The following is a 72,089-nucleotide window of genomic DNA, read 5'->3' on the forward strand; positions in this document are numbered from 1 at the left end:
GCATTGCAGTGGCAGATGATTTTCAATGCCGATACTTTGTGAGATGAGTTTAGGATGGAGTTCTTCTTCTTGTTTGGGAGTTTTCATTTGTTATAAAAGAAAGCTATCATGTTTGCATTTTTCTCATTTTGACTCTTGTGAGAAAAGCATGCCTACATGTTCTCCAAGTTTAGGTATCCAAGACTAGCATGCATGCTTGTAGGGTTCAAGAGAGTAAAAAATTTCAATTTGCATAATTTCAATTGCTGAATGTTGACATACATACTGGCTGAATAGGAAGTTCATTCGCTAGTGTATTTGTTCTTTTTGTAATGTTTTGGTATGACATTCAAAATTGTTGTAGAACTTTGTCCGTCAACAACAGTTCTTTGCCTTGTGGTTGGGAACATGTTCAATATCTAGGAAAACCTCATTTCCATAATTTTCGTTCTCATTTTAGCCTTCTGCTAAGGTCTATCGGAAACAACCTACTCCACAAAGGTAGGTGTAAGGTCTGCAGACCCCACCCTCCCCAACCCCACTTGTGAGACCACACTGGGTATGTTGTTGTTGCTGTAATAGTTTAGCCTTCCACTAAAGATAAGCTATTTTGGTTGCATGTGTACATTTTGATGCACCTTTGTCTTGCTGGCATGCCCATACTAATCACCCCATGATTTATTTCTGGAAATCATGATATTCAGCAAAGAGCTTGGAAAGATGTTTTTTTTTTATGAATACTTTGATTATTAATATTTCAACCAAATAATTGTCATTCTATAGACCTATCTTTTAGTTTCTCCCTTGAGCTCTTTCTCCTATGTACCTCTTCCTTGTTGAGAAATGTTATTTTGGGTGAGTCACAACCAACAAAAAAAGTCGCGTCTTCAACTTTTGACAAGTGGTTTGGTGGGCCCATTTACTTATAAAACAACAACAATGAAATCTTCAGCGGAACGGGCACGGAGAAAAAGAAGTGTGGAGGAGAAGCAGCCGAGCTCATTCCCTTCGCTTCCTGGGCCCAAAGCAGTGCAGTCTTTCCTGGTAGAGTATGCACATATGTTGTCTCTATGTCATGGAGGTAGAGAGGCTGTTTTCGAAAGACCCCGACTCGAGAATTTACTGATACTAGAGTTAATTTTAAAAAAAACAAAGAAGAAAAATGAACTTGTAGTGGAATGTGGACGAGTAAATAAACAAAAACTAAATAAAAATGAGAATAATAGTGGACTGTGGGTCTCATGCATTAAAGCCTACAATCTGAAATGAAAATGACTTGAAGAAAACGAAAAAAACTTCAATGCATTAAAACTATTCTCATCTTGTCCACCTAAAGCACCCAAACACTTCTTCCTTAAATGGATTAATGTAAAACACCTTGTTTCTTCCTCTTGTTCCACCTAAAACAACTTGTCAGTACAACCTTCTCGCTTCTTCGACCTATTCCACCTGAAATAACTTTTCAATGCTTCCTGTATCTCTGCAACGTGAAGAGTCATTCTTGGTTCTTTTTTTTTTCCAGACTTCCATAATTATTTCATTTAAAATATGCTCATTATTCCAAACGTAAGCATGCAATTGCTTTGGATGCAACCTTCAAATTGGATTTTAAGCATGGATCTTTCTCTCTGTCTCATGGATTCTTTGTATGTTGCTCACACAAAAAGGAATAAAAACATATATGTCAGATGTCTCCAAACTGAAATTTCTTAAGACTCTTCTTTACTTGACAATTTTACTACCATAAGATAAAAATTCACATATCGTACTTTTCTTTTTGAGACGGGCCAAGTTGTATTCCTGAGCATTAAGGCTATGCTGACAACCTCCAAAAGTGATACAACTATAGAAAAGAAAATAGCTTTACAGAGAACCTAATAAATCTACAAGTTGATCTATATCCTCTATACATTGTTGTTTCACCAACAAAACAAAGATACAATACAATTCCTTACTTTCTAAATGAAATTGGACCTATCTTCAAAACCTCTTCCATTTCCTTCTCTCCACACAGTCCACCAAATGCAAGATGGTATTATCCTTCACCATCTTTTCTGAGTTTTACTCTCTCCCCTTTTAATCCAACAACTTAGGAGATCTGATGTATCTGGTTTTTGTTAGGCTGGGGAAAATTTCCCAAAGTCGAGCAGTGAACTTGCAATGAAGAAACAAGTGTTTGCTTGTCTCCTCTCTTTAACCACTAACCATGTGAAGCACTTCACCTTAGTAGGTGTCAAGCTTTTCCAGATGGAGCTCCATTGGTATTGTGATCTCCCTGACAAACCTTGCATTTCTCTTTTGTATGCATTGTTGACTGAGAAACCCCAATCTTTGCGAGATGCTTCCAAAGAATTCTATCAGGTTCTGTTGAGATGACACTGGAACCTCCTAGTTTCTCTAGTAATAATGCCACCCTCTCCACTTTCCAATCGTTTAACAATCTTCTCAAAAAGAGGTCTCACCCCTGGGGTGTCCAATATATAGGGAGTAGCTTTTGTGAGCGATATATTGAGAAGTCATGAGAGATAAGGAAGGATATGCGCCTAAAATCCATGGAAGTAGCAGAAAAAAAATCTAACAGTCGATTTATTATTTTGATAGAACAGGATCAACAATTGATTTCCCATGTGGAGGTTGTTGCATCCAAAGTAATTACACATTTAACTTTTGATAAGTGAGCATATTTTAAATGGAATAACTATGATAATTTTGAGGTATAGAGTTTCGCATCAATCATTCAAAGGTATTTATGATATGAATATTCTTCATAAGTACACTCTAAGGGGCCGTTTGGTAGGGTGTATAAGAATAGTGCCGAATATGGTGTATTAGTAATGTTGGTATTAGTTACGATGAAATTATTTATTATGCAGTTTTTGGTTTGGTATGCTAAAAATAACATGCATTGCATAATTTCTTAAAAAATTATTTATTTACAAAAATTTCCTCCACAAATATGATGGAAAGGGGCTTGAGGGGCAATTGTATTAATGCATTCATTAAAACCCCTTGTATTGCTAATACCATAGTTGCCCATGTATTAGTTATACATAGCATAATACCAAATAGAGAGTATATATAGGTTGAAAAATTGTACCAAATAAAGTATTAGTAGTACACAAAGTTAATGCATGCATTATTTTTTTTAATGCATCCGACTAAACGACCCCTAAAAGTATTGAGAAGCTTTAATTATTTTATCTTAGATCGGTTAGCTTTGTCTCTTGTGATACTGGCTTCTTCATTGTGGTAAATGATGACCACCAAGATTGGGAGCGACGTGCCAATTGTCAGGCTAGGAAGTTAGGAACCTGGAACAATTGTTTTTTCTAATACGGTTAACCAAAGCAATGTATTATCGGGGCTATAGAACAAAGGATTATCTCAGACTTCTAACACCTTCAAACCAAAACAAGCTTTTATGGTGTGGATTTACTTCTTGGGGTAGTAATGGAAAATTCGACTGAGACCAAAATGCTGTGTCAAGAACAACTATTTATATGTTTAATTTTGACTTTTTCAATGCGTATCTTTTGTGTTACTCATGTTTCCTCAGCACAATATGTATCATGATGAATCAACTTCACTTTTACAGATAATATCGAATGATGAATACAAGAGCGTGGAGCACCGAGTTCTTGCCAACCCTTTTCAAGAACCACGCGTATCAGTTGCCATCTTCTTTAACCCAGGCCAAAGAGAGAACTCATTCGGACCTCTGCCTGAACTGATATCAGATGAAAAGCCAGCAGTTTACCGGGAATTCATGTACAAGGACTATATGGGACGATTCTTTTCAAAGGAGTTGGATGGGAAGACTTTGACAAATTACTACAGGGTTTCAAATCAAATATAACAATATCCTTATATATATGTGTTGCATCAAATTACTGTAACTATAAATATGTTGTGGAATAAGTACTGAAAAGTAGAAAACTTCATCAAACATATATACACTTGTAAATGTTCTGTACCTTGAACAGGCGTGACAATATCTATAATATCTGTCTTTCTTCTCTTTTATTATTTTATTGTCGTTCTATGTTCTATTCGCGACCCTTTGTACCGTTCATAGTATCCCGGGTGTCGCTGAGGGCATACGGGGCTTGGTTCAATAAATATTAGGGAAAGATTTTCCCTTTTCACATGCACAAAGACTCGATTACAAAAAAATAAAATAAAATTACAGCAACGTTTATCACTATTATGAATATTCAGAAATTAAATTGCGGCTCAGATGCATCAATTGATAAACCCAGGTTTTAATCGGATGATTCACAGAGAGATCTCGATTTAATATTTGGGAAAAGTGTCAAATTTACCCTTCTACTCTTCGAAAATGATCAATATTACTCTCCAGTAGACTTTACGGTTGTGTTAAGGTGTGGTGAAAATGGTAGACTTTGAGGAGAAGTAGAGGAGGAGTAAAGGTTTGGGGATCAAAATATCAGTGTCACGTGAAATTAGGTGTCCATCTTGGGCAATTCCAATGAATGAGGATTATTTTAAACTATTTAGTAACGACCGAAGTTATTTTACACACGATAGTATGACAGATGGTAAAATCGATCTTTTTCACATAGTAAAGGAGAATATTGACCTTGTTCCCATATATATACATATATATTTGAATAATTCTAATTTTATACAATTTTCACATTTTCAAAAATTTAAATTCATGAAAATATCTAAGTATGATTTTTACATTGATATATTATGTTAATATTTTCTCATTATCACTAATATAGAATGTGCGTCAAATTAATATCTCAAGAGGTGCAATTGGCTAGAAGTGATAAATTTGAGGATAGGCAAAGATAGATTGAGGAAGAATAGAAAAGGTGATTAGATAGAACATGACATATCGAGGATACAATCCTAGATTGCAGAGCATAAATAACCAGAATTAGGGTAGATGATTAGTGAATTGAGTGTTTTCTTCCCTCCCTTTGATAGAGCGAGACTTAAATCCAGGGCATCTATTTGCTTCCTTACCATTATTATTATTCTTATGCTAGCATTACTTCATTCTTTGATTTATTACTATTGTCATTTCATTTACTTTGGTTATTTACACTATTTTGTTGTTAGTACTTTTCTTTAATTTCTTCATTATTTTGCTTTTTGCGTTTGTATTGAATATTAACATGTGCAATATCCATATATGCACATGGTGTAAGTGACAGTTAGTTGATGTAAATATTGTGTTAGTTAGCTGGATTCGTATCATGTGTATGTAGTGTTTGTTATATGTAGGGCCCACACTAATTAAGAGGTAGTTAGTTGAGATTAGAGAGAACACTTAGCTGCTAAGCTAAATATATGTAATCAGGAGGGTAGATATTTTGTATATTAACGACTTTTCATCTCTCTAAACTTTACCTTTCTCTCAAGCTTCTCTCTAAGCTTTTTTCAAATTCATCCTTCACGTTGGCTGCAATGGTGATTTCTACATGGTATCAGAGCAGGATTGAAGAACTATTCAACCATCCAACCTCGAATTAAAGAACTGTGGTGAGGAATCGGAGCCAAAGAGAGCTGAAGACATTAAGAGGTAAGCAAAAATGATGGAAGGTTAACAATGGTCAGATCCACCACAATCGCACCATTTGCGTGAAAGGATGGTCGTAGAACATGGTCATCCCTTGTATGTGCACCCATCGGACACATCAGGGTGCGTGTTTGCGCTGGTGAAACTCACCGGATCGGAAAATTATGGAGTTTGGAGCAGGGCCATGAGGATTGCACTTTTGGCCAAGAAGAAGTTGGGCTTTGTAACTGGGACATGCACCAAAGACTCATTTGATGAATCTCTTCACGAACAATGGGAGACGGTGAATGCAATCGTCCTCTCATGGATCATGAACACGGTGTCAGAGAATCTGCTTAGTGGTATTGTCTATGCATCAGATGTGCACCTAGTTTGGGAAGACTTGAAGGAGAGTTTTGATAAGGTGAATCGTGTGAGGATTTTTCAAATACACACAGCAACTGCGAATCACAAGCAAGGAACTGATCCAGTGTCCGTGTATTTCTCTAAGTTGAAGGAGATGTGGAATGAATCTGATGTGATAGCCCCTTCCCCAAATTGTGGTTGTCCAAAGTCAAAGGACTACATTGAGTACTTACAGCAGCAAAGACTAATGCAGTTTCTAAGCGGTTTGAATGAGTCATATGATCAGGACAGGAGACAAATTTTGATGAAATTCACCACACCAACTGTGAATCAGGCATATGCCTTAATAGTGCAGGATGAAAGTTAGCAGGAAAGCACTGAGAGGTTTAATCCAATTGTGATGCAAGCTAAGAGAAGAGACAACTACAAGGGAAATTCCATGTACTGTGAGAACTGTCACATGAGAAACCACACAAAGAGTGACTGTTATAAAATTATTGGATATCCTGCAGAAAGAGACAATAAGTTTAACAGAAGAATGAGAGGCAACTATGAAGGGCATAACAACCATCGAGAGGGTTGGAGGAAAGACACATACAAAGATAAGTACAAAAGAGATAATAATGAAGGATGGAGAAGAGACACACATACTGTAGTTGCCAACGGTGTAGGTATTTCTCAAGAAAAACACCCACGGACAACTGACAGCCGAAGTAATATCCTGATGATAACAAGAGAGATGATGGCAAGAGTGGACATTATGCTTCAGATGGCAAGGACTCTGACGAATATCAAGCTCATATGACAGGTACTGTAACTTGTCTGTTGTCTCAACTAGCAAAGTGTGAGTGGATAGTTGATTCTGGTGCCTCCCACCATGTCACTGCAAATGAGAAGTTGTTGAAAGACATGCATAGCACACATACTAGTGGAGATTTGAAAATGCATTTGCCTAATGGAGACACAGTACCAATCACACACACAGGGTACACTGAATTGTTTAGAGGGGAGAAAATATCAAATATGTTGTTTGTGCCAGATTTCAAATACAATCTGCTGTCAGTGTCAAAATTAACTAAAGAGTTATGTTGTTCAGTTAATTTCTTCCCTGATCACTGTGTTTTCCAGGATCTGTACAGTGGCAGGGTGAAGGGGATTGGTAGATTGCAAGGAGGTCTATACATCTTTCAAGGATTAGATGAAGATACAGAGTAGAAAGAAAGTGTAAAACAAGCCCACCTAGCAGCTGTCAATGAAAGATGCAACTTATGGCATATGATACTGGGTCATCCTTCCATCTCTACTATGAAGAACATACCAGAATTTAGGAATAAGATTGATGTCAATACTTATAACCATTGTAAGATTTGCCCTATAGCAAAATGAACTAGATTGCAATTTCCTTTAAGTCATTCTAGAACTGGTAAGCCTTTTGAGTTGATTCATTTGGACCTATGGGGTCCCTATAGAACTCCTACATTTGATGGAAAGAACTATTTCCTCACCATTGTTGATGATCACACAAGGTACACTTGGGTTTATCTGTTGCAGTTGAAGACTGAAGTGATTGTTGTTCTAAGATAATTTGTTGCTTATGTTAATACTCAGTTCAATTGTAAATTCAAAGCTATTAGATCTGATAATGGGACTGGATTTTTTAACTCACAATGTTCTGAGCTGCTGTATAGCTTAGTCATAGTTCATCAAAGCAGTTATCCTTACACTCCCCAGGAGAATGGGGTGGTTGAAAGGAAGCACAAACATATTTTGGAAATGGCCAAGGAAGTCAAATTCCAAGCTCATTTTCCTACTAAATATTGGGATTTTTGTGTCAAGGCTGCAGTTTATCTAATGAACAGGTTGCCATCAACTGCTCTGCAGGACAAAACTCCATATGAATTGTTGTTTCACAAGAGGGCTATTATTGATCATCTCAGAGTCATTGGCTGCCTATGTTATGTCACTACACTGCCAAGAGCTGAAAAGTTTGCCTCCAAAGCCACAATAGCTGTCTTAATGGGATTTTCAGAAATACAAAAGGGTTATATTGTCCTCGAACTATCTAACAACAAGTTCCTTGTTAGCAAGGATGTGGTATTTAGAGAAACTGAATTTCCTTTTCTTACCAACTCAAAATCAGGTTCCGATTTTTTCTTTCCACCAGGACCAGACATCACTCATTCTGAGTCATCAATCCAACCTAATCATCTCAAGTCCACACCAGTAGGAGAAAGGGGGCCACTGCCACCACCTGACAATGGCGATGCTGCTATGGATCCTACTACCACTCCTGTTGAACAAGGTGAACAAACTCCATTGCAGGTGCAGGTCAATACTCCTTCTGCTGTGAATGCAAGACCTACAAGGACTACTAGGAGGCTGGGTGGTTGAATGACTACATTTCTAATAATAGTCATGATGGAACTAACACTTATCCTATGGACAAATATGTGTCATATGCAGCAACATCAAGCAAGTATAAGAGTTATTTAGCAAAATTCTCAAGTCATTTTTAAACCCAAAACCTTTAAACAAGCCTCAAGAGATAGTAGATGGGTAGAAGACATGAAGCAAGAAGTCAAGGCATTGGAAGAAAATCATACTTGGAAGGTTGTTGACCTTCCAAATAAGAAGAATGCAGTAGGTTCAAAATGGCCATACAAGATCAAATATAAAGCTAATGGAGAAGTTGAAAGATTCAAGGCAAAATTAATGGCAAAGGAATACAACCAAAAGGAGGGCCTCGACTATCATGAAACCTTCTCTCCAGTGGCCAAAATGATTACTGTGAGGTCTGTAATTGCATTAGCAGCATCAAATGGTTGGAATCTTCATCAGATAGATGTGTACAATGCATTCTTGCAAGGAGACTTGTATGAAGAAGTGTATATGAAGTTGCCAGATGGCTTCAAGAAATAGGGGGAGACCAAGGTGTGCAGATTACTGAAATCATTATATGGCCTGAAGCAGGCATCAAGGCAATGGAACATAAAGTTGACTGATGCCTTAGTAGCTGCAGGATTCAGCCAAAGTGCACATGATTACTCTCTCTTCACAAGAAAATCAGGTACTGATATTGTAATAATTTTAGTGTATGTAGATAACCTGCTCATCACTGGAAACAACAACATTCTTATAGAAGAGGCAAAAAGGATTCTGCATCATGACTTCAAGGTCAAAGATCTAGGGGAGCTTAGATATTTCCTTGGAATTGAAATTTTGAGATCACAGTCTGATATTGTCCTCAATCAAAGAAAGTACATACAAGAACTCATATCAGAAATGGGACTAGCAGGAACAAGACCAGCTGCCACACCATTAGAAGCTGGAAGCAAGCTGACCACTGTGGAGTATGACAGAATTGTTGGAGTCAAGGGAGATGAAGTCCTTGAAGATGCTTCAAAATATCAAAGGTTGATAGGTAAGCTCCTCTATATCACCATCACAAGGCCTGATATCAGCTTTGCAGTTCAAACACTGAGCCAATTTATGTAAGTGCCAAAGGTGTCACACTGGGAGGCAACCATTAGAGTGGTCAAATACCTCAAAAATGCACCAGGAAAGGGTCTCATCTTCAGATCACAACAGACACAGGAGTTGACATGCTGGTGTGATTCAGATTGGACAGCATGTCCAAACACAAGAAGGTCCATCACAAAATATGCAGTAAAATTTAGAGAATCCTTAATATCCTAGAAATCAAAGACACAGCAAACAGTGTCGAAAAGCTCAGCTGAGGCTGAGTATAGGAGCATGGCAACAGTGGTAGCAGAGGTCACTTGGTTGTTGGGACTGTTCAAGGAGCTGGAAGTACAAATACACCAACTAGTGAGAGTTTGGAGTGATAGCAAGGCATCCATCCAGTTGGCTGCAAATCCAGTATACCACGAACGTACTAAACACATAGAAATTGATTGCAATTTCATAAGAGATAAGATAAAGGAAGGATCTATCCAAACTGAGTTCGTAGGTACAGGTGATGAGCAAGCGGACCTATTGACTAAAAGGCTGACTAGGCAACAACATTCGTATTTGACGATCAAGTTGGGAGTGCTGGACATTCTGCAGCCTCCAACTTGAGGGGGAGTATTGAATATTAACATGTGCAATATCCATATATGCACATGGTGTAAGTGACAGTTAGTTGATGTAAATATTGTGTTAGTTAGCTGGATTAGTATCATGTGTATGTAGTGTTTGTTAGATGTGGGGCCCACACTAATTAAGAGGTAGTTAGTTGAGATTAGAGAGAACACTTAGCTGCTAAGCTAAATATATGTAATCAGGAGGGTAGATATTTTGTATATTCTAACTTTTCATCTCTCTAAACTTTACCTTTCTCTCAAGCTTCTCTCTAAGCTTCTTCCAAATTCATCCTCCACGTTGGCTGCAATGGTGATTTCTACAATTTGCTTTTTTTTTTCAAATTGTTCTCGAGTCAAGATTCTATTGGAGATAGTTTAAGGTCTGCATATATTTTATTCTTTTCAAACTCTCTTGTGAAGCTATACTAAATATATTGTTGCTGTCAAATTAACATCTCAAATTTTATTTCATCCAAATATTGTCACAAAATAATATCATGAAATAATACAATTGTACATAACAAAAAGCAACAGATGGGCCAATTTTCATCCCTAGCAAAGTTAAAGCCAAATTCCATTTCATATCATCAATCACTTTAGTCCAAAAATAATAAAGAAATAAAGTAATATGAAAGAGAACAAAAAATACATAATTAACATCGTAACTTTTTTGAATTTTGAAGAAAGACAATAATTGTAGATCAACCAACCATTTTCCAATCATAGTTTCTTTACTTGTATATTTAAACCATTTTCCTCCGGGACTCTATGAGGTGCAAATTTAAAATAATTGGACTAAGGATATCAACTAATTTATATCAACTAATGATAAAGTAACATCAACGTGCCATTTTTCCTTTGTCACCTTACTTGATTAGACTAATTGAATAACGTTTTTCTGACTTGATATTCTTATTTGAAGCATTCCATAATAGTGCATCAAATTAAATATATAAATAATTTGATGAAAACATTTTACATACTTCAAATTCTGTTTCAAAATTTCAACCTTGTAAATATCTTTATTCATGTCGACAAGTCATTGGTTCTATATTGATACAACACGATAAATTGGAGAAAAGAACGTACAATGACATGCAAGAACGATCGAGTTGGTCGAGCGTCAGGTAATATTCCAAACGAGGAATATTAAATTCTGTATGCTTTTTTGATCAACCTCATTGCACGAAATATGTTTAGTGTAATTTATCTTTTTTATGTGATTTGTAAGCTATTATATTAAAATAAAATTTATCTTATGCGCACTTGAAAAATAGCGATCTCGAGTTTTCATTAAAATAAATTTATAATATGATCACGTTATGTCGTCAAAGGACCCACCCCAAACCCAAATTATTGTGATATTTCTTGCTAAATGTATGGCCTATTTTCCATAAAAGATTTGCACATGAAGTTCCTTCAAGTATGAAACATATATATGCAACCAATAAGTGTTTAACTTTTGACTAGTTATATTGCCTAGTATTCACATTACAATTAATTAATCATAGAGTTAATTACATTAAATACATTTGTAATATGATTTAATTTCGAATGTATTTCCTGTATTTTGAAATCAAGTACTTGTATCCCTATAATATGAATATTCTACACTTATTATAACCCTCTAAGAGACATATTCATGGCTAAGATTTTGTTTGTTTGTACTTAATGAAAGTTTTTTCATCATTCAGATCTCACTTATTAAGTTTGTTTGTTTTAAGGTATGCATGTTTGATTTTTATTTTTTTTATAAGTATTTAATAATTCACTGGGTTGTTGTTGTTGTTGTTACAAGTGTTTAATAAATCTAAATAGATATGATTGATAAAAATCTTTAATAAAATTTTAATATTATTAAAATATATATTTAAGAATTTCTACAGAAAGGACAATTTATCATTATTTTATCTACTTTGATCACTAATTAACTGACACCACTAGTGTTGCTCACCGTTATCAATTACCACCACCCTCAACTACTATCCTTAACCAAAACCATCACTATCAAAAATTACAACAATTAACTATCATCATCATTAGTCACCATTTATAATTATCACCGATCATCAACCATCGACATTAGCTATCACTAGCATCCATCATAATTATCAACCAAATCACTAACAACACCAACGTCAATAATCACAACCAATCATTATCACCATTATACCCACCATTTACGATCATCAGTTCAACCAGAATTACAACCATAAATCACTCTAACAATTACCATCTCTGACCATTTTTACATGTCCCAACCAACATTAACATTAACATTCACATCACTATAAGTATTATTGCAATTCTCCACAATTATCGGTCGACACCATCTTCCACCATCAACCATCACCATTAAATGTTATTATCAATCATCATCATCATCATCATTATCATTATAATCACCATTATTAGCTAATACTATTCTCAATTGCTACCCACAACCACCACCAACCTCCATATAATTTATTTAAAATATTTTTTTAATATAATATTAAATTATTTAATTTTTTATTTAAATTTTATATAAAAATGTGTTATGTATATGTAACCCAAAGTAAACGTTAATTTGTGTTGACGCACAGTTTGACCATAGAAAACGCATTAAATTTAATTATTTCATCTTTTACCTAACACATGAATTTCATGCATTTTAAGTGGCAACTCTGCGTTAGCACAAATTTAACGTTCAACGTTAACTTTGGTTACGTAACTCAGTTTTTTTTAAAAAAAATGAGTTTAACCTATTTACTCTCTCTGATTTAATTTATTTATCTAATTTTAATTTAACACGAAATTTAAAAAATTAAATACAATATGATATTTGAATCATGTAAAACATACTAAAATGTCTTTTAATCTTATGATTTTAAACATGACATATGAAAAGTTAGAATCAAAGAGTTATAATAAAAATAAGAGACAATCTTTTTAAACTAACTAAAAAAAAGGCCAGAAAATATTACTTCATTCATTTCAAAAAGAATAATCTATTTTTCTTTTAGTTTGCTTTAAAAAGAATGATTCATTTTTTAATTTTTTTTACAACACTTTAATTTCGACTTTCCACGTAACATGTTTCAGACTATAAGATTAAAAGACATTTTGATAAATTTAACATAATTTTAAATTAGAAACTTTGTGCCAAATCATTCTTTTTGAAACGAAGTAGTATATATATTTACTTTTGCAAATCCATTTTTATTATAAAAAAATAATTTTCATTTGCACCATTTATGTTTAGGAATCCACTTACTACACCTTTAGATTGTGTAAATCTTTAGATATGGTGGATGTAATACTAAAGATGTCCACCTTTGGTGCAAAGCTAAATCTGACAAAGATTTTCTTCTCAACTTGAAGATGAGAATTGTTGGCAACTTGGACATAAAATGATGATGTATAGAATCCCCAAAGTAGATATGACAATAGGTCAACTACCAAACTTTATTAACATGGCTTGCGATGAAATGGTTTAATTTTTTATTTATTTTTAATTAAATTTTTTTGAATTTGAGTTGTTGAATAGGGATGTTCATGATTGAGTTTGAATCGAATATAATATATATTTATCGATTTAATTGTGGTCAATTTGATTTAGATTGATTCAATTTTTTCGATTTAAGAAACTATTTTTTTTGTCTTTGATTTCCCCACTTTATAATTAGAAATTCTTTTTCTTATTTTTCAGCTTATAATTCGTTATTATTCTTTTATTGTGTTTGATATAATTATTTTTCTTTTGGGATGATGAAGAAAATAATTTAAAATCTAAATTTTTAAAATTAAAATCCACATAAATCTCATAGTTATTTTTTTGATATCGGATAACAGGTGAGAAGTAAAAAAAACTAGGAAAAAGAACATTTGTATCCAAAAAGGGAAACTATTTATAAGCACTTGTCCACTTATCCTCTTACTTTTCATACCCTCTGTTTTTAACTGCTAATTCGTGTTAACTGTTTGATATCATTGAAGTATATATATATTGATACTATCAAAGTATATATATAGGTACCATCAAAATATATATACTCTGATAATATTAGGGATGAAGAAAACAATAATTTAGTGAATAGAATAAGGAGGCATACAGATAAATAGTTTGAGTCATAGATCCAATTCTGATAAATAATTTACTTGAATTCAATTTGAGTAAAATTATATAATGAGTCCAATTTATATTTGTTTTTCCAAAAAACTACTACTAATAAATTAAAACCATACACATGTTGAACGCCACGAATAACAGTGCAACGTGGCAAGCACCCAGATGTTCAATCTGTAAATGACAGCCGCCGACCAATCTTAACCGCCTTAGATGCCGTCTGAGCCACGTCACTATTTCCAGCCAACTATTCTTTTCATTTTTCCTAAATAAAAATGATTTTTCCATCTTATATTTTAAATTTAATTTCTTAGAATATTCTCGATCAAATAGCCGGACTCGATCGTCTTTTAAAATTAATCTCTTTCTTTTGTGAAGTAGAAACATTTGCTTACATTTTATTATTTTCAAATTCCACCTATAAAATTATATTGAAAATATTTTATAAATACTCCATTTAATTTATTTTTATTATATAAGATAGAATTAAATTACGCGATTTTTGCTGATATATAGGATAATTTGTCATGAAAATACTATCAATAAAAAAATGCACTTATTTAAACGGGAAAGAATAACAAATTAATTAGTTGAATTAGCCAAAAAAAGTTGAAAAGAGGGATCTTAATTAAGATAATTATCAAAGCAACAAGGTACCTAATAATGATTATTATTTCAACTATAATTTTTCAACCACACATAATTTTAAAAAATCTAAAAGTAATTAGCTAAGCCGACATGCCAATTTTTTTTAACAATATTAAAAGGGTCCTACAACGAGTAAAATTCACTAAATAAACTTAGTAATAACGTAACATAATTAATCATATATTAGCCAAGTCAAAAAGTAACAAATAATAATACAATAATTCTAGTGCCTTACTTAAAGTAGTTTTACACGTGGATGATTTTAATCTCTCACGCTTTGAGAAAATTGTTTTTGAAATAGTAGTAATGATAGTGATATATATTATTGAAAACATTATAAATTTCACATTATCAAACTATCCAGAAAAAAAGATATTTTGATTGAGTATAAAAGTTAAAAAAATTCTTTTTAAGTATGTATTGACTACTTTGGTTCTTTAAGTTTGTTAAAAATCAATGTTTTTCTTTATTAAGTATTTAATACTTTATATTAGTTAGATTCGACAAAAATAATAAAGTATGCGATATAAAAAATTACACTGGATAATAAAAGATAGTAATAAATTATACTTTAAAAAATCGTATCAAAATCTAAAAATAAATTAAGAACAGTAAATATTATAAAAATTGTACCTCTATTTGTGAGTTTTCACTATTTTTTTTCTTAGTTCAGTCAAATTTAGCAGATAAAATTTGATAAATATTTAACAAATTAACCGTAAAGGTAGGCTGAAAACGATTGCCACGTGGAGAGAACCCAGATGCTTAATTTGAAACGGCCGGCCGCCCACTGCCAAGATGAGCCACGTCATCATTTTCTGCCTCGATGACAGTGACATGGCATTTTTCAGGCAAATTAGTATTAATTTCGTATTTTACTAAAATATCTCAAGTACCAAAGGAATAAAGAGGGTTGTGAAAGGGCAAAATATCCCATTTTGCCAAAAAATATCTCATGTACCAACCAAATGAGCTTGGAATCTAGCATGTTATGAAATTCGAATTTAGAATTTAAATATAAGCTAAATTTATTAGATTTGATTGGACTTATATATCATATTCTAATTTCATCCTTGATTTTGATATTTAGGTAATTTTATTTTAACTTGCAGTACAGTAACAAGTGTGTTTGATACAAAGAAAAATATTTATAAAAAAAATATTTTTTAATAAATGATTAAATAATATAAAATAAATAGTTTTAATAAGACATTTATTTAATACGATGTTTCAATAATTCAACCTTGACTAGTCTTTAATTTACTTGAACCTCTTAGAACAATTTACATACATTTTACACATGAATAAAAATTACTTTCTCCATCTCAATTCACGCACATATTTTTTAAGAAAAAGTTTCTCCATGATACAGTACTATTTTTTTTTATTTTTTATAAAATGATATAATCATATATAGAGAGAATAAGAGAGATATACAATTAATTTATTTTAGATATTAATTTAAAGGGAGCCTAATTTAGAATATATTTTTTTTTTCAAAAATTCATTCTAATTAATCAACATACATTAGATAATTTGAGTCGAAAGGAAATAAAATGTATATCTAGCAACAATAATAATATATATTTTGTGTAATTTTATAAATAGAATCTGAAAAGGATAGTATGTATACAAATTTTATCCAAGTAAAAAAACTTCTTTTGATAGGCTCTTTGCTCAAGTAAAATCATTACAAAACAGTTCGAAAAAAACACAAAAAAGAAAAAATCGAGACAAAATGCTAATAAAAGCATGACAAAACAACTAAAAAAAAGGAACAATCACTCCACAAAGTACTATGATAATCAAAATGCAAGAAATAGTAACGGAAATGGAATATGAAGAAATTCCTAGGATAATACTACAACCACTAACATGAAAGACTAGGCTAGACAACTTTGAACTACCTAAATTAACCATGTACTCTAGTTTATATCCTCCACAATCTCTGTTCAAAATTATGTTTCGATAAGTTTCGGCCTATCTTTGAATCTTTTGTAACCATCCAGAGCCAGTCTCTTACACATTCACACTACTATATTTTTATATTATTTTTTTACATGTCCGAATCATCTCAATTTTGCTTCCCACATCTTATCTTTCATCGCAATCACTCCTAATACCTTGTCCATGATATCCTTATTTTAAATTTTATTTCTCGTAATATGTTTGACATATTCCCCAAACATCTTCATTTTTAGGACTTTCAACTTCTTAACATAAAAATTCTTTAACTAACAATATCTCATTTCACACACCATAATTAAGCTAACCTTCACTTTGTAAGAACCTCTAAAATCTATATCTATTAGAAGATGAGTCAATTAAAGAATCATCTAATTAGTTGACTGTTGAAAAAAGAGAGACAATTTTCTTCTAACATATTGACTGCAGCCACACAATTTTGAATAGGAAGATGTTACGTGGTGTCTTTAAGGCATTTGACTTCCCAAATAATCCAACTTAATTTTAACACGTATATAGCTTGATTTTTCAATAGTAATAAAATAATTAGTTTTCTTTTAATTTATTAGAGTGGATAAATGATAGAAAAAAATATTCCCAATATATCTAACAAATTCAAATGACATATTGTTGGCAGCCACACAATTTTGAAACATCCTTTGAGAAGATGCCAGGTGTATTAGGGGGCATAAGACTTATTTATATTCGAATTTTTTCATCAAATCAATAACTGCGTATAAATATGAATATATATAATTATTAATTAATTAAAATTAATTAAGTATATATCCATTACATTAAATTATATAATTACGATAAGTTTAGTCTGAATTAACATTTAGGATGCATAAATATTTATCATGAATCTTAAATATTTATAATGTTATAAATGTATTTAAATTGATTGTAAAGCATCTATAATTAATTATTATTTTTTTTTAAAAAAACCTATGTTCCATTTTTGAGTAGGAAATTTAGATATTTTTTTAAAAAATACAAGGGCATTTTCGGTAATACAATCTGATACAAATCTCTTTATAGATACGATTCACCAAAAGGAGCCATCTTGCATTATTAATTTCAAAAGACAATTTCATTTTCACATTATTAAATATTATTCTGGGTTCAATTTATTTATCTTATTTTTATTTTTTAATTTTATACAATAAACTGTTTTTTTTATTTTTTATTTTTTATGAGACATATTTTATATAACAAAATATTTCAATTTATTTTATATATCTTTTATTTAAATCGATAAAATTGAATTTATTTTTAAATTCTGTATCAAATAAAAAAAAAATTGATACAAAATTCTAGAAAAACAGAGACTCGTGAACAAACCATTAACCAACCAATGTCTTTTTCACCAATCCTTGTTTCTACCTATAAATACACCTCCCCATTCCTTCTGAACTTCCCAACACACACACAAAAACAGAGAAGAAAGCATATCCAAAATTAAGTATTTTGAATTTTTCTATCTGAAGTTTTTAGCAGAAAATGGAGCAGAAAAAGGGCAAAATCATCAACAACAATTTAGAAGATGGAGTCGTTATAATTCATAGCCAAGTTAGAAAAATAAGGCAAGAAATGGAGAAACTTAAGTATCCATCTCTGCAACAACCGGAGATAACCGGAAAACAGCAACAGCAACCGCAACAGCAACGATCGAGATCGCCGCTCGGATTAGCTCATAGGCCTATTTCTGTTGGAAGTTAGACTACTTTTAGCGCTTAATTAAAGGTCGTGATGAGACGATTTAGATTCATCCACCTTTAATCAGAAAAAGTCTCGAGTTTCTAGAAATGTTTTTTTTTTAACTTTTAGTGGGCTATATAGCAGGAGCTTTGTGCACGGATTGTATTTTTAACCTTTAGTGGGCTATGGTTTTACCAAAAAAAAGGAAAAAAATCTTCATAATTTTTTCTTTTGTTCCTATATAGATTTGTACATATTGAGATGCAGGATTTGATGCGTAGTTTTGGTAAGTTTGTCCCCTGCTTCTTTATCTTCAGATTTTGCAGTAATAGATTATGTTTGGTAATTCAAGTCTTCTATAAACTTGCCTCTTTTCATTTGATTTGGACTTCCCCCGAGACTTTCGTCCCATATTCTCTACGGGCAAAGCCGTTCAGTTCAGGTGCGATTAAAGTATTATTTTCTATATTTTATTTTAAGACAAGGTCACCACCCCGCCTGCTTTAGTCTCAAGGACACAAATTGAGGTGAACAGATTGGACCAAACTTCTCTACGTCAAGAGCTCTTGGCTCTTCACAAGGGAGCACTGGGTCGTATAATATCGGAAGACTGCCTTTATTAGTTATTATTAAAATGATAGAATTTATTTCTATGGTTGGTCATCAGTGACACAACCTACGGGTTAAGTGGCACAACCTATTGGTTAAGTAGCGCCTCAATGAGAGATTAATTTGAATTCAAATTTAAAATTTTTATTTTAGAGATAATTTTCTCAAATTTAAATTTTTTGATCAAAAACGAAAAAGTAGTGAAAAAAAACATTCTTATTACAAGTTTGATTTCTCCTCTAAACTATGCTTGATTTGCCGGCTCCTTTTTGTTTTTGTGTTATCATCAATTTTAAATTCCATTAATTTAGATTTACGTGAAGAAATTTTATTTGGGAGATGTAGTGCTCTTCTTGTCAAAAGAAGATTCATTTCTACTCTTTATCATATTATTAAAAATGATATGTAAGACTCGGTAAAATATGATATATTTAATGTTGAAAATAAAACAAATTATTTTCTACAATAGGAAAATTTAATTTTTGATGATATAAAAATCTCTTACCGTGTATATAACAAACTCTTTACAATTTTATATTCCAATTGTTATTATCTGGTTCATCAAATGGTTTCGATAGATATTTTTTTTTTTGACAAATCTAATGATTAAGACATTGTTTAATAATAATAACAATAATAATATATTTGGAATAATTATATAAGTGGGAATAAAATGCAGGCATATCTTAAGACGTTATTTAACAAGATTAATGACCTTTCAAATTTGAATACTAGAAGAGTAGGAGACCAAATATTCAACAACATTCAACTTTCAAATTTGAATATAACAGACAAAATATTCATTGGTGAAAAGTATGTTGAATGGGAGAAACGTTATTTTTTAATTTTCAACTTTTGTAATTCGGAGATTAGTGGGATGGAATTCAACAAATTTTATAGTCTTGGCCATGTTTTATTGTGAAAATTGAATAAAGTTTTTTATTTTTAAAGTAATAAATAAATTTTTTAAAAATATAATTATTATTCAATTTTTATGAATAATACTAAGTAAAAAAAAAGTGAGAATAGCTTTCTGATATTTTTTTAAATTCCTTAAAATTTCCATGGTCAAATACCACTTTTCCACATCCCCGTCCTTTGTTTTTAAATTTCTCTAATTTTCTTTTTGGTGGGGGTGTGGTGTGTGGTTGAGGGCTTGAGGCATTCATTGTCATGGGGTCACAAACTTGAAGTTTTTATAAGCCATCAATAAAAATAATAATCATGATTGAACAATAGTTAATCATATATTATAAATAAAGATGTATTATTTTTTCGTTAGATATTTTATATTTATATTGAAAATCGATAAATTTGATTTACGCATTATAGGATCTATTTTTTGACACGATGTGTTGATTAAAAATGAAGAAATTTTAAGTAACAATTATCCTATTATGTCGTTAAATATAAAAAACTTTATGGCAAAATGCTAAAAAAAAGGGCAGTCTGGTCCACTAAAATTCCCGCTATGCGCAGGGTCCGGGGAAGGACCTGACCACAAGGGTCTATCGTACGCAGTCTTACCTTGCATTTCTGCCAGAGGCTGTTTCCAAGGCTTGAACCCGTGACCTCCTGGTCACATGAGCAAAATGCTAAAAGTTTTTGTTAAATAATAATGGCATTAAAACGGCAAAATAATAATAATAATAAAACGGGCAAAAAAGGTTTCATCTTAGAGTAAACTAAGTCATATCTAAAGGATAGTGTAACTAAACTCTAACTAATTCCTCAATTTAGTGAAAATAAATTTCATGGGTATAATTCAATTTTGTTAAATAATAATGGCATTAAAACTGCAAAATAAAATAAAATAAAATGGGCAAAAAAGGTTTCATCTTAGAGTAGACTAAGTCATTTCTAAAGGATAGTGTAACTAAACTCTAACTAATTCCTCAATTTAGTGAAAATAAATTTCATGGGTATAATTCTATTTTGTATTTATTACCTAAAAGTTATTATTTTTTGTTTTGTTGCACAAAAAATATTTAATTTTGTCTCATCTTTCACAAAAGTAGGTTTAACAAAATTTGGTTTAAATTGTACCTAAAATATGAGAGAAAATAATAAAAATGTACTTTATATTTGAGAGTAGGTTCAAAATGGTCCTAAATATACTTTTGAGCATATTTATTACCGTGTATCTAACAAACTCTACCTACTAAATTTAATGTAAATTGAAAAAGGAGAAATTACATGAATAAGGAAATATATACTAATTAATTAGTTAACATAATAATAATTTAGCTAATTTATAATTCTTCATTAACATTTAGTGTTAATTACAGTTTGAATTTGTACAATTCACACGTTTGTATAATTCAAAATTTATATAATATAATTTGTATAATTTTTGTATAATATAATTTTATATAATATAATTTGTATACCTGTATAAAGTTCAGATATTTGTATTTTTATAAATTCGTTATTTCAAGTTTATACAAAAATAACTTAATTATACAAACTCACCCTCGAATTATAATTTATACAAACTGCCGAAGTTATATAAAATCCGCAAATTATGCAGACGAGCCAGCTTAAACTATAGCTACAATCCGTAAATATGCAAACTGTAGCTAAGGAGCATAATTATAGTAACTATTTGTGAAATAAAACTTAAAAAAAAAACTTTAAATCTATTTATTATTAATGTAAAATAATTACATTTTCACTTAACCTTTACTAATATACTATTTTGTTTAGTTATTATAGACGTCTTACCTTTCCTTTTAAACATAATATTATTTTGTTCATACTATCATCAGTACATTATTAAGGAAACAAATATGATTTTTAAATTAATTTTGTAATAGTTTTATGAACATTATAACGAACACATTGAATATGCGATTTAAATTACAATATTTTTAGTAAATAAGAGTTAAAGTATTAAAAGTGAATGAGTAGAATAAAAACTATTCAATAAAGCACACATCCATGTCATTTTTATCATCACAAGATCAATAAAATTGTTAGTTGACAACTTGATCTACACGTTCACTATTAATTGAGAGCTAATTAGTAATTGATTAAATTGAAATATTGAACTGATTATAATAATGAAACTAATGAAATAAAAAAAAGACACTGAAGGAAAGAAAAAGGGATGAGAACAAAAATTAATCATAGAAGGGGCTGAGATATCGAGGACATGACCTTAGATAGGAGGGTGTGGAGGACCCATATTAGGATAGAAGGCTAGTTCATAGTCTCGCTATTCTTCCTTTTTAGTAGGCGTATTAGCGCACTATAATTCCTTGTGGTCTGATTTCTGTTATTATCTATTACTTTCTATACTTTGATTACTCTATTTTATTTGGGTTGCTTTCGTTATTTGCTTTGTCATATCGCTTTGAACTTCTTATCCTTATCTGACTTCTTTTTATGATTTTACTGAGCCGAGAGTCTTTCGAAAACAACCGTCCTATCTTGGGAGGAGTCAGGTCTGCGTATACTTTACCCTCCCCAAATTCCATGTTGTGGAATTTCACTGGATGGTTGTTGTTGTTGTAGAAGGGGATGAGATGTCAAAGAATTGAGATAAGAAAAGTAGAATTGTCTTAGGACATAATTCAAGATACCTTGTGAGAGTGATATCTTCTATTATTTATCGTGCCTTCAATTTAGATCCCAAATTAGTCTTTTATGAGGGTCTGACTCTATGGGGTTGGGGCTGATTCATAACAATTTTGGAGGTCGAATCGGGGTTAGAGTATTGATATTATAAGATTCGATCAGGTGGTGAAAATTGGATTAAGAAGCTAGTCTATTATTGTCGAACAAAATTAAAGGAGTTTTTTTTTCTTCAGTAAAGGAGTTTGAATTTAGAATTTGATTTTTGTGAAAGATTTGGAATGAGTGTTTTTTTAGACTTGTTCGAAATATTTTAACCAGCTTGTCTACAAAATTTGAAGTCATATGGTAATTATTTGGATTGATTTTGAATAATAATTGCGATTGAAAATTGTAGAAGTTGTTTGTCCCTGTAAATAGAAAAGTTTACATAACATTGTTATGCATTTCATATAAGATTGATACATGTTTATACACTTTTATACGAGTATGCTTCATATATGTATATATAAATAGGGAAATTTACATAAATATCACTAGTTTAGAAACTAATTACTTAGATACACTTTAGTTTGTAATATTTTGAATCTTATCATATTTTGATGCGTCCAGATACGTTAAGATACATTTATCTCGGGATGTATGAGGTCAAAATTAAGTGTAATTTATTTTAGATACACTTTATCCAAATGGATTCACATGTATTTGGGATACATAGACAAATCTCGCTCGCCACTCTCTTATATAGCTGGTATCCCAGATACATGCGAATCACACCAGATACATACAAATACATGTATCTAATGTGTATCTAGTGTGATTTACATGTATTTGAGATACATGACTATTTCGCTCGCCTCCCTCCCCATCTTGCTTGCCCCTGTCTCTATTTTAGTGTATTTGGTAGCAAAAATGCATGTATCTAGATGTATCTTGCAAAAATGCATGTATCTAGATGTATCTTTCTCAATATATGGTAGGAAACTCTTAATAGTAGTAAGATACATAATTATTTGAAAATATAGGTAGAATTAATATATATGGTATGAATGTATATCTAATAATGTGGTTTTCCCATATAAATATTGTGTAATTATATTAAAATATATACATTGTTGCAAAAAGATATTTGTTATGCGAATGTAAACTTAAAGTATGACCATATGTAGAGATGATGTGTTACGTTGGGCGGTATACTTATTTTACTTTTTTCTTTCAAGTAATTTTCTTGAATATTCACATAGTGGCAAGTCTTAACTTTGAAAATGCAAAATAGAGAAGTTTCATGTACATATATGCTCTTAAGTTGACTTTTATTTTTTAGACATGGGGTTCATGATCCAAATAAATTCTAAAATAACGAAAAAAATAGAGATGATAAATGAGCGTATTAAATTGTATTAAATTGAATTTAAATGAATTAAAATAAATTAAATAAATAAGTTATATTGAGCCGTTCAAAATTTACTTAAATTGAAATGATTCGCTCATTAAGTATGCCAATATAAATTTCCATTATATATAAGGAACTATTTAATGTGATTTTTTTAGGAAGCTTTTTGTGACCATTGTCGTATGCAACCTCTGTAAATTAGTCTAAATACATAGCCACAATTAGGAAGAAAAAACAAAAGAAATACAAAGGGGAATCTCATAAATGTTTTAACAATTGAAATAGAAAATTGCCAATATGGAAACGAAAATTTAAAACCATATACTTCTCTCCAATTATCATCAAACACAATAATATTCATAAAATGGAATTTCAATAATCTACTAACAATTCTTTAAATCCTCTAATCCCATTTACTCATCATTCCATAACTTAGAACTACATGTAACAATATAAGAAATTCTAACAATAACAAACTAAAAATATAAAAGAGACACTACTAGAAAATTGCTAATTTTCGACGAACATTACGTTAGAATTTGTGACGAAAAACCTGTCGTTGACGGATTTCGTCAAAAATTCCCATTGGGACTTAGCTATTTTCCGATAGTGAGAAAAACTACTAATCCTCCTTTTATCGTTTTTTTTTTCTAAATCAAATTTAAAATCCTACTTTTTGAATTAAACATATGACGAAATTAAAAAAAAAAAACACATAAAAGAATTAAATTTACACAATCCTAGCATCCGTTACATCAAAGCGAGAACCTTTTACCATCATAATCTTAAACTCCTCGAAATTGATCATCCCATCTCCATCACAATCGACACCACTTATCATTTTCCGACATTCCGCCAACGTGCAATCCTCTCCGAGGCTTCGGAGAACGGTTTGCAACTCCTCCACGGATATTGATCCATTCTTATCCATATCAAACACCGAGAATGCATCCTTAAGGTTTTCAATTACCTTAAAAATAAAACGTAAAAAAGTAATTATGACCTATTTTGAATAGTTTGATCGTAATAATACGATTAAATATTGAACTAACCTCATCGGAATCGATATCTTTTGTATTAAGCTCAATAAATTCTTGTAAATCAATGAACCCGTCCCCATCCGCATCCACTTCACGTATCATGTTGATCAACTCCTCCTCCGTCACGGAATTTCCTAGACTGGACATGATGGATCCCAATTCCGATGAACATATTTTTCCATCTCCATTTACGTCGAATTTCTTGAACACTTGTTCTAATTCCTCCTCAATCCTTGCGCGTGAATCTATCGAGGATATCCTCGATAAATTCACGGGCATTGGATTATCAATACTAACGAAAGGATTATCTGCCCTAGGGACACGTTTTGTCTTAATTTTGAACAAAGATTTCAACCCCATAGCTAAAAACAAAAATTCAACAAATCAAAGAATGAATGTAACAAAAAAAAAAAACCTCAATTGAATTTGTGATTATTTTTTGGGGGGCAAGAAGATTAGACAGGGAATAGATAGAGATAATTAAGGATCTTGTTTAAAGAATTTTTCAAATTTATGTTTTTTTTGTGATGTTTAAGGAATTAATAGAAGTTGAGATTTTGGTGATTGTTTTTTTTTGGAGGTAAATTAGGAAAGTTTATTACGTGCATGCACGATAAGGACTGTATTGTCCTTACAATACGGACAAGATTTTATGAATTTAGTTGTGATTTAAAAAGGGCTAAGGAAAAGTGGAACATTTATCAACTATTTTAAGGAAAATATTTATTTTTGGATTTTACTATATTTAATAGCTAATGATTTTTTTTTTTAAAAGTGATTTACTATTTATGTAGGATACATCAACTCCACATGTTTGACCAAGTCTCTAGAAGATTAATTTTTTTAATAAAAAAAGTGTGTTTGAGAATAAATATTTATAATTGTAGCATAAGTTATTTTTCGAAAGTGAAAAAAATAGGCTCTTTCCCAAAGCAGAAATTGTTTTTAATATTTCTCTCGACGAATTGATACTCTAGTATTAGAAATTTCTCAAATTAATTAGTTAAACACAAATTTTTAACTCTTTAAAAGTACGTTTTCAAAATTAATTACTTTTGAATACAAGAAAAAAAATATTAATAATAAGTATTGGAAGTTTGATCTAAACGATTTAGAAATCTATCTAAACTTTTAATGTGTTTGTTTACTAATGTAATTTAGATTGAGTAATTACTTATATAAATTCATCTTTGATAAAATCAATTTGACAAATTGTATACATAACTTTAGCTTATTCCGGACATATTCTTGCTATAAGATTGAGAATTGGGGTGAAAAGTTAATTGGTAGTTGAATGCATTTCTTTTTTATACTATACCATGCATGTTAGTATTATTTTTCTATTTTGTTAGTCTTAAATTTCTATTTCTATCTATTATTTCGTTCATTTCAGTTATTTTTCTTATCTTGTTGTTTGTTTATGCTTCATTTTTTAACCTTTCCTTATGCCGAGGTCATTCAAAAATAATTTTCCTAACTCCACAAGGTAGAAATAAGATCTGCATATACATTATCAATTTTCAAATTACACTAAACTTATTATTGTTGTTTTGTGCTTAATAAAATTATTTTTTTAAAATTACTTCTCGAAAAATGTGAACAAGAAGATAGGTGATATACCTATTGCATTCGGTGCACATTAGGTAAGGGACCCTACTTAACCTAAAGTTTGGAAGAATATCTACAAATATACATTATGGATATAGCTTAACAAACATCTTTGTATATATATTTAAAACAAAATATAACAAACAAATATTTAGATTTTTTTTTATTTATAATTATTTGATATTCGATATACACTGACTCGACTATATTAATATTAATTTAAAATATCAATCGATCTAGCTAGGTGGTAATCATGATGGACCATAAAATGTATGAACTGAATGGAAAATTACTTTTTTTTACTTTTTTTCCTTGATGTGTAGTCTCCGAATAAAATTTTATTTATTTTTTAAAACTTCATACCAAATTAAAAAAATAAATTAAAATGGAGAAAGTATGTCTATCAACTGATTGGGATCATATGTGATTTCTGAACTCAAATCTTCTTCAAACATTTTCCAACAATCTCTAGATCTTTCTATCTTTGATAAAAGTCCAGCATCAAGAACATAAAAAGGAATATATATCATTAATGAAGAGTTAAAATTTGTGAAGCACTTAGGGAGACAAAATTTGGGTATTGTAGGGATATCAAGGTTGAGGAGGTTAAGCTAAGGATGTTATTCGTAGAATGTCCATGATGAATGTATAGTCATATTAGTAATGATAAGATTAGAAATAAAATTATTTGAGATAAGACAGGAATGGCCTCGATGAAGCCTAAGAAGCAAGAAGCACGACTAAGATGGTTCAGGCATGTGAAGAGGAGATGCACGAATTCTCCAATGCGAGAGATTGGCTATAGATGATTTTAGGAGAGGTAGAGGAAGCCGAAGAAGTATTGAGGAAAGGTGATAGATAGTAAATGACACAATTTCAGCTTACCAAGGAGATGACCTTCAATAGGAAGTTGTGGAGGACGCAAATTAGGGTGAAAAGTTAGTGGATAATAAAACGTTGTCTCACTTATTTTTCCATACTAGTAGTCGTATTATTACTCAATAAGTTTCCTGTACTTCGATGTACTTTTTTTTTGCACTTTGATTATCTTATAGTTGTATTTGTTTTTTTCAAATGCTTCGACTAGCTCCCTATAGTATTTTTCCATTTCTCCTTCACTCTTGTTAATTCCTTTTCTAGACCTGCTTTGAATTTATTTTTTCTTGACCCAAAAATTCATCGAAAACAATCTTTTTACCTTCCATAATAGATGAAAAGTCTGCATATACACAACCCTCCCCAAATATACCATATTCAGTATTATTACAATAGATAGTAACTCATGGTACTAACAATATGAAGTCTTATAATACAAATACACCTTATTCATTTAATACAATAAACCAAACAAGCTATAAAAAATAATGTCAAACATAACTGACTCCAACATTACTAATACACCATATTCAGCATTATTCTTATACACTCCATCAAACGAGCCCGCAATCTTGACATGAATTCTTCTTGTTTTAAATTTCTTTCTGCAGATAAATATACCAAAACCCTTATTTCCTTGGAAGCAGGGAATTCCTAATGGGTTCAAATAAGATTCTTTAGGATCAACCTGTATATTTAATTTAATATAGCAACAACTATTTTAAAGAAAACATGGGAAATATCCCAAAACACAAGCTTTGAGAATTATTCAAATCCAATTGAACAAGAATGGGTTGAAGGATACAGTTTTCACAATACACAAATTGAATCTTTCTCTGTAACAGAAGACTAATGAATAAAAGGAACATTTTAGATCCTACCATCTACCCATTTGCCCATGGTAAAAAGGCAACCCGATGCCCGAAGCATTCTGCATTAACGCAAGGTTCGAGGAAGAGCCGCACCCCGAAAGGGTGTGATGTAGACAGTTTACCCTGACGCAAGCATCAATGGCTGTCCACGACTCGAACCCGTGACCTATAGGTCATACAGAGACAATTTTGATGTTATTCGAAGGCTCCCTTCAACAAAAAAAATAACATAACCACATGGGCTAATTTTACCTTTAAATATCTTTCAAAGACTTTTAAAGATAGCTTTGGAATATCCAAAGCTAAAAGTAATAACCTCTTCTCCACTTTCCAAGTCAATGAATTTTTGACAAAACAAACAACTAGATATACAATTTACAACTTAGCGGAGCTTGACTATGCTTTCCAAAAAAAGAAAAAGAAAGCAAATCAAGATTGCTGTAGAAGAAACCTCGATTAGGAGCAAGAGAAAACAATCAAAGTTGCAACGGTACTGGGGCTCTACACGATGCTCTTGAAGAAGGCCTGTTCAAGTCTTTTGCTGCGGCAGATTGTTTTGATTCTTCTGGTCTTCATAACTCCTGAATTAAGATAAGTTCAAGCTAAGATTCCAACGCACTCAAAAGAGCAAACTTTAGAAAAGAAAGAAAGGTTTATTCAACATAACAGAGTATATGGGTCTCAGGGCTTCGGTTGAGTGGTGAAAGAATCACAAGTATGTACATAGCTAAATATGGCATTCAAGATCACTAGAGCCCAAAGAAAAGTAGTGATCCACATGATGTTGGGGTCTGGAAACACATCAGTAGTCTTCAGGAAGATTACTTTCACTTTCAAGGCAGGGAATGGGCTTAAGATTAGATTCTGGCTAGACAGATGGCTTGGGGACACTTCACTGAAAGATTCTTTACCCACATTGTTCCGGATAGCGTCGAACAAGGAAGTCACAATTGCTTAGTATAGACACAACAACTGTTGGTCTCCAACTTTCAGACTGGAAAATTAATGACTTCCTCAAACTAATAGAAACATTGGGAGAAAGCTCTATGGTGGGGAAAGTCCCAGACAGAATCCTTTGGGGCAAATCAAAGGATGGGATTTACACTGTGAAGGAGAGTTACAACTACTGGAGCTCTCAGATTGGCATCCTTGAGGACTGGCCTTGGAAACATATTTAGAGAACTAGGCAGCCTCTCAAAGTCTCTTGCTTCACTTGGACTGCCTTTAGAGAGGCTTGCCTAACACAAGACAATCTCAGGAGGAAAGGAATAATTCTAATCAACAAATGTTTCATGTGTAAGCAAGCCAATGAAACTGTAAACCATCTCTTTTTGCACTGCCCTGCAGTAGCTGACTTATGGCACTTATTCCACTCTATATGTGGGCTCCAATGGCAATGGGTAATACCTTCTCCATGAAAGATGTCTATGCAAGTTGGTCACTAGAGAGAGTTGACAAAACCGTCAAAAGAATCTGGAGAATGATTCCAGCAGTTATTTTTTGGTGTCTCTGGAAGGTGAGAAATAGCAAATGGGTTGATGGAATCTCGACTCCTATAACACCCTCAAGGCTAGATGTTTGGAATGTTTATTCAGTTGGAACTTTCTTTCCCTTGTAAACAGTGTGGATAACTTTTTGGATTAGTTTGCTCCCTGTCTTTAGCTTAGTAGAATATTCAGGGAACTTTTTTTTTTGTTGATGAAATAAGAAGGATATCATTAACAAATAGCATCAAGAAGATGCAAGCATTACAAAGAGATTATCAGCTCCCAAAAAGGCAAAAAACAGCTATCACAACTATCAACATAAATCTATGGAGCTGATAAATCATGGACTCAAACTTAAAGTCTAGTATTTAAGTTGGGAAAAGAGTAGAGGAGCAGGCCTATACTCCCCGGAGTTCTGAACTTGTGCACCAGTTGGAGTTGGATAGAAGCCCACCGAGAATTTCTCCTATATAAAAATGACGCACATAATAGAGATATGGAACTTCACAATAATGAAACACATACAGCCCTCATTACAAAGCACTTGTTTATCGCGAATGTAACCCACACCAATATATCCATCATTTGTCATTGGCACATAAAAAGAACAACCCAGAAGTACGAGAACTCTTTTTCTCCATACTCAACCCAGACAGACAGATAAGCAGTGCATTACGGTGGAAATAATTAACTACCTTAACATATAGGATATTTCTAACTTCAGATATATAACTTTTGGACAAGTATCAGAGTGTAATATGCAAGCAAAATATTATCAGCAAATTATTATGAAGCACACGAACCTTCATTGATGAAGCAGAACTAAATCGTGAATGAGCCTGTGACTTTAAATGCAAACGATGCTGCTGCTGAATTTGCTTAAAATGCTTCAGCCTAGAAGCAAAGTTTATTCCGTTATGCATATCATGTGAATTCTCATTTGGGTTGCTATCCTCGGAAATTTGCAATCCACCTCCACCGTTGAAAAAAGGAATCCCAGACGATGTTCGTGCAACTTTCTCTTCCTTGAAAGAGTATGAAGGAACAGTTTTCAACCGAGTACGAAGAATCTTGAAGGCCGCACTTTGCTACATCAATTGATAAATAATATCTACATTAGGAAACTTTATGTGCAGCTTAATACTTGTAAGTTGTGCATAGTGCATATAAGAGTGATAATCAGGAAAAATCAATTGGATAAGCTCTTGTAAAGAGTTCACTGTATTACTATCATAAAAACCAACTCATGAGCAAATCCCAGTACAGACAAATGACAATAGGCGATTTTTCCCATTTGCCTCAGCCTTAGTGGGTGGAGATGCGGAATTACTCCGTACCTGTGCTGATGGAAGATAGCAAGTATCGGTGGGATAATCAAGGTTTTTCAATCTGGTCCTAACACCAAAATTATTATTTTAAAATAAAAAAACAACAACTCACGAGTGATTATTTCAAGTATAAGCTGGAAATAATAGCCATGACATGCTAACTCATAGGATATAGTAATAGTAAATGGATTGAACAACTAATGCGATCCAGTGAATGGTTTTTGTCAGTACTCTTAAACATATGATTCAACAGAAACTCAACTTGCACAAGCAAATTTACAAATGCAAACTTTTCCTGGCATGCATCACAAATGAGATGTGGTTGATAGCAATAACCTTCAACTCAAGTTACCAGTGGAGAAAATAATTCATAACATACCTGTGGCAACAGCATCAACAGACCATATAATGCTTTTAATAACCATATGTATCTTCCAGGTTCAAGAAGCTGCAAGAAAAGAGCCACTAAGATACTCCTAAAAGAGAACTTATTCGTTAAAATGAGAACAATCCAATAAACTTGCTTGTACATCAAAATTGAGAACAAACGAAATATTACAAAACCAATATAAGATTCATACTGCCACTGAGCAGATATTCAGATTTAGGAGTTAAAATTACATCCCTGATAATCGTATATGATGTACAAGTCTTGGACATAACACCACCAACTTATAAAACAGGTAGAATATAATAAATGTTTTTTAAAAATAAATACATAAACAAAAAGAATCCAAGTTGTTAAAGAAATCAATGGCAACAAAAATAGATAATAGATAAAGAGTTAACCTTAGCACCCCGTATATTTACAGTTAATAACCAAGGTTTCATTTGAGCACCAACAAATCACTAGAGCAAAGGGACTTCAAATAGCAATGCAGCAATAATTTGTAGGTAAAATGCACATCCTTTTACCAAAAGAAATCAGTATAGGGTATAAAGACAAGCAATTATGAGTTTGCAGCCTCCTCAAAAAGACATGGAAAAGCTGGCAATTGATAAAGGCACAACGAAAATCCCAACTGTGGAACAAATCATGAGAATCAATGGATATAACTTTCAACTATATAACATTACCACCACCACCCACCACCCAACCTTAATTTATATTTCTGCCCGTTGGTAGGTCATCAATTTGAAGTCTGTTAAAAGCAATGTCAGAACATCATACAGGATTTTTCTTATTGGTGCAGTAAAGCAGATTGTCGAGAAAGTATGATAGTAATGCAATGAACTTCTCAATTCCAATCTGGTTTCCCTTCTTAATATGTATGCAAATGGAGACTGGAGCAGCAATGTTTTTCACAAGTCTTGTTTGCCCACTCCACAGAACACGCTACATGCAAAGAAGAGCGCTTTTACAAACAACTAATAGCTACACTTCAATCAACAATCTCTCCAACGCATAAATGGTTGTGAGTTCACGTTCTCATCATCTTTCGTAAAATCAAGTCCACCGCGAAGACATTCATAAACAGCTCTACCAAAGTTGGGCCGTCTATATGGAAAGAACAGAGCTTTCACGACCAAATGATTAGAATGATCTACTCCAAAAAGAAAAGAATATGCATGTCCTTTTCCTCAATCTACCACTTAAAAGATAAGCATATATGCTTAGTAGATATAAGACACTCAGGTTTCTCTGGTACTAGATTCCCTTTTCCAGGACAACTCCAGCGCAAACGGAATTACAAACATTAATATATATATTTTCTGGATCATAAAGAACCATAAATGATATAAGGAATTCAAAGTTCTAAGTTTCACAATCAACCAACAATAACAATAACAATCCAGTGAAATCCCACAACGTGGGGTCTGGGGAGGGTAAAGTGTACTCAGACCTGACTCCTACCAAGGTAGGACGGATGTTTCCAAAATCAATAAAGGAGAAATCCAAAACACCTGAAGCCTAAGGTAAGCGAAGGTTGGAGTCTCCAGAAGGTGGATCAACTTATGTAATTGCACTAAGAACTTCACATTGATATCTTCTTCAACCAAAGACTGAATAACAGAACTTGCATGCTGATATGACTGCAACAAAGACGGAGCTCATTATATTCACTGTGAAACAAAGTACCAAATGCTTGATACAGGTATGAGGAATGCCTGAAAACTTGCAGGCTTCAAGGCTTACCTGAGCTAACAGGCAGAGGCTTATCATTGCCATTGGTGAATGACACCAAGATGCGTACAAAGAAAGAAACAAGTCTCTCCCAGCATCTTTGACCAATGATTGTTTAAGATGCTCCCGAAGGTCAGACAACTCAGGTGAAGTAAGCAAAATCAAATTTAAAGCCTGAAACAAACACCAGCACACTCAGCTTACAGCAAAGACAACATTAAGCACCATACATTAAATATGAACCCCAGAAGACAATATCTCGAAACTGAACTTGAGAGTTCTGTGATCACATGAAATTAATTAAATAAAACAAAGAGTGAGCTCTATATCGTTGCACTTTCACTCAGTATATTGGAAACAGTGATATTCTCTTTATAAATAAGCAATAAGTAAAACCTGAACCATCACAGAAGCAAAGTTCAAATCTGATTCTCCTTCAAGTATTGTGGACAGTTCACGGTAAACTCTTTCAGCATTTAGAAGTACACACAGCCGTCGAATTATCAAAGCTCCACGCCTGAAAGAGATTTGGAAAGCTAAGATACCAGCAGAAAAGAATCTTCAATAAACCAAACAACAAAAGCACACCATTAAATTTTCCCCCAAGAAACAAAAAAAGAATACAGCATTTACTTCTCCAGGAGTGAGTGATCATGCTGAAAGCTGTGAACTAGGAAAACAACTAGCTGCCGAAAGTGTTGCGGATCTTCGGCTATGCATGCGTGCACCTCAAGCACCAAGAGCACAACCTGGAAGAGAATTTAAAGAAGACTCAGAACAAAAAAAAATAGCAGGAAGCACCATCTAAACTCACCTTCCCGATTAGTGGGTGTCTAGACTCATTTGAGACAAGTATTTAAACTTGGAAGTTAGAAAGATGACTTCAGCAATCTCAAACAAATTTTTGACAGAGAGGCAATGTTTGTCGGAACATCTAACCCATTATCTTACATCATCTTTAACTTTCATTTCCATTTCAAGACAGATTAATAAGGGCCAAGTATAAATATTTTTTCACAAGGTAATAAGCGTCAAGCATAAACTTTTTTATCATACAATACTAAAAGTGGGAAAGTCTCAAGTCTAAAGTTGAAAGACGAAATTATCCCTAAAATATTGATGGACATTTATTTCCTTTTAAAATATATTAAACAATTATATAATATACAAAAACATAAATACCTTTATAAAAAATAATGTTCAGTCATGTTAATGATGCCTAAGAGCCATTTCCTTTATGGTCTCTTTGCTTGCTTGTATTTACACCTATTTAGTTGGCTTCAAACTTCTAAGCCTTTCTAAATTCCTCACCTATGTTCTTTGATCTTCGAGCTACTATTATTTATATGAGTAATAAACCATGACTTGTTAAGGGATTTGAGCTTGAACAGATTTGTCTCCCTTTCAGATATTTTTATGACTACAAATTTTCTTCTCATTTTTCTTTCATGAAATTGATTTTGTTTTTCTTTTCCTTTTTTAATTATAATCAATTCTTTGGATGGATTAGCATGAACGTACTACGAATTCGGGTATATTCTTGAAAATTACACGAAAATGCTACAAGTCAACATTGTTAATATTTAAACTATTTAAAATAAGTTTGAGAAAATTATAGTCAGAGAAAAATTGGTTGACTCCCCAATCATTAATACTTTCACATAAAATGGGATGGAGGGAATAAATAAATTGATTTTGTAAATATTTTTTACACTCAGTGTATAAGTCATCTTTCAATAGCAAATTTTCTCGCTAACTCGCATTAATATCCTTTGGGTATGTATTTTTATGATTTTCATTGAACTTTGATTTTCTGTTCATCTGAAGCATACCCAGTAAATCCCACTAGTGGGGTTTGGTTTGTTCATCTGAAGCTCGTGGATTATTTGTTGCCTACTTATATGTTCTATCCTCCAACACTATTTAGATTTTCAAGAGTAATGTGCTCTCGTTGAAACTAAAAAGGTAGTATGATAATTTGTAAAATTGAGGTGATGGAATTATAAAACTGGAACAAATTATAACTTGAATTGCTGACGAATGATTGAGGACTTCTACGGGAAGTTCCATCCTTTATTGAGTTAGTTATATCGGATCTCACATTCATCATCTTTACGGAAAAATAATATCCATCATCAACTGACACTTTTATTTATATCTCAAAAACACAATTTTAAATAAAGTTTTACTCCTTGAGATAAAGTACACTTGCATCGCGCGTATCCAAAAACTAGTAAGGTAATAAGAGTCAAGAATAAATTGTTAGCATTCATCCTCCAATACAAGAGAATATTTGTGGCAATGAATTCAGGAAATATCAAATATCATATATGCAGTTTAGACCACTTTTAGAAAATCATGCAAGCAGTAAGTATTTACCAGCCTTAAAATAGTACAATGGATAAAAAATGATTAATGTAAGGTAAGATTTTAAGTCTTAATCTTCCTTCTTTTTTCATCTGATTGATACTTAGGTTAAGGATGATCTGGAAACTAGAATGAGGAAGTCATGTTGAGCTGTAAAAATTTCCAGAAGAATCAAGAAGGGGGTGCAAAAAAGAATCATGGGTATAAAGTGCCGGAAAAGGGAAGGATGAATTACGCCCAAAATTGCAAAGAAACTACACTAGGGGAAAAAACAAAGTCCACAGCTAATGCACAAAAACCTAAGTGAACTTTCGAAAGACAGCAAATGCCTGGAAATCACAACCATAATGCTACCAGAAAAGTCGCATGGGCTATTATTACTTGCCCATCAACATTTTGCCATCAAGATAAAGTATTCTGGGATATAACTTTGTTGATCAGAAGCAAGAACAATGGCTACATCTAGCAAAGCACACCAGCATGACAAACTCAATGAAAAAGAACCAAAGCAATAGGAGATACCTCATCAGAGGGATCTGATAGCGCCCTTAGGAGAGTGTCAAAGACGTCATTCAGAAAAACCAAGACCTGTTTTGAAAAATTGGAAACATGAGCATTCACTTACCAGATCAAACTTTAGAACCCCCCAAAAAAAATTGAGAACAAAACATATATTGATTGACTGACAATAAGATATCTTCCATTATCCAAGTGTTATCAATGAACTTATCCCGATACCGAATATATAATACTACTTCTAAAAGTTGAATCGAATTTGTAACATATACACCTAATTAATAATGTAAAAAACTTGTCATGATAATAGTATTCCATTTTTTATGCATGATTTTACCTGAAAATACAACTATAGTAGCATGGATAATGAGCTTTATTTTGATAGAATAGAATATGACAACATCAAATGCAACTATGATGCAGCAGAACCTTAGGTGATGCAGCTGTAGAGGAATAACCATGTCACAGGAATATAATACGGCTCTAAGATTATTGAAGAAACTAGCACAACAATTCCCAGCTCCTCCATCTCATCCCAGAGAGAGAAGGGACAACCACAAAGAGCAAGGAACTGAGACTTCTCTCCTTTTAAAGCCCTTTGCTTGTTCTATGCAGATTCAATTAGTTACTAAATGAAAAATACATGGTTATGCCCCCATGGATTGTAAGTATCACCCCATCATTCTTTGGATGACAAGTTTACTTACCTTATCTCAAAAAAAAATGAAAAATACAAATTTGTGAAATACGCAAGTAGGTTTCAAACCTGATTCATGACCTCTCTTGTAGTAAACACTTTTCAAAACCTTACATTCTTGTTCTTCAATAAGCATTTGCAGCAGTAGAAGAATAACCATGTCACAGGAGTATAATATGGAACTAAGATTATAAAAGAAACTAGCACCACATTTCCTAAATCCTCCATCTCATTCCAGAGAGAGAGAGAGAAGGGACAAGTACAACCAAAAAGAGGAGGGAGCCGAGATTTCTTTCCTTCTAAAGCCAATTGCTTCTTCTATGCAGATTCAACTAGTTTCTAAATGAAAAATACAAATTTGTGAAATACACAATTGGAGGTTTCAAACATGATTCATGACCTCTATTGTAAACAATTTTCAAAACCTTGAGGCCTTGTTCTTTAATAGGCATCCCAACAACACATGAGCCAGTACTTTTAGCAACTCTGGCTCCATATCAGCATTAATGGATAACAGTATTGTATCCCCACTGATAAACCAGTGTAGTTTTGGATATAAACTTCTATCTCATTCAGTAAGTCCATGAGAGAGTTCTCATTGTGCAAAAGAATAAAAAAGATGAACGTCATTAAATTTTAGGTCTTCACCTCTGACCGATGTCCATTAAGCAGGGTCCACATCCAATGTAATGATTCAATACGAGTTGCCTCCCATTCACTAGACAGCTGCCTGATAAACAAATTGAGACAGAAAGTTAACTAGAAGCAATACATATAACATATAACCACTTGGATACAACTATTCTTCTCACGAACTCTGTTATGATTTGATTTTCAAAAATAATCCAATAGCAGTTTTTATTAAATTAGTTATATGGTGAAAATAAGCTTTTTCTATATGTAATTTATTAATAGCCAAGCATACGGGCAGTAGAAAATGGCGGTACCCATTTACGAAGCATGTTCACTGTTGCATAGAACAAATGAATTGTACCATTTTCATGCATTGTCAAAATTATATCAGAGAGCTAACAGATTTAGGCATCAACATTTTTGAAAATATGTACAACTGTATATTCCCTCAAGTACCCCTGGTTCCTCTCCTTCCATATCACCCAGCACATACAAGCTGGGTTTATCTCCATAAGTTCCTTGATTCATTCATACACATGTATCACATCCAGCGGCACAAGAGTTCCATCATAGTATTTGGCATTACCCATCTCACCCCAAATTTATTCAAAAGCAGTGTAACGACCCGTTCCTGTCGTTATGGATAAGTCACTGTGGAAGAAATTTGGGTCAGAAAACTTTGGCTAGTAACTTAGAAATTTCGAGGTAAGGCCAAACTTGGACGGAATCTGAGTCAGGTGAGGTCTAGGGAAATCCGGTAATGGAATGGGGTTGATTTCTGAGTTTTGATTGTTTGAGCTAGTAGCTAAGGCGTTAAGGAATCCATACAGCCTTACGGAAGTGAATTCGGGTAAGTAGAACTACCGGAATCAAATTTGTCGTGAAGGGGTTATCTTAGAGCATCAAGATTTGAGGTCGTGTTGTGAAATGGGGGATTGGGGCATGAATTCTGAGTTTCTGTCTCCGTGCAAGCCGTCATAGCGGGCTGAATCCCGCCATGGCGGGGACTGCTATAGTGGGACATATGCGAGTTTTAAGACAGAAAAGTTTCAAAATCGTTTTTATTTTTGCAACTTCGTTCTTGGGAAGCTAGTGACGACCTAGGCCTATTTCTTTCTAGTTTTCCACCAATTTCTTCGGTAAAGGTAAGTTATTCATTCCTCTAATTTGTAATTCGATTCTTAGACCTTGGAATCTATGGAAATTCTCTTAGGGGAAGGTTTTGGCCTAAAATTAATGGTGGAAAAAACCCTAATTAGGGGAGATGATCATGAAATTGGACAAGGATTAGCATTTTGATATAATCCGGGTAATGTAGGCCATTGTTCATTGATTATTTGTATTCTTTGTTTGTTTTAGACCAAGAACGAGCCAAAGTATTGGAAAAAGGAAAAGCTTCGGTTCTTTAGAGTTTTCAAGGCTTGTTTCGAGGTAGATGATGGTTGTGTTTTCCCGGTTGTGTTATATGTGTCTATTAACTACTTCACTAGTATTGCATGCATGATATATGATTAGGGAAAAAGAAAAGAACATAAAGTGAAATGACATCTTGTGATCAAATTGCATGCAATGAATGTATTACTTGGTTGTACAAGTGTGTGTGCCTATTCATTGTGGTTGTGGTTGTGATTGTGAAGTGAGACTACATGTTGGATCAGGTATCACACCGGTACATTTGGATCGAGCACCACGCCAGTACAATTGAATCGGGTACCATGCCCGTACATTTGGAACGAGTACCACATAGATATACTAACTATGGGAACAGTACCACACTGGTACACTAACCATTTGGGGATGGGTTCCATGAGAAGACCATCGTTTGACTGTTGAATTATGATTGAGTATGTTTACCTGTATAATGATATAAGAGTTGGCATAACTTTGATGTGATTGTATATTGTTGTCTTACTATAATGTAGTTTCTTGTTCATATTTCATTTACTGGAATTAGCCGTCTGATCCTACCAGTACACACTATGGTTGTGTACTGATACTGCACTTGCTCTTTCTTTGTTGAGTGCAGGGCATTTTCAAGAGGCCGTTGAGCCAGTTCTTTTGGCCTGCCATGGATTCATCTTAACTCTTAGTCCTTTCCTTTCCTTTCAGACTTTTTAGACTACTGCTTTATATTTATTGTTTTTGGGGTTGCATCCCCTTATTCTAGACCCTTAGATAGAGTTCTGGTACAATGACTTCCAGGTTTTAGGGAGGTAATTTCCGCATGTTTTTGATAACATTATCTGAGTCTATGGGAACTAAGCTTTTAAACTAATTATTTAAACTGTTTCCACATATTTAAATACATATTGGTTGATAGTATGCTTGGTTGGGTGTAGTATCGGTTCCCCTACCAGAGGGTTAATGTGGGTGCCACTCACGACGGGTCAGGATCGTGACAAGCAGGTTCTGCAATTATCCAGCTATAGTACAAAGCAAAAATAAGTGTTTGCTGCTCTCAATTTCTTTTCCACGCAAAAACATCTGCTTCACTGTAATTGCTTTTTGCAAATTTGTTTGGGACATGCATCATGAGCTAACACCAAAAGATGAGCCTCTCATCTGAGGAGCTTTAGTTCCCTAAATCATTTTCCAAGTCATTGCTGGAAGTTGGAAGCTCCAGAGTCTAGGTTCCAATAGCAGGAGTTCACTGAGTATCTGCCACTTCTATGTGCAGCTCAGATACAGTGAGTCTTTCTCATCAGCGATGTAGTACACCTGTGCAAACTCCTGTAACTAATCGGATACTCTCTACTTTCCAGTCTAAGCAATTGCTTTTGAAACATAACTCTTACACATTCTCTGGTCTTACAATTAGCAATGGTTGCCTCATGAAGATCAAACAATAGGCAATAGAAATAAAAAGGGACGAGATTAACAGGATAATGTTGGCAATCTCAGAAAGTCGAGAAAGATCTGAAGAAAATCTAAGAAGACTATACCTCTTTGCATCTCTTGGACCATTTGGTTGGAAAGGAATAAGAGATGCTTTGAGAACCAAAGGAGTTACCTAGCTTTATCAAAGAATAGATGTCCTGAAAATCTGTACTTATGGGGTAAGAGAGATATAGTAGATAACTTAAATCAGCTTATGGAATTTATAGGTGTTTTTGGGAATGTTTACTGATACAGCTATGCTGGAGCTTGTAAAATCTTTTTTAAAACTGGTAATTGTAAGAGCTTGTAACATTTTTTGGGTACCTTTTTGGTACTTCCTTTAATGAAACCTTTACCGTATCAGGAAAAAGAAGAGCGATCAACACGAGAATGAGACACGAGTCAGGAAGGTAAGCTAATAGAATTATATAAACCAGTGTTGTGAAAAAGCGCTAAAGCGCTCGCTTTAAGCGTGAAGCGAAGCGAGGCGAGGCACTAGCGCTTCAATACCGTGAAGCGAAGCGAAAACAGAAAAGCGTGCGCTTCATGGAAGAAGCGAGAAGCGCGCTTCATGTTGAAGCGAGAAAAAAGCGCGCTTCATGTTGAAGCGAGAAAAAAGCGCGCTTATTTGTTAAAAGCGGCACTAGGGTTTATTTTAAAAGAACAAATCTGTAAACTTACAATTAATTATTCGCTGCTGTGACTTCTTCGAGACTTCGTCAGTTCAAACTTCAACCAGGTTAGTTTTTCTTCTCTTCTTCTTCTCTTCTTCTCTTCTTCTCTTTCTCTTTCTATTTTTATTTCTATTCAGCTTCTGCCGCTGTGATGTTCTTCTCTTTTTCTCTTCATCACTTCTTCTCATCTTCTTTTTCTGTTTCTATCCAGCCAGCAGTGCAGTTCTGCGCAACTGCTGGTATGTTTTGGCCCTTTTTTTTTTATTTGGGTTCTCAGTGACCTCTGTTTTGTTAAGCTATGCTCTGTTTTTTTCTATCTGTATCATGATTTTCTTTTTCTCATAAATCATTTTATCATATAATATTAATTAATTTGTTGAGCTGAAAAATTTGGTTGAATTTTTTATAGTGATTTTATTACACAAAACAAGGGCTGCTTTATTACCCACTGCAGCTGCTTTATTTTTTTTTAATACTGCTGGAGCTGTTTTATTAGGCTAGTGGGCTGGTGATATGAAGTGGAGAATGGTTATTGGATGTTTAATTAACTGCATAAAGGGAATTTATCAAAAAGTGGAGCCCATAGACCACTTTCATGGCCAATTTTTGATTATTTATCTATGCATATTTTATATTTTATATTTTATATTTTTATACTAAATAGCGCTTTTTCTGAAAAAAGCATGCGCTTCGCTTCACGCTTCTCGCTTCTGTGAAGCGAGCCCCCGTCGCTTTTTTCCGCTTCTCGCTTCTCAAAACACTGATATAAACCTATTCGCTAGAAAATTAGTTGGAAGGCAGGAAAGAGAAATGGCCCACATCCCAACAGAGATTGTCAATTTCTGAACTGAGTTATGCTTTACTTATATGATATTGGGCAATCATCCCCTCATGAGCTAGCTTTAAGGATTGAGATAGTGTTAGCACTCCTTTAGTCTATCAAATATTTTTTAAAGAAATCAGAAAGTAGATTACTTCAGCTTATCTATCAATTATGTTTTCCTGTTTCTTTATAGGAGGTTATTCCTCCACTTTCTCATTTCAGTAGTAGTAGGAAGTTATTTCCTTGTTATTAGGTGGGTGTTTACACCAATATTGTATTTAAAGTTATTTGAATTCAATGGAAAGATAAGCAAAAAATTATTCCAGTCTATGAGTACTTTTAACTCAAGAGTTGCAGGTTCTCTCTTAATGAACCAGTATCATAGATCGTAGGAAAAAAATATTTAATTTCATCTTGCAGTGTCCCATAACTAGATCCATTTCAGGGACTGTAACAACTTGGTATCAGAGCCAGGAGTTATGCAAGTTCTAATCCAGCAACAATTGGCACAATTGTTGACTTTGTTCAAAGAAGAACGTGCAACCAATTTAGCAAGACAGGAAGACAGAAATGCTCGCTTGGATGCACTCACGAAGGATTTAGAAAATTCAAAGGTGAATGTTGAAGCAACGGAAAGTGGCAGTCACAATCGAGGTTGGAAAGGTAAAGCAGTGGTTGCAGGTTGAGGATAAGAAACTAGTGGGAATTCCATGATTCCTAAATATACAAAACTGGATTCTCCACAATTTCATGGCCACGAGGACCCCTTGGATGGATGAACAGGTGCGAACATTTCTTTTGACACCAGCAAACACCAGAAGAAGAAAAAATTGGACTTGCTTCTTTTCATTTGGAAGGAATTGCACAACTTCGGTTTCTTCACCCCTTTAGTCTACCAACGGTTTACGAATGAAAAAATTAAAGAAATCAGAAAGTAGATGACTTCAGCTTATCTATTAATTATGTTTTCCAAATTCTTTGTAGTAGTTATTAGCAGTAAGGAAGTTATTCCTCCACTTTCTCATTTCAGTAGTAGTTGGAAGTTATTTCCTTTGTTATTAGGTGGGTGGTTAATCCACCAATGTTGTATTTAAAGTTATTTGAATTCACTGGAAAGATAAGCAGAAAATTATTCTAGTTTTTGAGTACTTTCACTCAAGAGATTACAGGTTCTCTCTTAACGAACCAGCACCATAGGTCGTAGATAAAGAACATTTGATTTCATCTTGCAGAGTCACATAACTAGATCCATATCAAGGGACCGTACTAGATAAGCTCAAGGTCCATAACTTAACATGGTATTTGATCTAGATCCATTGATCCTTGTTGATTTGGTTTTGCAATGTTGAGCCACCATGTTATGTTAGCCATTTTCCAGTTGTACGGGCATGAGGGGGAGTGTCAAGTCACTCCACAATCCACATTGCTTAAGGCAAAAGGTTGTTGTCTCCTTATATAATATTGGACAATTAGCTTTTGGGATTGAGTTAGGCCTAAGGTCTATTTCTTAACATAGGAACATAAAAATTCAAGTATTAAGGTCATAGTTCTATAGTCAGAAGTATTTGGCTACTATAAAAATCACTTTTCAACAAAAAGCCAACTACCATTATTTAATGAAACTAATCAATTCTTTAATTGATTATCTACTGTACTATCAACTATCAAGACAGTTCAACTTCTTTAAATCTTCAAAATCCAAATATCCTTCAATAAGTAACTTCATACCTCCTAGCAACAGAGAGGATTGCTCCTACATCGAATCCCTCAGCTGGATCAGCCTCAATTGCACGAAGTTCGTCATTTGTTTCACGAGAAACCTAAAAGGGACAAGCACAGGTGAATAGAAAAGTGAGAGCGACAGAAAGAAGCAAGTACAATGAAGAAAGGTAGGGAAAAACACAAATATAATAAAAGGAAAAGGGGACCATTTCCACTTACAACTCTTATTTTTTCTTCTTTATCAGATATACAAGGCAATATTGCACCCAGAATATCAGCATAATAAGGGACCAGTTGATCTCCACCAAGTTTCACAAATTCATTTATCTGCATGGCACAAAATAATCTATTCAAACAGATTTGACAAGTTAAAACACTAGTATATTGTTTACACCAGAAGATATCACAGCCAAGAGACACAATATTGGTCAATAGAAAGCAGGATAACATGGTACACAAGCAACATACATATCAACATACTTACCCAAGTGATAGAAGTCAGCCTAGTAAATTCATCCTGTGAGCCTGCCCTTTGCACTAGTATTTCAGCCATGCGGCCATAATCTACAGACTTAAAGAGCAGCATTCTTCAACTTAGAAAACTAATAAAGGACAAACAAATCTATATATTATTATAAAAGTTGGAAGCCTCAAACCAAATGTTGATAGACAAAAATGTCCTTGTGATACAGATAAGACATTTATTCCCTTCAAGAACCATATTATTTCTCCACAAAACACTACATTAACCAATCTTCTCTTTGTTATGCTTAAAATACAGAGAATTAAAGAGTTGCAAAAAGTACTTCCATATGCATCAAATTCATCTGATTGTATCTGAATGGCCACTCTTGATTGATATATTTAATGACGCATTAAGCAGAAAAGAAGATTCGGACACATGGAAGGACAGATATTAGACAAATAAGGTATGCATTGATGACACCTCTTCAATTTCTCCCAGTTTTTAAACATAATTCGGTCCCATAAAAAACTGTTCCTGCCATTTTCAAACTAAATCTTGAGCTAAGATAATTAGAAATGCAATAGAAGGTCAACTATATTAGAGCTAGGGGGATCTTAGTAGTTTTGTTGGTTGGGTACCTGAACTTTCACCTTGTTGGTAAGGGGGTTTGATTACCCACCTTGCAACCCCCTCCCTCATTACCCGTTCCCCTCTCCCCTACATATATTAATTTTAACAACTACTATATTAGAGCTCCTAAGTCCTAATTCCAAACTGAACTGGCAAAAGGAGGAGCTATGCTCTTTCAACTACCTCAGTTGGCTAGTGGTTTCGATAAAGTACTTGATTGGTCATCAACATTTTAAACAGATGGTGATGCAGGGAGTAAGATTTTCTTGTGGCTGGGAAATTAAGTGCTATATTTTGGAAGAATATTGAGTAAATATTAGCAACATATTCTTGCTATTGAACTATTTGAAGGAGCCAATATCTATTGTTATGGATCAGTGTAGATAAGAGATTCAGTTTGTGTGGATAGTCAGCTTGATTTTTGGGGAGTTAAATGTATGTCATATGCTACCCTTGTAAAGTTACACCTTATTTTGTCAATAATTTTTTTTATCTACGAAAAGGAGGAAAGCTCTTTCCCCGGTTCAGGTTATAGAGTTGTGGGCTGACCTTGGTTTGAAAGGTTAATTGTTCAGCAGGAGGCTGTCCCTAGAAGAAAAGTTTGCCAATACAGTTGCCAGTTTTTTCCTGATCATTGTGGTGTCGTAAGGGCTTCAATTATATATTACTTATCAAAAAATTCTTGTGTCCAGTGATTGTCTTACCAGCACTACCAATGAAGAGATGGATGACCATTTTTTCCCTCCTCACATATGCATAAGCTAATGTTGGACTGTGTGAAGAATGCTGATTCAGTTGATCATAAAATGGGAGGAGGAGCTGAGGAAATTAAAGATAAATAATGACAAGGTTTTGCTCTCTATTTCTCTTAGATCGTTTTATCTTGGTATGTTCATGCAGGTCTGGTCAGGCATCTAGTTCTATAGTGAAGTCTCATTTGTTTGTAGTATGATTGAGACGTTTGAATCTAAATACATATTTGAATATTAAGATGTGGATTAAAGTTTAGATGTCTGAATCTGAATACACAACTAAGTATTAAGATGTTGTATTAAGATCTCAATATTGAATCAACAGTGTCCTTGATGCACTACCATCCTATATGATGTCAGTATTTCCAATGCCTGCTAGTGTATCTAAGAGCATTGATGCCCTTAGGAGAAACTTCCATGGCAAGGCAGTGAAGACAAAAAGAAGTTCCACCTAGTTAAATGGGAGGAATTGATAGTGAACAAGAATACAGGTGGCCTAGGCATCAGGAACTTCAGAAAGGAAAACCAAAGCCTCATGTTGAAGTGGTTGTGGAAATTTGCCAATGAAGATCATATGCTTTGGAAGGAGGTCATCACAGCAAAGTATGGCATGGAGGACAAGTGGATGACAAAAGTGGTTAACACTCCTTACAACTGCACAGTATGGAGAGCAATCCGGAACCTTTGGCCTATGTTGTATTCCAGATCCAGAATCAAAGTGGGAATGGTCAAAAGACCTCTTTCTGGGAGGACAAATGGAATCGAGCAACACCTATGAAACAGTTGCATCCGGAACTATACATGTTATGTCAACAACAACATGCAACAGTGGCCACAATGTGGACTAGTCAAGGCTGGAATTTGTTCCTAAGGAGACACCTGTATGACTGGGAAATAGAAAAGGTAATTGCATTCCAGATCTCAATAGATAATTTCAGCAATCTTACTGAGGGGAGGGACTCACTGGTTTGGCAGAGTGACATTCATGGACAATTCTCAGTAAATTCAGTATATAAGGTACTCAACAAGACTGCAGACCAAGAGACAGACTGGCCTTGGAGGATGATCTGGAAACCAAAGGTGCCTTACAAAGTAAACTGCTTCCGGTGGTTACTATCAAAAGAAGAAGTCCTGACCCATGACCCATGACCCATGACCCATGAAAATCTGAAGAAAAGAGGCTATCAATTTGCCTCTAGATGTACTCTGTGTGGAGAGCAAGCAGAGACAATTAACCATCTTTTTTTGCATTGTAAGTGGGCTGAGCAGCTATGGAGAATGTTCATTTGCCTGAAAGGAATTAGGTGGGTGAAGCCAGGTAGCATTAAAGGAGTTTTAGGTAGCTGGAATAGGGATGGCAATGCTTCAAAGAAGTAGGAGAGATGGAAGATTGTCCCAGCATGCATTTGATGGACAATTTGGAAATAGAGGAACAATAGGAGCTTTAAGAATGTGTAGAATAGCCTTCAGAAGATTAGAATGAATTGCTTAGCTCTTTTCTATTTTTGGTGTAAACAAGATATTTTAGCTAGAACAGAAGACATCTTTGATGTACCAGATTGTCTATAGGCATCAGTTTGATTAAGCTCAAAGCTTTTGTAAGATGTAATACTTTTTTGAAGGGGAACTACACTTTTGGTTGTAGTATACCTGTGGATATTAATAGACTAAGTTACCAGCCTCAAAAAAGATTGTTTTTCAACATCTGAATATATAAAACTTGTCTTTATATAAAAATTTCAATATAAATTAAATTAAATTAAATACTAAATTAGTCTAACTGTCTAATACAATATCAGCAAAATATTTTAAGAAAATTATATGGAGGTTGGTTGTAGTGATGGTTAGCGGTAGTCGTTGTGGGTGCCGATAGGAGGTGGTGTTGGCTAATGTGGTGTTGCGGGTAGTAGCTAGTGCTGATGGTTATTAGCAGTAGTAGTTGTATGGTGGTGTCATATTGTAGTGATTGGTAATGGTGTAGTTATGGTTGAGGATGGAGGTTGTGGGTAGTGGGTGATGCTAGTTGATAATGGTAGGCGGTGGCATAAGCAGTTAATGATTGTGGGCGATGTCTGTATAATGGATGGAATTGGTGAACTTATCTTTGTAGAAGTCCTTGGATAGACATCATAATGATATTAAGACTTTATTACAGCTCTTAATCGTTCCGATCTTTCAAACCCATTAAGGAGTTGTAACACAAATTTTTTTAACAAAAAAAAATAACTTAGGGGTCGTTTGGTCGGGAACAAATTATCCCGGGATAATAGGATAAGTTATCCCACCATGTATATGGGATAACTTATCCCATCACTAAGGTATAAATGGTGGAATAAATAATTCAAGGATTACCTAATACTTCCAACCAAACGCAAGATAAAATAATCCTGCATTTTATCTCGGAATTAGTATGCCTTATACCTCACACCAAACGACTCCTTAATATTAAGATCTAATGATTAAGATTCAAACCTAAAAAATTAAAGGATTTAATGACTGAGATTGGAAGGATTACAATTAAGACCTTCAACAACAACAACAACAACAACAACATAGCCAGTGAAATCCGACAAGTGAGGTCTAATGAGGATAGAATGTACGCAGACCTTATCACTACCTCATGGAGGTAGAAAGGTTGTTTTCAAAGACAATTAAGACCTTTATTAAGTGCAAACAAATGAGGGCTGAAAGGTTCTGAGACTAGAGTTGCTCCTTACCATATAAACACTTGCTTACAAATGATGGTCATATTCATACTGCTACTAGGATTGTAGTTGATTACTTCACTATAGTTGCTAATGTCTGAGATGAAGTTGGTCAAAAACTACTACTTTCAACCTCATGTATGGGAGAGGTCAAGGATTATGTAATGACACCAATTCAAATTCAATTTTATAACTTGAACAAATGTCTTCAGATTACACACATATACAAATATACATGTATATGCGAGGAAGAATTTATTTTATTTTGTTGTTTTGTTTTTTTTAGATGAAGAAACATTTTTTTCTTTTTTATTACAAATTATATTATATTGATATGGTATACATGTGCACAATAACTTGTCAAAACGCTATGAGATTTTTTTGTTTCAGATTTTTGTCGAAAAAAGAAATCTTACTAACCCAAAAGGATGCAGATACAAAAGCAGAGCAAAAGACAACTATCTTCTATACAGATGGAAAACCAAACACAATTACTAAACAAAAATTAGTAAATTTAATTTGTTCTTTAATTTCAAAAAAAGTAATTAGTAAATTCAAGTAACACGTTGAGGGACAAACATATATTCAGATATCTTTCATCCGACTCTCAACAATACCACTAGAGAGAAAAAAGTTGCACGTTCAAAATTTTATTTTCCTTTTGGGGGCAATAAAAAATATAACAAACCACACATGACATATATCTTACTGGAGAATTCTTAATCTCTTGTAAAAACTCTGAAAGTGCAGAATCAGCCTGTTGCCGTATTTCATGGCTAGAATCACTCAGCATATTAAATAATCCTGCACTTCATCAAGTCAAGAGTAACCACATGAATTAACAAATTTAGAACATTGAGTTGCATAACTAGAAGGTTTTGACTTTGAAAAACAAGAAATTACCATCAAGAAAATCAGGAAGAAAACCGAGCATATCAATATCCGGAACACTGTCTAAAACTGTGATCCACCCAACAAGAAATTGGCGGACATGAGGATTGAGGACATTCATTCGTTCTCTCAGCAAAGGAATAAATTCTTCAATACTGTGTAAGAAATAAAATGTCCAATTCAGTGCTGTCAAATAATATCTCAGCAACAAGAAAACTTTAACTTCAGTTCCAGCATGAAGATACTGGCTTCCAACAATCCGAGCTCACCTGAATTGCTCACTCTCTGTGACAATATCCTGCATCCCAACAGAAGTTTTTTTAGAACGATGTTATCTCCCAAAGTTGATCAGTCAAAATACCAAAACTGTGCATATCTTATGATTAAAGCAACTCCTATACTCTGTGCCCTCCGCTCTCCCATAAAGTATTGGCAGTAAAAAGAATTAGGGAAAGGAAATGAAAAGAAAGAAAAGGACACCCAACTTTTCTACCCTAAATTAGTAAATTTACACCATTTGAACTCGGAACTCCCCAATGAAACAAATACTCAAGCCTCATCTTTAGACTCTCCTTTCCTCTGCAACACCTTCTATCATCCTCCTTGTTGTAGTATATCGATTCATTATCATCAAAACAACACATCATTTTAAATGTTTGCATACTCTTCCCTCTCTAACCAATGCCTTCAAATGAAGTGATGCATTACCTTCACAAGTCTATCTAAAAGATGAGCAGCACTTTGGACATTGGCATCTGAATCTGCCGAAAGCTTACACAAAGCATCAAAGATCTGATTGAAGAATACAATGAAATCTCCTCTTACAACCTGCAAAGTAGAAAAGATGAAGTCCGAACAACAAGACTCGAAAATACATGTGTTGTACAGGTTCCTTTAACTTCTCACCTTTGCTATGTTATACAAAGCTTCACAGGCATAATAACGAACTCTGCTGTCTTGGTGCGAAAAAGAGTGCAAGACTGGTGGGACAATTTGCTGGACATCAAATCCAGATGAGAGGAAAGTTGCATAAAGGAGGGGAAAGCACAATCATCAATGCAACATCCCAAAATAACAATAACAGCCACAGAAACAATATCAGTAACCTTTTCAAGTCAACCATATATAAAGCTACTTGTTCTCTGAATAAGTAAAGGTAAAAGGTACATATGATGTCAAGGAAGAAGTATTAGAAACAAAAAGTAACTTGTTAAGTGTTAAACCGAAAAGTAAAATGAATACACTCTTTCAAGTTTCTCCTCTTCATATTTTCGGGAACAGGGTTGGAGTTTTATTATCTTTAAAAGACCTGAACCTAAAGTCTTTCCTATTCCAGGCACTTGCAAAAATACGAGTAGTGCAAGAACAACAGTAGGCACAAAATCTTAGTTCTCTATTCACAGAATAAATGCACTACAATTGTAACGAGATGAAGATTTCTAGAACAAAACAAATAAACAGGATTTCTTTATAGGAACATAATTTATAAAAGGTGGAGAATGAAAAGAAGACATTGGAACTTCCCCTTTTGTTCAAAATAAATAAACAGGATTACCCCTGTGAAAGAAAGAAATGAGTAGTAGGACGGTGGACAAACCTACATCTTTATGCACATTATTTTTTCTTTGAGGAGCAAGTCTATGTTAATGCAAACACTGATATCCAGTAAATTACCCGTATGGACAGAGTAATACACACACACTAACTCACATCCAAATCATTCTCCCAAATTCTTACTCCGTACTTTAGCTTACAATCAAAGAAAATTAATTGAAACTAGTGCTAAAGATACCTGACCCTATATTCACCTTAGTATAGCACCAACAACTCAACATGCATATTCTCAGTTTTATTTTGTCACTCTTCTCGTCCAAAGGCTTATCTATTAGTAATTACTAATAGCAGATGATGTTCTCTAAAAACACCAACCTAAAATTCAGACTTAGGCACAAATAACCTCACCCTCAGTTTTTTTTCTTTGATAATCGAGAAACTCTCGAGTGCCAATGGAACACAATCAAAAATTTGGTGGATAATGGACCCGCCCATCTACCCATGACGTGCACCTAACCTGCAAATCATGCGTTGTGCTCTTACCACTAGACCAAAGCCTTGGGGCATAACCTCACCCTTTCTCATTGCTAAACCAAAATTTTATAGCGCATTTCCACAAAATTGAAAACTGATAGGAAACAAAGTTGATCACGAGGTAAACACCCTACCTCAAGGTGTTGTGCTGCTTCTGAAGTCAAACCAACAGTTACTGCAGCCAGTCCTATCAATCCTCCCTGCAGCTCAGGTGTGTGTTTGTTAGAGAAGAATGCTTTCTGGAAAAAAGTTTCCTGTGTTTGGTTGGGTATAAAGTTGGTACCAAATGATAATAGTGTTTGGTGATATTCTGCATTACTAATGGTTGACAAAATATGTTGTTGATCAAGTGATATAAAGTACGAATCATGACATTCGTAAAGAAAAATTGCTTCCACACCCATACGAGAAACACGAAGAAATTATTTCTTTAGGAAAAATCATTTTTCCACAATATAATGGATATCAGTTCCCATTATACCAAACCTACCACTCTAAAAAAGTAAAATTCAAACTCACTTTCCGGTTATGAGCCTGAGGTGAGTAAGTATACTCCTGAGACAACAAACTGATAACAGCATTGATCTTATCATGGTCACCCACAGATGTCAAATGCTTAACAATCCCTTCCAACTACACAAAATCAATAAGCATCAATATATCAGCTTTGGAAAAACCCAAATCCTCAAAACAAGAGGGCAAAAACCCAGCTTTGGAAAAAACGAAACAAACCCAAATCACAAAAAATGGAGACGAAAACAAAAATTCATCAAAACCCCAGAAAAACAAACCTCTAAAGCAGCATTCTTGCGCTTCTCGTACAGCTTATCCGATAGATTACGAAGAACAGCTGCTGGAATCACAGATAACGCTTCCGCAGTAGTCATAACAAGAATTCAAAAACCCCAAAAAAGAACGAAACAAATTCCCCCTTTTCCCCCAATTTTGAAAACAAATTCCGCTTTTGATCCTCCCAAGCTTCAACACAAACCAAAATCTCTACAATTTTGTGCATAAACACACACACACAAACAAACCTATATGACTGTAGCAACTGACAAATTGAAGTAAAAACAGATCTAAAAAAGTGAGAAAAATTTATTTTGACAAAAAACAAAATTGACTCGAGAGGGAAGATTGAAGAATTTTTTTTTTATTTTTTTAATTATTATTTTTTTCGCTTTTGCACAGAGTGTTGTTTGGTGAAAAAGATTATAGGAAAAGTCTTCTTTTCGTGATATCTTATTAGAAAATTGTATCTTTCTTCTTATTTCAAACTTATTCATACTCCACAAATAAATTAATAATTTTGACAAAAATTATGGTTAGTTTTGACCAGAAAAAAATAAATGCCCACGCGTATTCTCATCATACCCCTTCCAAAAATTTATAAAATCAAATTCATTAAATTATCTAAAAATAATAATTAAATATGATATTTGTTTATCTAACTATCTTTTAAATTATTATCGTGATTTTTTTATAAGTCATATACTATTATATTAAACTCAATGAGGGACTTGTTAGTTTCTTATATATCCAACATAAAAGAAATATGTTTATTTGTTACCGCAACGCTTGGTATAACGAAGTTAGAGTCCGTTTGAATTGACTTATAAATTGCTGAAAACAGTTTATAAGTTGTTTTTAGCTTTTTTGAATGTTTGGTTGGCCAATTTAAAATTATTTTGTATTTAAAATAAGCTCAAAAAAATAATTGAATCTACTTGGCTTAGCTTATCTAAAATAACTTATAAGCTGAAAGCAACTTATAAGCCAAAAAAAATAATAAGTTGGTATTTTTTTGGCTTATAAATCTCAACTTATTTGTTTTTGGTTTATAAGTTGCTTTCAGCTTATAAGGTGTTTTAGAAAAATTAAGTCAAATAGGATATTAGTCAGAAATCAGGTCAGGCAAATGTGAGATTTGTGTCTGAATATACACAAACAAATGCCTAGACTTAATATTTTAAAAAAATGATAGACAACGAACGATAACACATAATAATTATGCTTTAGTTCCAAATAATTTGAAATCACCTATATGATTCCTCAGTTTATCATTTTAGCTAAGCTCATATCATATCATCATCATATTAAATAAAATAAAATAAAATAAAATATACATAAATAATTCTAATATTTATAATAATTATAAAAATAATATTAATAATAGTTTCATATGAGTCTAAAATTTATTCTCAATTAGTAGTTATCAGTTATTTGAAGTTACGTCGGTAGGGTCAGACTTAGTTCGCCAAGCTATAGAGAAAGTTAAGCTAATTCAGGAGCCACTAGAAATTGTTCAAAGCTGACGGAAATCTTATTCAAACATGAGGCGAAGAAATTTGGAGTTCGATATAGAAGATTGTTTTTTTTTAAGGTTTCGCTTGTGAAAGGTGTCATGTGATTTGGTAAGAAGGAAAAACTTAGTCCCTTATTGATTGGTGCCTACTGTATTATGAATAGGATTGAAAAAGTAGCTTATGAATTATAGTTATATATGAAATTGGGATTCATACATCTCGTGTTTCGCCTCTTTATGCTAAAGAAGTGTGTTGGTGATCCTTCATTCATTGTTCTTATAAAAAGTGTTGGGGTGAAAGATAGTTTATCACATAAAGCGAAGTTTTGATTGAGGTTTTGAATTGTTAGGTTTGCAAATTGAGAACCAAATAGATATTGTCAATTAAGATCATATGGAGTTCTCAGTTAGATGAGAAAGCTACGTGGGAAGCTGAAGAAGATAAAAGATTATGTATCCATGTTTATTCACTCTTCCAGATGAAAATATCTAGGGTAATAGTCCCTCTTTATTACAAATTCTAGAAGCTCTTGTTTTATGATTGTCATGTTATAGTTCATGTGCTTATACGTGTGTTCGTATACTTCCTAGTTTTGGTCACCAAACCTTAATATGATGTAGTTCAGTTCATGATAATAAGTATCGTTTCAAACAATCAAAGGGAATATTGATTTATTTTTATTCATTCGTATATTCTAGTTTGACATCATTCAAGGAATATTGTAATACCTCCCAATTTTGTTTCATGTTTGTGTAGCCTTACATATTTTTTTGAGTTTAAAAATTAAATTATTTGGCCTTTAGAATAATTGAAAATCAATTGAGATATGCTTCGACATTTAGATGGGAGTGTTCAATGTAAGAAGTGGGACCATGCATCGAGGTCCGACCACGACTGTCCCTAAACTTTAATGGACCCGAGATCCTGAAGCATCAAGTGATAGAGGTCGCGACAGGGAACATTTGAGGCGTATTTAACCCTGCATCGTGAGGCTCGAGAGGCGCATTGGACGGCCTACGTGTCAAACCTTTTCAAGATGTAAATAAATCGATTTTATTTAAATAAGGATATTTTGGTCTTTTTCTCGTATAATTTTAAGTCATTTATAGCGTAACATATCAAATTGCATCAACCACTTTCTCATTCACGCTCCCAAAAACTCCAAGACACATGAATTCTATTAAAAGTCAAGTGTAGAGTTTCAAGCAAGTTTCATTCAAATTCTCCTTCAAGTTTGTATCTTCTTTTCAATGTGAAAAACTTCGTTCATTTTTACATTCGTGATTTTCAAGGTCTTAGTTTACTTGAAGATAAAGTAGGGTTTCAATCCCAAATTCTCAATTAAATTTATTTACTTCTTGTATTGATTCAAATTGTGATTTATGTTTTGGGAATATTTTAGGAAATCTTGAAAATTTTACTTTGTGATCATCAAAAGATGTGGTGCAGTGGATGAAGATGCTCCTCCCTTAATCAGAGGTTGGTTCGAGCCCTGGATATGAAATTTTTTTTAGTAGAAAGGGTTTTTTCTCAAATAGAAACCTATGCGGCGCGAATTCGAATTAGTCAGGCTCCAATGCAGGTACTGAACACCGGATGAAATTTTTTTAAAAACATTACTTGTAATTTTAAAGTAGAATTACGTTTTTCACTAATTTGTATCGCATTTATTTTGAAAAATAATTTTGAAAGAAAAATTCGGTGTTCATGAAAATCAGAAATTTAGCATAGGCTCACAGGAGTACAGTTTTATAGAACAATTTTTTTTTTTGTAAAGAATCACGCTATTATTTCAATTACTATACATGATATAATATGAACATGTATAATTTTGGAAGAATTTTTTAGTACCGAGAGGGTATGAGTTAAATTACTCATTCTTTAAAATTATGTTACCATCGTAGATTAGGATCGTACTGCTATTTTGGAAGACTTCTCTTTAGCTCTAGAGGTTTAGTTTTGGATTCATAGTTTAATCAGATTTTATACCCCGGTAAAGTATAGAACAACTTTTCCAATCGGGTCAGAGGTTGGACATCATGAACTCATATAGTGTGTGTCGATTGTAATAAATTCCCCAATTGAATAACTTTGTATTTTCATTACTTAAATATCAATTATGATCTTTTACACAGACACCAATTATGATGTTATTTCAGATATCCAGTTTTAATACATATTTCAACTCTTCAGTTAAGATCTTATTTTATGCTATAAGCCTATAACCTTATTAAAGAATTTTAGATGATTATCTCACATGTCTCCACCTTGAATTTTTTCATTGAGTTACTGTATTTATATAGTTCATACTCAGATTCCAGTCTTTAGTTATGATATATATCTCATACTCAATTCTTATCTTACATACCAATACATTCAATGTATTGACGCTCATTTGCACAATGTCATAAAGATGTAGATTCCTGCCCTCAGACTCATGTCTGTAGTCAGACGTTCCATTAATTCTTCACACCCAGTTGGTTTGAGTCCTCCTTGCATCGAGAGAACTTAGTTATGGTTGATTAGTTTATAGTTCAATTCTTAGATATTTTGCTTACAGGCAGCTGGGGCCCTTGTTACGATAAACTCAATCAATTCATATATTAGATGCTTCATCGGCATATGTTATTTTAGCATTGTCATTGTTCTAGTAGTTTTCAGTATGTGATTATAAAGACTATATCATTTTCAGAAGTTTAGCCCGTACTTATTTGTAATATCCCCGGTATTTAAAAGTTGAAATATGATATAATAAGATTAAGAATTATAAAAATGGTCTTGGTGGATTTTTAGATCAAGTATCTTGGAAGATAAATTTTTTCAAAAATTGCTTTTCCAAAAGGGGGCACGACTTGGACCTGCTCTCCTATAGTACAAATTTTTTCCAAGTCAAAATTTGGTCAAAATCTCATTCGCTCAAAATTGGTCTGTCAGGGAACAAATCCGTGTCATGGACTTGGGTTTGATTTTCTGTCCGGATTCAGCTTTTAAGTGGGAACACTTTAGACATTTTCCTAACTATTAGATAATGAACCTGAACGTTTTTAGGATCTAATTCGGCTCAATAAACTAACCTAAACCTCTAATCTCATTCATTGTACTATAATTCACATATTCAAATAATTCTCTCTCTCCAAAAACTCTCAAAGATTCCATTAAAGATCCTTAAGGAATTCTCTCAAGCTCTTCACCAAAAAGTCCCTAATCCTTCAAGTTTCTTTGGTCTTCTCACTCAAGGTATATGGGTAGTTCATCCTAGGGTACTTTCACCCATGGAGCCCAACAAATTCTCTACTTTTTCAATCAATTAAAGTATGTATTTTTATGGGTCTATGATCTCTATTTTCATTGCATGAATTATGATTCTAATTATGATTATGAATCTATTTTAATACAAATTGATGATTATTGCATGAAATTGAAGAGTTTTTCTATGAATTTTTCTACATTGATCTTTAGGGTTCATGCTGTGAATTATGAGTATTTTCAATTATACTTCTAATTGATATTATTTTCATGAATTATGTATGGGTTGATATAAGGTATATGATCATGCATATTTTCAAGTCAATTTCATGATTTTCAAAGTCAATTGATCATGTATGCATGTTTCTACCGTAATTTCAAGTATAAGCTATGATCATGAATTTCAAGTATGCAAGAAAGTTTTATGAATGAGGGTGACTTAAGATCCTAACGATGTTTCTATGAAAATGATTCATAATGATGGAAGGCCTACACCCATATTAATGACTCATGAAAAATAATGAATGATGATGAATGAACTATTCCTATGATATGTTTATATTATGATATGATATATATTTTGTGGGATGTTGATTTAGCACCGATTTGACTTTGAGGCGGTGGATCGACCTAAGGCTTAGTAGCAACTCCTAGTCCCTTAAACTACGTTGCCATCGTAGGATTAATTGCCAATATGATTTTAATGATGATGATGATAATGTTGGATGGAGTCTACTTTGACAAGTAGCCTTTCCCCTTTTCGATGTGGGGGTCATCGAATTCCATGTTATGGTTCGCATGGTCTTAATGTCGGTTACGGTTATCTCCCACATATATATGGTCCGTAAAATATTTTAAATGACTAATCCTCTCTTTACTTTTATATGATACTCTTATGGTCTATTATGTATTGGTCTTTCTTATGACTACTTATGATTTTACTACCTCTTTTTATCAAAGCTATTTGAAATGATCATTTGCACAACATGATTTTACTATGCATTGCATTGCCTACATACTTAGTACATTCAAACGTACTAACGCATACTTCTTTGCCTACATTATATCACAATGTAAGGACGGACGCTCCATCCTATTCTTGTGGCTAGTCGGTGATACATTTGAAGAGTTTGTGGTGAGTCCTCATGCTTCGAGGGCAAACCGAGTCATTCTTTTCTCTTATTGTCATTCTTAGACTATGGTGATGTTTAAAGACTATTACATGTCTTGTCATTACTTTCTTTGAGGGTGAGCTAGGAACAAGTCCTAGTCCCCGCCTATGTAGTCATGTAGAAGCATATTGGACATATATGTAAGGAGTCTATGTGGTCTTGATTCTCTCTAGCTATGCTATGTCTTTTTGGTCCTTTATGAGTTTCCGCTTATTTGTTACTCTATATAAGCTTATTATATGCTAAGAGGCTTGGTTGGGATTTCTTCGACAATTCTAATTGCCGTGTCACATTTAGGCCCTAGTTTGGATTGTGACATTATTATTTTTTAGCTTCTTCATAATTCAGTATTTAATTTTATAGCATACCAGACCAAGGATTCGCTCGGACCAATAGAAATTTTGAGTGTCTATCACATCCAGGAAGAAGATTCAGATCCTGACATATAACGTAAGGCTTAGCTCCCTTTACTTGTAATCATCCTTGATGAAGAACTTTTTAGTAGTAATAGAAGATTGCTAGACATACTGTCTAGTGCCTAGTGGTACACATTCTCAACAAATATATATAGGTTGGCAACAACATTTTTTTTAAAGTAGTCTAATATTATCCTATAGCAATCTTTAGGATATGGTACTTTGGACAGATTGTTTTACTGCTTTATTAACTTCTAAGTGGTCACCTGTTTGAAATTGGACAACTAACAAATATTCTTTGCATTATTTAGGGCGACAAATTCTTTATTTTGAATAAAAAAGAAAGGAGGAACTGAGGTTCAAACTCAAAACAAATAACTAGAATAAAAAAAGTCTAACCAATGAGTTGCACTGCTTGTTTTGTTTAGCATTGTCACTATTTTATTTAACCTTTATTTTGATTCTGTCTTCCAATTACGTATACATATTCAATAAATAAAAAAAAGCATGAAGTTGTTGCACATGACAATCTTGGCCTAAGGTAAATCCGTCCCTAATCACAAATATAACTAGACAATTTTTTTAGTAAACTGCTAAAGAACATATAAAAGAAATTGTTCAAAGTATATATAAAATTTTACTTTGAATTTAATGGCACGGTTTATATGGAATTTATCACATTTTGTAAAGCACCATCTTATATATATATTATAGGTGGTCTTGGTAACTTATATTCTCTAAATTTTTACTTTGTTGGTGAGGGTTCGATTCCCTATGTTAATCCCCGCCCCCACTCTAATGACAAAAAAGTGTATTTTTATGGATAAATTCTCATGTTCTTTCTCTTGTTGTTAACATCGTAAGTCATCCAAAGAAATATGGGTGTATGTTCATACTAGAAGCGACAAGATCAGAAATGAGAATATTCGGATGAAGGTGGGAGTACTGGTATCTGTGCTGGATAAGTTAAGAAAAAGGAAACTGATGGTTTGGACATGTGAAGAGAAGATGCGTAGATGCACCAGTGAGGAGGTGTGAAAAGTTGGTTATAAAGGATTCGGGGAGAGGTTGAGGTACGTCAGAAAAAATATTGAGGAGAGGTGATAAGACAGGATATGATGCAGCCATAGGTTAACAAGGACATGATCTTATATAGGAAGGTGTGGAGGCTCATAGTAGGGTTGAAGGTTAGTAGATAGTGTAGTTGGCTTACTTAGGGTGGTTGGTGTTTACCGTAGTACTAGTTGTCGTATTGTAGCTCTTGTTTTTAATAATATGTCCTAGTATGTTTTGTATTGTGTTTCGAGTATCACTTTATTGTTATTTTTGCTCTCTTTGGGTAGACTTTACACTGTCTCCGTGTTACCTGCTATATTTACTTAACTGACTCCTTCTTTGTACTTGAATTTGATGCACTTGGGCCAATGGTCTTTCGGAAACAACATTTCTATTTCCACGAGATAATGATAAGATCTGTGTACATTCTACCTTTACCACACCCTATTTGTGAAATTTCACTGGGTATGTTGTTATAGTTATTGTATGCGCTAGTTTCTCATCGTTACTGGAGTAATTTAGAATCATCTCAGTATCATGTGATCATGATAATTAAATAATTTCAGTTCGTTAGTTTTTTTTATATAATGAATGAGACATTATAATAGTGATGATTTTAAAAAGTCAAAATTTTAGTATGCATTAATAATAATAAAAATTAGCGTAATATAATTTTTTAAAATAATCTGTCGAATCGTACCAACGACACTCCTGCTCACAACAACATTTCCTTTGTGTAGAAACAACATTTGCTTCATTCAATTCCATCACTTGAAGTAAATAACTCTAGCCTTAAGCTCAACAACAACAACAACAACGTACCCAGTGAAATCACACAAGTGGAATCTAGAGAGGGAGAGACTGTTTCCGATAGTTGCAACCAAAACAGGCTAAAAGCAAAATAACGGCAACAAAGTGGCAAAGATCATATTGACAAATGGAGTAAAACTTGGATATCAAACTATCACCCACTTTTCTATTTTCATAGGGAAAGGTCATCTGAAAAAAGAAATAAGGAGAACAAGAAAAACTGGAGATGAAACCACACAAGAAAATATCATATACTTACAAGAGTTGGATCCTGTATACCTACTGGAAAGCAATGGAACCAAAGATAATTTACATGAGCTGGGCCACAGACCAACCCTTCTTCGTTTTTAATTTTTCGGGCGGTGCTACATTTTTCAATAACAGAAGACAATTCACTACAGAAAAGATCTCAATACGCTAAGTGAACATGAGAGGAAGCTCAACTAGTTGGAAAGAAGATTTCTGTTCTGATATGGATTCGTCAAGCAGTGTTTCAAGCTTCCGTAAGTGGCTTAAATAACCCGAAACAATGATGCATTGTTTTTCATTCTCCTCTGCTCTATACTTGTTCATTCCCCTTCAGAATGTTGTACTTGCATAGTGGACATGTCGCGTTCATCTTAAGCCATTTCACGATGCAGGTGGAGTGGAAATGATGATTACAGGGGAGAGCATGGAGTTCTGCTCCATCCTCGTATGAGGTAAGACATATACAACATTCCTAGCAAACAAAAGTTGAGGTATTGGTAACTATTTGATCACAAATAATAATTCAGAAATATTACCAAGACTATAAGTATTCAGAATGTATCACATAATGCGGATCCTAACTGAAACAGTGAATCCAAATTAAGTTCACTTAGCACCACTGCAGTAACCGTAGAGCTAAATGTTAAAACCAAAGTAAGATAACTGTCTACTTGAAAAACTACAATATTGAAGTAAGGTTGTGGAATATGCATACAATGAAACAGCTCTATTCCAATATAGACAGAGTAGTGGGAACAAAATAGAGAAAGAAAATGATAATTGTCTTAATGCATTTTTTAGACACGCAATTAACTTACTGCATCCTCAGGTAAAAGAATACGCTCAGTGGCCAGGTATCCGCTGCTTGTCTCAATTGGTACCATCCTACCAGCTCCTACACTTGGTTTCCCCTCATCCTTGCAGAAATGGAATCTATACTTGGGGAGAACTCTGAGATCTTCCTCTGATGCACCTTCCTATATATTACAGGTAAAGGATCATACCAGAAACATATCAAGTATCTGGGCTGTAATTATTTATAGTTTCTGTCTCTTACCTGACCCACTGCATAGAGTACTGCAATTATGCAAGGCAAGCAGCAACAAAGAGCAACTCCTATCAGACATGCCAAAGCAACACAAAAGATGGCAAAGAATACATCGAATGCCAGAAATACAACTGCCAACCTGCATCACTTTACATCAGTGATCAACCGTGACTGTCTGATGATCACAAACATTTAAGAAAGGAAAAGAAAACAACAATTATTCATCAAGCAGGCATTTAAAGGAGAGAGAGCGCACAAAAATAATAATCATCCACGGCTTCTCTTGAGATGACAACTGCTATGCTGTAATGAGACGGAATCCTAGAGCCTAAAGGTTTTAGGTTAAGCAGGACTAAGACACAGTACCTGGAGTGCAAGTTTAGTGTTGTAACTCATGAGGCAAAGGTGGAAGTGAAGATCGATGCACAAGTCATACCCAGGAGAGGAAGCTTTAAGTAACTCGGGTCCATAATCGAAAAAGACGGGAGAATGATGATGATGTCACACACGTTGGGCGAAATGGAGGCTCACATCCGAGAAACTGTGCGATAAGAATCTGTCGCTAATGCTTAAGGTAAGTTATACAGAGTGATGAGTAAACCAACGTTGTTGCATGGTGCAAAGTGTTGGCCAGTAAAGAATGCCCACATTCATAAGATCAATGTAGCAAAGATGAGGATGCTTGGATGGATGTCTGGGTATACTAAGAGAGATATGATTAGGAATGAAGTTATACGGGGCAAGGTGGGAGTAACCTCCGTGAGGGGAAGCGAAGCTGAGATGGTTCGAGCATGTGAAGAAGAGGTGTGCGAATGACCAATTAGGAGGTATGAGAGGTTGGTTGTAGCAGGAGTTACTGAGGACATGACTGTAGATAGGAAGGTATGGAGGTCAAAGATTAAGTTAGAAAATTATTAGGTAAACGAGTGTTGTCACCCTCTAGGTGGGTGAGGCAAAGAACTATATCCATATCCTCTTCCCTTATTAGTAGTAGTATTTAGTAATTGTGTAGTTTCTAATTCTTTAATGTGTTTATACCATCTGTTGCTTCATTCTTCCTTGTATCTTTGATATTTTGCTGACATTTTTTCTTCTTGCAACCCTTCTCTGAATGACTTCTCTTTAGAGTTGAGGTCTACCGGAAACAACCTCTCTACCGCACAAAGGTAGGGGTAAAATCTACGTACATCTTACCCTCCCAGACCCCACTTGTGGGATTACACTGGGTATGTTGTCGTCGTTGTTGAGATGGTAGATCTAAGCATAATTCAGCTGGTCCGCGACATAAACGTGAAACAGGCAGCTGAACCAGACAGATGTAGGAATTAAATCTTTTAGGGCACAACTAAAAACTCTAGATAATTAGATACAAAAAGAATTTTACTTTTCAATATCTGGTACTTCTATATTGTTATAAACAACAATAATGAAAAAGGCCAATTCATGAACTAATCAATAACATCTTTACCACAACTACCATTTCCTAAAACGTGAAAAAAATCAGAACTTCATTTAGACAAATATATCCCAAAGATTTGAAACTGCTGTCTGTTTGAGCTGTGCAAGTATTACTAGTATGTTTAAAGGAGTTGATTTGAGCTGTACAAGTATTACTAGTATGTTTAAAGGAATTGAAATTAAGAAAAACTCAATTAGAGCCTATATGTATCAGGTTATGCCATCATTGCTATGACCTATTTTACATTTTTGAACTGTCCCAAAATGACTACTACTACAAAATATAGGGAAGAATTCCTAAAGGAGATCATAAATTTTGAAATCACAATTTGAAAATAGCAGAGATAACAAAACACAGTCTCATAAAGGACCATCAACTAAACATAGAAGTTTTATAATGTAAGACTAATTTTAACAAAAATTATAACTTTGAAAAGTTTTTCCTCATTTACGATTTCTTCCTAGAAATACAGGCTTGAAGTGATAGTAGATCTTGACATACCAGTATAAATGTGGAGCATTCTGTAAAAGAATTTCACCACCAGAGACTATCCAGTAAAAGCCAACTATCCACCAAAGAAGTGACCCCATTGTATTCACATATTCACATCGTTTAGCAACACTGCAATGTCCAAAATGGAAGGAGTCAATAAATTAAAATTTCCACTTCTATAGAAGCAAGCATTAACCAAGAAAAAAGAATACAAATTTTTTTCGATGCTCAAAAGACATTTAAAATTGCCGTCAAATGATGAGAATACATGTATCTATTTGTTTATCCAGAGGATTAAAAGGTGCTAATGGCATAGCCAAGTTGAATGGCATATAATTTACCAAGAAAGAAGAATACAAATCTTTTTCGATGCTCAAAAGACATTTAAAATTGCCGGTCAAATGATGAGAATACATGTATCTATTTGTTTATCCAGAGGATTAAAAGGTGCTAATGGCATATAATTTCCATGCTTCTTTAAGCAGTAGTTTCAACTTGCAGAGTAATAAATATCAATTGTAACTCAGTGATAATCTACTACTAGGTATAGCAGATCAATTATACTGTAAAACATGGGTCAGAAACCTATATGGTAATGTTGTCTGTAAAGTATAAGTTATGAATAGGTGGATCAGGTCTATATCATATCTCATGCACACAGATCAATAAAATGAAATTTGAATACACCATTGAATATAAGTTGGAATATCTGCGAAATTATAGTTTGAAAGCCTTAAAAAGTACAATTCATGGAAATATCTCACAATAAAGATAGCATAGAACTTCCCATACTAAACGTCATTCATTTTTGTATTCGGAACATGCAAGAATAAAGAAAACATTATACTTCTGAAAATAGTAATAATTCATGCTGTGCTTTCTATCTAAGAAGTATGGCCTAGTGGTCAATGATGTAGGTTGATAACCATGAGATCTCAAGTTTAAATCTCAATAGAGACAAAAACACTAGGTGATTTCTTATCATTTGTCCTAGCCTTGATGGATAGAGTTACCTGACAGATGGCAGGCATTTTGTGGAATTAGTCGAGGTGCGCACAAGCAAGTTAGGACACCACGGTTATTCAAAAAAAGAAGGCTTCAAAGTCAACAAAGATGTGACAATTTGAGCAATCAGATTAACTTTGTAAGCATATTTTAAGAACCAATTTCATATACCTCTACCACTACAAAAACTTACAACCAATCAAATGAGTAACAGTTTCTTCTTAGCATAGGTGTCTAAAACAATGTTATATTGATAGAATTCCAGAAAATGGTATATCTATAAAGTTTCAAGCCTGATATGTAAGTTAACTGTCACATGCCTTTCTAATGAGAAAGAAAATCCAGAATTTAATCAGAACAAAGAGGTTGCTTGAAATTTCATCTGCTTCTTTGGCAGTTCCCTTCCCCCCACCCCCACCCCCCACCCCACCCCACCCCCAACCAATAAAAACATTTCTAAGATGGGCCTGGTGGCAGGTTATATAATTTTGTCTGTCAAAATTGAGGTACATAAAAGCTTCTTAGAAATAAATACATACATATCATATTCGTATATGCTCTACAGTTTACGTGTATGTGCGTGTATCCAATTCATTGAATATCAAAAGGACACGCAGAAGAAACGAACAATTGTTTTGCAGCATGGAATGAAGACCTGCAGAAACTACTTTAACGTAGATTAACTTAATCCAAAAGGTAAGAATCACTGACATGATACTACAGTGAACTCTCACCAATAACAGAGCAAAGTTACATTATTCTCGGTTAATTTTTCATCTCCTTAACATATAAAAGAAATTTATAATTTTTTCCCATAAGTTTGGGCTCTCTGTTGCTCCTCCTTTTCTTGGAAGATATTGTCCTTCCCTGATATACGGATCTTTCAATGACTATATGAATCAAACAAAATCCATGAAACCTAGTAGATACCAGTAACTTACAAGTTTATCTCATTAAGTTCCAGTTACTAGGTTGACTATAAAAAGTGTGCATGTGTTACAATAGATAGCAGTTGGTGAGGCCTCCGAGTAAACTACGGCTGACGGCCTTGGAAATCACTTAAATGCCCTCTCACAATCTAACCATAAGTCCCTCTCATACAAAGTCTTAAGCAAGTCACTTGCCTTTGAATCAATGTGAAACCTATAAGCTTTAAAAATATTCCATCTAGCCATTCTGTTAAGAAAACGTGTTCCTAAACTTTGCAGTATATAGCGATTATCAAGATTTCAGCTTCTGAAATACAATCAATTACCATACTTCAATTGATCAATCAAAACTTTTCCTTTGGTTCAATTTTACTACTAGTCTTTATGTACATATACTACATACAAAGCAAACTTATCAAGTACATTTCAAGTACTATGATAGCAAAATTAGAGAGAGTAAATTAGCAAGTCTCGAATAGATTACAAAATATTCGTGGAGGGAAAAAGGGGAAGAAAATGCCAAGACAGTAGCCTCTGACAGAGCACTGGCATTAGGTTTCACATTGCTAGTCCCAAGCCTGGATAAAGTAGAGGAGTTACCGAGAGTCAATCAGAAACAGTCTCTCTACCCCATAAAGGTAGGGGTAAGGCTGCATACTTCATACCCTCCCTAGACTCCTCATACCCTACCTGTGGAATCACAGAGTTTGAGTTTGAATATTAGAAGTTAAACTATTATGGCTCGTTGTACAAGGAATAAGGATAACTAATCATATGATTAATTTTAGGATGAGTTTATCCCATGTTTGGTTGGGATAAAATCGCGAGATAACTTACTGAGATTAGTTATCTCGAGATTGTAGAGTTATTTTTGTTCCATATAGAGGGTGGGATAACAATCCTGGGATACCAACCAAACGAGCCATTAGTAATATCACCAACATCATGCTACACAAATGAAAAAAACTCAAATTTATTTAACAAAAAATGGAGCTTACCTTGACTGATTACCAATACCTAAAACCTCGTTCCTCTCTTCACCATCCTCAACATCATTTCCTCCTTGCAAACTTCTCCTTCGATATTCCAACCACACAAGCACTACATGCACCACACACTGCAGAGCATACCCACAAATCCAAAGCCTAATCGGAACATTAGGCGACTCATCCACCGCACATGACAAAATCACAACAGACACAATCACAAACCCCAAATTCCACATCATGTCCAACGCCACCACCGGCTTCGAATAACCCCAATCAGTTCGACGTTCATCCAGCTCACGCGCCGCCGTCTCCCTCACAAGCAACGACGCGCCTCCGCCGCGCCTTCCGGTGACCCGACCAAGAAGTATAGCTAGTGATGATTGACGACCCCCTCTGCCGCCGGTTTCAAGTCGCCGGTGGAGAAGTGGGGTTGTGGGGTCGGAAGAAATCAAATTTGGTGGGTCAGTTGCCATTTTCTTGAAGCTTCAAATGGATAAAAATTTAATCTTTCTTCTCCCTTTTGCCAACAAAACTGAATCTTGATTATCACTATAATTACCTCATCTGCAAGTGTTGTTTTTTAGAGAGAGAAATCAAGGTTTGTCATGAACAAAGATTCTTGATTTAGCTGACGTATTGAGTTTTTGCTGAAACTTTGATGAATTTGGTGTCATAGGTGGCGTGGGAGGTGGGAGTGGGGGTAGGGGGAGCTGTGTCTGGCTACTGACAACTCTGCAGCAGCTTTGTACTGTTAAAAAGACAGAGACAAATAGGATAAGGGAGATTATTTTTGCTAAATAATTATGTTTATAATATTTAATTTTAAATTTTTATTAAGTATTTTTGAGATTTATAATTATTGTAAAAATTAAAAAAAGAAATTCTTTTACATTCTTAAATTTTTTTGTGTCAAATTAAAATATAATAAATAAATTAAAACACAGTAATAATATTTTTTATTTACGTTATTTTTAGTGAATGACACTTCCTATAGGAATGGATTGTAGATTGTTTAGCTAAGTTCTAAGAAGCCATTAGTTATTATTTTAATCTTAAAAATGTTTATTTTAAAAAATTAAAGCATTTGACTAAATTCTTAGTGATAAAATAAGTTTTTTTTTATAATAGCAAGATTTATTTTTTAAAAAAAGTATCTTCTTCCTAAAACACTTTTAAATCTTCTACATGAAAAAGGAGGAAAGATGCACATAAATAATTAATCACCACTTATTTATTTCTCGATTTAATAATTATCGAAAATGATCTCTCTATTATTATATGCACCTAAAAAAAATGTTATTCGAAAACATAAGCATGTGATCAACAACTTAAAGATCCATTGTGAAAGCCTCTACTTAATGAGATATTTGAAAATTCGTCCTTCAACAATTCTATAGGCTACTATTTTATTTTGTGGTTTTTCATTTGTGTTCGATATTTTTATTGGAGTTCAATTAATTTGAATTTGTACCGCGTAAGACCCCATTCGGGGGGAGCACTTCCTAGTTCCTATCAAAGATTTTTCATACATATGGCTCGAATCTAAAACATTTAATTAAGGGACAAGCAACCCCATTTATATGCTACTAATTTAAGAAAATACGTGTATTATTTTATATCACTATTTTGATATTAATTTAAACGAAAAAATGGAATTCTATTATCAAAAATTTGCAATTCTTGGATAGAATACCTAAAGGACCAAAATATTATTGATTAGTTATTACTTATTTCTTTTTTCTTACTTCTTTACTTTAAAAATAAGAATAATTCTTTTTAAAAAAATATCTTATCCAATCTATAACCAATACATGTTATTTTATGTCATGTATATTTAATAATAATTTAAAGAATCAAAATATTCGTCAAAAAATATATATTATTTTTTTCTTTTTTAATAACTAACTTGATTTTGTTATTAAAGTGGGAACTAAAGAGCAAAAGGAATAGTGTTGGACAACTTCCATCACTACTCAATCAAAATTCACAAATTACATCACGTACATAACTATAAATTCATCGCATAAGAATAATAGTTAAGTGTAGATGTCTTTAATCTCAAAACCTGTTTGGATAGACTTATTTTAAGTAGGTGCAGTCCAACTCATTTTTTTTGACTTACAAGCTGTTTTCAACTTATAAGGTGCTTAAAATAAGTTCATCCAAATAAATTTAATTATTTATTATGACTTATTTTAAGCACAAAATAATTTTAAATTGGTTAGTCAAACACTTAAAAAACTAAAAACAGTTTATAAATAACTTATAAGTCAATTCAAACTACCTCTCGATTGAGGAAAGCCAGCGACACTGCACTGGATATAGCTTGAATGATTATTCTAAAGAATGCTTAATTTCTTTATTTCTGTTGAAAGATTCTGGTACTCTCCTACAATTTAAAATTAAATACAAAAGAAATGCTAGTGATAATTTGTTTTCAACTCTACAAAATTTAATTAGACAAGAAATTGCATAGGTGACTAGGGGCTCTTTTATAGAATTTGTAATTTTCTAAGTTAATATTGTGGCCGCCGTAGAGGCGAATCTAGAATTTTAAAAATATGGGTATACTATTACTTTAAAGATAAGATCTAAAATTTCAAGGAAAATGACATGATATACCCCTCAATTTTTGTCACTTAGAGCTGATATATCTCTCATTATTAAAGTGACTAATATGTACTCCTTTTGTTATACAAATGACTTACATATACCATTTTCTTTTAATGGAAGTGCAAAAATTAATATTAAAAAAATAATCCATATAAGGATATATTTGATCTTTCTCAACTGTTTTATCTTAGAACTTTTTTATTCAACGGGTAATTTAGATTTATTATTTTGATGGTCAAATTTTATTTTCTCACTAATTTTATTGTAAAATTTATTATAAATGCTCCAACTTTTTTTATAGATACAAAAACTAAATTACAATATAGCTCAAAAAATTATTTAAATTACCATATAGTCGCAAAAAAGAAAAAAAATGAAATAAGAATAAGTAACTCAAATAATGATAATTAAATAAGTCAAACAATAATTTATGTGTGAAAAAGATCAAATATACCCCTACATAATTTTTTATAATTAAAAATAAAAAAATAATTTAAAATGGAGAGCAAAATAGAAAGCGTTTAATTGAAATATATTTTTATTTGGTTGTTTACTAATAAATGTTGTACTGAAGCCCACTGACTTTTCTTTTAAAAAAAATAAAATTAATGGGCAAATTATGATGTTGGCTAGGTTCAAACCAAAGACTACGATGTTGAAAACAAGCCCTTAGACCAATGAACCATGGTCACTTTGAGCATGGGTTCCTTTGGTTAATATTTAATATATTCTTTAAAAATTGTACAAATAATATATCAAATTTAGTCAGAAAACCACGAGTTCCTATGACCCAAAATTAACACATAAACTCGCCCCTCGCGGATCTATAACTTTGAAAAATGCTATAAGTTCAAAAAAAATAATCTCAAACTAGCATTGTTGTTTACAAGCAGAAAACCCACAAATTGTTTATCTTATTATATATTTGATTATTTTTATTTTTGGTGAATGACGTTTTCTGGATGAATAAAGTAAGTAAAGTCGTATTGGTGAAAAAAAAGATGAAAGATGAGCACAAATAACCTTTGATCTATACACAATACACGGATATATATATGTGGTTAATAAATTAGAACGCATTGTGAAACTTCTAATAAATGAAATATTTGAAGAATTTCCTTCATTCAATCTTTTTAATATAAGAGGAGTTGTTCGAGTTAATAAAATATTTGAAGAATTTTCTTTTTTTAATTTTTTTAATATAAGAGAAGTTGTTCGAGCTAAAATATTAAAGGAGCCTAAAAAAAATTTATCGAGCATAAAACCAACTAAATGCATATTATTGTTATGCAATGTATATTTCAATTTCAATCCATTAAACCAAATATTGATTTTTAAAAAAAGTATATCACTTTATAATCAAGAGATTATTAATCATAACAATTTCTACATTATAATAATTTTATCTACAAAACAAATGACCCCTTAGTCATTTTCATTGTTAAGAAGATGTGTGCTTATAGAAATCCATTTAATAAATAGGATGTTGATAGATTGAGACAACAATGTGGTATAAAAGTTGAGAATCCTAGATGTTAAGTTAAAGCTAAGTTTAGTATCTAATCCAATCTAAAAATATTTTTTGTTGTCAAAATGTTGAACATCCCATTTTGTATTTATAGTAAAACCTCGATAAAGTAATATTCGATGAAGTAATAATCTCGCTAAATGAATATTTTTCTCCGGTCCCGACTTGGGCCAGTTATATTAAAGTAATACTCTCACTAAATGCATTAGATAATAATTAAAAATAAAGTATTAAAGACCCAGAAAAAATATAAACTAATAATCACTTTTTTTGAATAACCGTGGTGTCCTAGCTTGCTTGTGCGCACCTCGACTAATTCCCACAAAATGCATGTCATCTCTCAGGTAACTCTATCCACCAAGGCTAGGACAAATGATAAGAAATCACCTAGTGTTTTGTCTCTATTGGGATTTGAACCTAAAAACTCATGGTTATCAACCTACATCATTGATCAACAGGCCATACTTCTTAGATAGAAAGCACAGCATGAATTATTACTATTTTCAGAAGTATAATGTTTTCTTCATTCTTGCATATTCCGAATACAAAAATGAATGATGTTTAGTATGGGAAGTTCTATGCTATCTTTATTGTGAGATATTTCCATGAATTGTACTTTTTAAGGCTTTCAAACTATAATTTCGCAGATATTCCAACTTATATTCAATGGTGTATTCAAATTTCATTTTATTGATCTGTGTGCATGAGATATGATATAGACCTGATCCACCTATTCATAACTTATACTTTACAGACAACATTACCATATAGGTTTCTGACCCATGTTTTACAGTATAATTGATCTGCTATACCTAGTAGTAGATTATCACTGAGTTACAATTGATATTTATTACTCTGCAAGTTGAAACTACTGCTTAAAGAAGCATGGAAATTATATGCCATTCAACCTGGCTATGCCATTAGCACCTTTTAATCCTCTGGATAAACAAATAGATACATGTATTCTCATCATTTGACCGGCAATTTTAAATGTCTTTTGAGCATCGAAAAAGATTTGTATTCTTTTTTCTTGGTTAATGCTTGCTGCTATAGAAGTGGAAAATTTAATTTATTGACTCCTTCCATTTTGGACATTGCAGTGTTGCTAAACGATGTGAATATGTGAATAGAATGGGGTCACTTCTTTGGTGGATAGTTGGCTTTTACTGGATAGTCTCTGGTGGTGAAATTCTTTTACAGAATGCTCCACATTTATACTGGTATGTCAAGATCTACTATCACTTCAAGCCTGTATTTCTAGGAAGAAATCGTAAATGAGGAAAAACTTTTCAAAGTTATAATTTTTGTTAAAATTAGTCTTACATTATAAAACTTCTATGTTTAGTTGATGGTCCTTTATGAAACTGTATTTTGTTATCTCTGCTATTTTCAAATTGTGATTTCAAAATTTATGATCCCCTTTAGGAATTCTTCCCTATATTTTGTAGTAGTAGTCATTTTGGGACAGTTCAAAAATGTAAAATAGGTCATAGCAATGATGGCATAACCTGATACATATAGGCTCTAATTGAGTTTTTCTTAATAATAAAAAGTTTCTAACTCTCCAAGATTTGATTAGACAAGATACGGTATAGTCACTTCCTATACATTTTTATTTATTGCAAGTTAAGTAC

The 72,089-nt window shown here is 33.3% G+C and overlaps 4 protein-coding genes across 6 annotated transcripts in view; 1 reads left to right on the forward strand and 3 right to left on the reverse strand.

The window, feature by feature from the left end:
* The window catches only part of LOC129870391 (1-aminocyclopropane-1-carboxylate oxidase homolog 4-like), a 6,471-nt gene extending 2,469 nt beyond the window's left edge, over nt 1-4,002 (forward strand). The window contains exon 2 of the mRNA XM_055945163.1: nt 3,575-4,002. Coding sequence (XP_055801138.1) covers nt 3,575-3,835 — 261 coding nt within the window. The 3' untranslated portion in view covers nt 3,836-4,002. The remainder of the gene's footprint in view (nt 1-3,574) is intronic.
* Nucleotides 4,003-24,690: 20,688 nt separating this feature from the next.
* LOC129869900 (probable calcium-binding protein CML25) lies at nt 24,691-25,360 on the reverse strand. Its single transcript, XM_055944472.1, has 2 exons — nt 25,013-25,360; nt 24,691-24,930 (listed from the first exon to the last, which is right to left on the reverse strand). The coding sequence occupies exons 1-2, from the start codon at nt 25,358-25,360 to the stop codon at nt 24,691-24,693; spliced, it is 588 nt and encodes a 195-aa protein (XP_055800447.1).
* A 3,221-nt stretch (nt 25,361-28,581) lies between these two features.
* On the reverse strand, nt 28,582-52,311 carry LOC129871763 (protein VAC14 homolog). 3 transcript variants are annotated; one of them, XM_055946745.1, is made up of 21 exons: nt 51,929-52,311; nt 51,657-51,770; nt 51,272-51,391; nt 49,956-50,045; nt 49,758-49,877; nt 49,319-49,347; nt 49,062-49,204; nt 48,868-48,962; nt 44,090-44,176; nt 43,825-43,932; nt 43,612-43,703; nt 37,525-37,606; nt 36,186-36,251; nt 33,930-34,045; nt 33,693-33,813; nt 33,309-33,470; nt 33,077-33,205; nt 31,551-31,619; nt 30,647-30,931; nt 30,242-30,309; nt 28,582-28,937 (listed from the first exon to the last, which is right to left on the reverse strand). In XM_055946745.1, exons 1-21 carry the CDS (start codon nt 52,022-52,024, stop codon nt 28,886-28,888), a joined length of 2,244 nt encoding a protein of 747 aa, XP_055802720.1. In that variant the 5' UTR covers nt 52,025-52,311; the 3' UTR covers nt 28,582-28,885. The 3 variants fall into 3 exon arrangements, with proteins under 3 accessions (XP_055802720.1, XP_055802721.1, XP_055802722.1); XM_055946746.1 differs by having other exon boundaries at nt 51,272-51,337; nt 51,929-52,309; XM_055946747.1 differs by lacking the exon at nt 30,242-30,309 and having other exon boundaries at nt 51,929-52,307.
* An 8,053-nt stretch (nt 52,312-60,364) lies between these two features.
* Nucleotides 60,365-67,055, reverse strand: LOC129871343 (E3 ubiquitin protein ligase RIE1-like). Its single transcript, XM_055946238.1, has 5 exons — nt 66,324-67,055; nt 63,401-63,520; nt 61,450-61,579; nt 61,211-61,369; nt 60,365-60,864 (listed from the first exon to the last, which is right to left on the reverse strand). Exons 1-5 carry the CDS (start codon nt 66,785-66,787, stop codon nt 60,703-60,705), a joined length of 1,035 nt encoding a protein of 344 aa, XP_055802213.1. The 5' UTR covers nt 66,788-67,055; the 3' UTR covers nt 60,365-60,702.
* Nucleotides 67,056-72,089: the final 5,034 nt, after the last annotated feature.

The sequence above is a fragment of the Solanum dulcamara genome, chromosome 10 (assembly GCF_947179165.1).
Source record: "Solanum dulcamara chromosome 10, daSolDulc1.2, whole genome shotgun sequence".
NCBI classification, from domain to species: domain Eukaryota; kingdom Viridiplantae; phylum Streptophyta; class Magnoliopsida; order Solanales; family Solanaceae; genus Solanum; species Solanum dulcamara.

Excerpts from the sequence above, each read along its gene's own strand:
- LOC129871343 (XM_055946238.1), bottom strand. The coding sequence starts at position 66,787 with ATGGCAACTGACCCACCAAATTTGATTTCTTCCGACCCCACAACCCCA. Across the intron at positions 63,521-66,323 it reads GGTATTGGTAATCAGTCAAG|TGTTGCTAAACGATGTGAAT; the intron begins GTAAGCTCCATT and ends TGGACATTGCAG. Across the intron at positions 61,370-61,449 it reads TACTCTATGCAGTGGGTCAG|GAAGGTGCATCAGAGGAAGA; the intron begins GTAAGAGACAGA and ends TGTAATATATAG.
- LOC129871763 (XM_055946745.1), bottom strand. The coding sequence starts at position 52,024 with ATGACTACTGCGGAAGCGTTATCTGTGATTCCAGCAGCTGTTCTTCGT. Across the intron at positions 33,471-33,692 it reads TTGCTTCTGTGATGGTTCAG|GCTTTAAATTTGATTTTGCT; the intron begins GTTTTACTTATT and ends TGTTTGTTTCAG. Across the intron at positions 31,620-33,076 it reads TCGCTTACCTTAGGCTTCAG|CTTCTTGAACCTGGAAGATA; the intron begins GTGTTTTGGATT and ends CTTTTCTTGCAG.
- LOC129869900 (XM_055944472.1), bottom strand. The coding sequence starts at position 25,360 with ATGGGGTTGAAATCTTTGTTCAAAATTAAGACAAAACGTGTCCCTAGG. Across the intron at positions 24,931-25,012 it reads AAGATATCGATTCCGATGAG|GTAATTGAAAACCTTAAGGA; the intron begins GTTAGTTCAATA and ends TTTATTTTTAAG.